This window comes from Nicotiana tabacum, chromosome 3, assembly GCF_000715075.1.
Source record: "Nicotiana tabacum cultivar K326 chromosome 3, ASM71507v2, whole genome shotgun sequence".
NCBI classification, from domain to species: Eukaryota; Viridiplantae; Streptophyta; class Magnoliopsida; order Solanales; family Solanaceae; genus Nicotiana; species Nicotiana tabacum.
The window spans coordinates 210,967,356-211,033,623 of NC_134082.1; the positions used below are offsets into that span (position 1 = coordinate 210,967,356).

The 66,268-nt window shown below is 35.4% G+C and overlaps 3 protein-coding genes and 1 non-coding gene across 5 annotated transcripts; 1 reads left to right on the plus strand and 3 right to left on the minus strand.

The window, feature by feature from the left end:
- The first annotated feature begins 33,197 nt into the window (after positions 1 to 33,197).
- On the plus strand, positions 33,198 to 38,220 carry LOC107796473 (cysteine-rich receptor-like protein kinase 42). The gene is made up of 6 exons (XM_075250536.1): positions 33,198 to 34,229; positions 34,835 to 34,945; positions 35,059 to 35,409; positions 36,273 to 36,507; positions 36,609 to 36,753; positions 37,498 to 38,220. Exons 1-6 carry the CDS (start codon positions 33,479 to 33,481, stop codon positions 37,894 to 37,896), a joined length of 1,992 nt encoding a protein of 663 aa, XP_075106637.1. The 5' UTR covers positions 33,198 to 33,478; the 3' UTR covers positions 37,897 to 38,220.
- Positions 38,221 to 41,921: 3,701 nt separating this feature from the next.
- On the minus strand, positions 41,922 to 43,197 carry LOC107796477 (uncharacterized). Of its 2 annotated transcripts, none has more exons than XR_012708148.1 (2): positions 42,973 to 43,197; positions 41,922 to 42,287 (listed from the first exon to the last, which is right to left on the minus strand). It is a non-coding gene; the product is annotated as an uncharacterized LOC107796477 (transcript). The 2 variants fall into 2 exon arrangements; XR_012708149.1 differs by having other exon boundaries at positions 41,922 to 42,290.
- A 584-nt stretch (positions 43,198 to 43,781) lies between these two features.
- On the minus strand, positions 43,782 to 52,438 carry LOC107796476 (ATP-dependent DNA helicase homolog MER3-like). Its single transcript, XM_075250537.1, is given in 27 exon segments — positions 43,782 to 44,569; positions 44,642 to 45,001; positions 45,082 to 45,119; positions 45,437 to 45,629; positions 45,723 to 45,805; positions 45,954 to 45,971; positions 46,330 to 46,379; positions 46,486 to 46,737; positions 46,831 to 47,019; positions 47,095 to 47,291; positions 47,373 to 47,498; positions 47,574 to 47,657; positions 47,738 to 47,801; positions 47,892 to 48,009; positions 48,114 to 48,163; positions 48,342 to 48,413; positions 48,590 to 48,641; positions 48,719 to 48,875; positions 49,039 to 49,333; positions 49,336 to 49,380; positions 49,604 to 49,641; positions 50,166 to 50,212; positions 50,303 to 50,339; positions 50,424 to 50,661; positions 50,753 to 50,914; positions 51,384 to 51,567; positions 52,235 to 52,438. Coding segments are annotated over 27 exon segments (3,783 nt in total). The 5' UTR covers positions 52,309 to 52,438; the 3' UTR covers positions 43,782 to 44,009.
- Positions 52,439 to 55,488: 3,050 nt separating this feature from the next.
- Positions 55,489 to 57,880, minus strand: LOC107796474 (pentatricopeptide repeat-containing protein At1g31430-like). The gene has a single exon (XM_016619255.2). It carries the CDS (start codon positions 57,850 to 57,852, stop codon positions 55,630 to 55,632), a length of 2,223 nt encoding a protein of 740 aa, XP_016474741.2. The 5' UTR covers positions 57,853 to 57,880; the 3' UTR covers positions 55,489 to 55,629.
- Between the last annotated feature and the right edge of the window lie 8,388 nt (positions 57,881 to 66,268).

Below are 66,268 nucleotides of genomic sequence, written 5' to 3' on the forward strand. Positions count from 1 at the left end.
TCAGAGTCGCCACATGGGAATTTTATGGCGTCCCAATTCACCGATTTTAATCCCGAATCGAGGAGAATATGACTCTGTTTGTCATTCTGCGAACCAGAAATCCGAGTAAGGAATTCTGTTAATTTTGGAGAAGGTGTTAGGCATTCCCGAATTTCGTGGTTCTAGCACGGTCGCTTAACCATTTTTATACTTGGCTTAATTATCTCGGTTTACTAAACACATTTTTTCTTGTTGCCTGATTTTATTACCGCTTTTGTTTAGATTGTTTACAATTATAGACCTTTCTTGAAACGAATCACGCGTACGTATATTCGTATTATATTTTTATAAATGTAAAGAATCGTGTAACGCATACGTGTACACAATAAGATTGATAATATGTTTTTATATTTTTATTAAAAAAACTTATGTTCGAAATTGTGCTTAAAATAAAATTAAGAACATTCGTCACTCTTGTATGATTAAATATTGAACTGCACATCTCGGGTTATATGAAATTAATTTAATATCCTCCGAAGAACCCCTTTTTATTAAAAGTTTGCTCGAAGTTGCGCGAACACATAATCCGAACTGCTTTTAGAAAATGTAATTAGGTCACGCGAACGTATCCCTAATTTTACAAAATATTCTTGATGGTAATATAAAATTTCTACAAATGTTTATTATATCCATCTATTTTTAATATGAAAGTCATGGGAAATCACTGATTGGGACGCCTCTAAATTTCTTGAAAAGAATTCAAAATTTATTAGGTGTTGACCACATGTTATATTTTAAACGTATGAATTATATACCTCAAAACTATCTAAATTTAAAGAATTAATGATATGAAAAATAACATGCAACTAAATTTACCATTTTATTCGTGAATACAATATTCGTATACCAAAAAGCGAATTACGTGCAAAACTAGGAAAGAATTAATTTGATAAACAAACTAATAGTTTTCGAAGAATTTTCATTGTTCTATTCAGAGCGAACTCTATTTTGTATATCTTTGACTTAAATGTTGCATTTTAGTATTTATAAATCCGACCTTCTTCTTCGCAACTAGTTTTTAGTCCAAAGGTCAAATTATTTGGTTAATTCGCTTACAATGATTGAATTTGGGATAGATAAAATTAAACCAATTTTCTTTATCTCGGCTTATGCAAGCTATTTACAAATACTAAATCTACACTTTATAAAATTTTTGACATTATTTTATATACTATTTTTAAGAAATGAATTGATCGCATTCCTAAAGTAAATGGGCCATTTGTTATTAAGAAAAAAAAACTAATCTACAAATTGATTTAATAAAATGACATTACAGGTAACGTAGTTGTACAAACCATTCGTAATATTCCAACATCGTAAACGTAACGGATTATATCAATTCACCTTTCACCTATGGTTATACACATAACCGTTATCACGCCATATACGAACAAAATACAACTTACATCATCTAGCTTTAAGCAAAAATCGGATATTTGACAAGATATGCTAGTAATGTAGTTTCTTGATATTTCCATACTATTCTATACTTAGCCAATAATATCACAAGATTTAATTAATGGCCAGCTTTCTGCCATGTTCCCTATCTTGACAATTCAAAAAAATAAATGTCATCACTAAACTTCCAAATAAGTAAGATTACCGCAGAATTTATACTAGTTCAAAAAGGCCCATTGGCTAATAGTTTATCATGTCAAGTATAATACTACATTAACCAACTAAAAACAAAACTTGAAACTTAACTAATAGATTTAAATGAGTAGAGTACATAATTGCAATTCCAAACTTCATTTACTTGCAATGTTGAAGCTTTTCATGACATGAGTCTACAGATATGTACCTGGAAATGAGGGTAAAAGAGGTAATACTTCAGCAATAGCAGCAACAGAAACCCAACAGCAGAAAAATGCCAATGATTCAGCAGATTTGAGCAAAAACAGCAAGACCCGTGAAACCCAGACGCACAGTAGCAGGAATCTTAGGAAATTTCAGATTTAAACCAAACAATATCAACAAACAAACCCGGACAAATTCAAGGAAAACAATATTTTTGATTTTTTAAAAGCTTAGGAGAAACAAACTGAAACTCTCAATCTCCAAAAATCAACCTTAACACTAGCTTCTAATGTAAAATTCTATTTTTACTGTTTCTGATTTTTATCTCTTTCTTTTTCTCTGTGTGTATATTTTGTCTCTCCTCTCTAACTGTTTTCTCTTCTTTTTTCTTCTGTCCTCTCTTTTTCTTCTTCCCCTCTTCTTATTCTTCTTCTGTCCTCTCTACTGATTTTTCGGCTATTTTTAGATCCTATCTGTATGTATATCTCTCTCTTTGTCTCCCTGAAATCAGTCCCTAACCCCCCTTCTTATACAACTTATTTTCCTCCTTTTCAGACTACTGCCCGGACCCCTTTTTCCCTTTAAAAATCAGAAGTTTCCACTCAAATAACACTAAGTCTAATTTTCTATTGATCAAACCACTAAGGATACCTTTTCCCTTAATTTCAGACCCCCCCACTACCTTTTGTTTTCCATTATCACATTAAATTAAAGCCATTAACATTCCATTAATAACACACTAATACTAACATACTGTTCTTACTGTTTTATTCCCAAAATACCCCTATAATCTTACTGTTATTACTGCCCTTAATACAAAATCAGAATCCAATACAAAACAGATTTTACAATCTGTTCAAACTTAATTATCAACCTAGTTTCTGATTAAATAGCTATAACCAAATCAGATCAAGCAGTATCAAGATAGGGATCAATGAATCAGGAAATAATCACATCGAATTAACTAGACTGACCAATGGCATATATACAGGGAGTAAACTAATGCAATTCCTCAATACAGAACATGGTAAACACATTGAACAGAACTATATGCAACAAGATGATGACCAATTAAGAGAAAAGGGATCAAACACAACACACATGATACCACTCAGACACTAATATCAACAGGATGCCAAGTGACTCAAATTATGTGAACGACCTATTCGATTCATCGATTACGTATTACAATTGACTCTTAAACAAATCAGTAACAAAGCAACTATCAAACAGTGTTATTGACGAACTTATAGACTAACAGGGAATTAATTAAACGACACAATTTAGTACTTGATTTCACAATTTATAACACATACAGTTAAAACGACTATAAATAACAGACAAAATCGAACCAAATAAAAGGTCCTTAAAAAATGAACAGAGTCAATGTGATTTATTATCAACAAAAATCAACATAGTAAATAAACAGATACGTAAAAAAAATGAAAACAAACACGAAGGAAGGAAAAAAAATACCTTATAATAACAGAATCAATACGGACCTAGTATTTGAAACTTTGATTCGGACATTTTGAAATCAAACAGACCTTAGTCGAAGTATTCTCAACTGAAAATACTTCGATTAAGGTCGATTAGACCCCAACCTTCTTTTCAATTTGGACAGAATCCAAAATTTGGGATTTTAGGGTTCTTGAAGGTCTGATTTAGGGCTCAATCGTTTTTGGTCAGATTCGAACCAAACCAAGTTTGGTTTGGTTACGAGTGAGGTTAGGAGAGTGACCGGTGTGGGTTTGGGGTGCATTGGGGTAGGTTTAAGTTATGCTCGAATCTTCGATTGAAGATTCGAGACGATGTAGGGTGATTCGAGGTGAACAACTAACAGATCTGTAACGAGGGCGTTTAGGGGGTGCTATGGTGTTAATTAAGGACTGGTTGGTTTGGATCTGAGTTTGGCTCGAATCTTCAAATGAAGATTCGAGAAACTCCAGGAAGATTCGAGCTCAGTGGTTACCAGATTTGGATAGAGGATGGTCAGGGGGTTAAGGGGTGTTAAGGTGGTGACCGGCGGCGTCGTTGCCGCCGGGTTTCAGGCGAGGGGGAGTTAGGGCGGCTAGGGTTTGGGGTATCATCTCAAGGACGATGATGAACAGGAGAGGGAGGGGGGTGTTTGGTTAGGGGGCTGGGGGTAGGAATTATGCTTTTATAGTAGAGGGGGGAATTGATCTTGGTCGTTGGGTCCATCAAGATCTATGGCCAGGATCAATTCACTTAAAGGGGAAGACACCGTTTTGTTCAAACTGGGGATGGGTTGGCCCGGGAAATGGGTCGGGTAGGGAATTACGGGTTTGGTCAAAGCTCTGGGAGCCATTGGATCAGAAACAACGAACGGCCCCGATCAAATTCAACCATACGGCGTCGTATGGTTTGTCTTTGAAATTAACTGACCGGGCATCATCAAACGGCGTAGTATTTGCCCTATACTACGTCGTTTGATGGTCTTTGGGTTGACTGACCTGGGCCGGGTAAATGCTTTGTTTTGGGCCTGATTTCTTTGTCAATTAAAATGGCCCAGTCCAATTTTCATCCTATTTACACTTCCCTTTTTTTCATTTTCTTTTAATTCTTAATTACTAAAATTCCTAATTTGAATTATAAAAATCAAAATTAACCTTACAAAATATTAATTACCCTTTAACAACCATTAACACACAAAATAAAACATTAATCACATAATGACACATTTAAATGACAAAATAGGACAAATGCATATTTTTTGTGATTTTCTTTTTTTCTAGAGCTAAATGACGGTTTAATTAATTCTTAAATGCATAATTAAATCCTAGATATGCATGCAACATGTATTTTTTTTATTTTATTTTTCATTTAACTATAACAAAGTAAACATTTACGGACAAAACACAAATAATTATCCAAAAATGCCACATAAATTCTAAAAATTGCATACAAAGAAAAATTATTTGTGATTTCTTTCGGAGTAGTTCTTGTGAGGCAAAAATCATGTGCTCACAGCTGCCCCTCTTTGTGCGGAAACTCGAAGAGTTTTCGTGCAAAGATAAAGTGAGCAGATACGAGCGATTTTTGCCTGTTTGAATACTCCGTGGGAAGCATTTTTTGAAAGATTTGACCGAACTTCTGCTTCAAAGGTTTCCTACATATCCTTGGCTATAAAGGAATCAGGTTAATGTAGTTCGGGAAGTTTTGGTAGCTGGGACTACCATGGGACTGTGATGTTACTGCTGTTGCGTGCTGCTTTTACTGCTTGCTGACCTCCTTATTACACCTTGCTTAAAGAAAACAAAAAGCTAGACTAGACCATGGTATATGAATTACAAAATCCTATCTAGATCATGCCCTTGCGTTTCTTGTTGCTTTGATGTCTTGGTGACTCTTTGGTATCTTTTGCTTCCGATTTGTCTCGTATTCTCCTTTGACCACCGATCTCGAACTGCTTTTCGCATTGTTTTTCATTGTGTCTTGTACTTCCTTCCTCTGTTTGGGATTCTTGTTGTTTCCCGCTGGGGATTCGGTTGGATTCCTCTGCTTTATTGACTCTAAGTGTACTCCTCTATTATATAGGCGGGCTCTTGACTTCAACCAGCAATGTCAAAAATAAATTGCCATTCTGTTCTTCAGGGGGCTCCTGATTACTTAAAATTTGAATTGTATTCCCTTATTCTCCAGGCGGGCTCCTGATTGCTGATACTTCAACTGTTCTTCCTTGTTCTCCAGGTGGACGCCTGATTGCTAATATTTCCATTGCTCTTCCTTGTTCTCCAGGTGGACGCCTGATTGCTAATACTTCGACTGTTCTTCCTTGTTCTCCGGGTGGACGCTTGACTACTAATACTTCCATTGCTCTTCCTTGTTCTCCAGGTGGACGCCTGATTGCTGATATTTCCATTGCTCTTCCTTGTTCTCCAGGTGGACGTCTTATTGCTATTTTAACTGTTCTTCCTTGTTCTCCAGGTGGACGCCTGATTGCTGATACTTCCATTGCTCTTCCTTGTTCTCCAGGTGGACGCTTGATTGCTAATACTTCGACTGTTCTTCCTTGTTCTCCAGGTGGACGCGTGATTGCTAATACTTCCATTGCTCTTCCTTGTTCTCCAGGTGGACGCCTGATTGCTAATACTTCCGTTGCTCTTCCTTGTTCTCCAAGTGGACGCCTGAGTGCTAATACTTCCGTTGCTCTTCCTTGTTCTCCAGGTGGACGCCTGACTGCTAATGCTTCCATTGCTCTTCCTTGTTCTCCAGGTGGACGCCTGATTGCTAATACTTCCGTTGCTCTTCCTTGTTCTCCAGGTGGACGCCTGACTGCTTCCCTCACCGGGTGTTTCATGAAACAAATATTGTTTTTGCCCCTGTTTCAAATCAAAGAAAATTTTGTTAGTTTAAGGCATGGTGGTTAGTTGTGGCATTCTTGCTGGGGTGAAGTTTCTCTTTGTCCTGTTTTACTGCCTTGGAGTGGTTGAAAAGACTGTTTTGTCCTCATAATTGATCCTTAACCGTAGGATCCCCACTGTTGTTTTCACTTCAAATTCTTTCAATCGTAATCATATGTCTCTCCTAACATTACTGAACCACCTTTCTGATTCAACTTTTCTCATACCCATATCTTATTTTCATCCTATTAATTCCCGTCCATTATGGCCGTATTTTGCGTTGTGCAATCTTGAATTTTGGTAGTATACCTTGACATTCCTTTCTATTTGCTTGGAACAAAACTTACCTCAAAACTTTAGAAGAGTAAGATTATTAGTGACGAACATGATGATTTCGACAATATAGAATGAAAAGAAAAATCCAAATTTGGATGACTGTTGGAGATAGGAATAAGGAACTTATCTAATTGGAGTTACTGGCACCAATGATCAGGGTATGCATTTTGGATTAATCAGCCCAATCTATTTAACCAAACCTTTTCAATCTTTCTAAAACTTCCAGATCCCAATTTTACTTTTTGCCGACTTACGGACCTTGTTTGACTTGCAGTGTCTTAAAGAGTTTTCACCGACAAACCTTCCTCATTTGTTTATTTCTCAATTCCTTTTCGCCTTATGGTGCCTGCGAAGGTTTTCACCAATAAGACTCTCTCATTTTATTTTCTCTCAACTTCCGTCGTCTCATGGTGCCCGTGCGGGTTTTCACTTATAAGACTCTCTCATTTTCATCGCTTTTTCTTGTTTGGACCAGAGTGTTATGAACCATCTCCATTTGCTTGACTTCGCATTTTTCTAAGATTGATCGAAAGGTCTTTTGGTATGTGGTTGGAATGAAAGGGTATCAAAAAATAGACAATTTTGATGTGGGTTTAAAATTACAACTCTTGGAATCATTTTTCTTATTGCCAATACAATTCCTGCCCCAGTTTCTTGATTGGGGGTCTATTTTATGCACATTATGCATACTATGCACCCTATGAGCGAGCCGTGAGGCGCCTACGTATCCTCTTTGAGGAATCAGGTCAAATGTAGTTCACTTTTATAATTTTTATTTATTTATTATTAATGATTCCAAAAGAGGGTAGGAAAGAAACAAAATATGGCTCAAAAGGGGGAACAAAGGATACAGTGTTTGGAAAGCAGAATAAATTGCCTTTGTCATTCCAATCTTCGAAATAATGCCAAATACAAACATTCAATAATTATACCAAAGAAAAATCATGCATAATATCTCTTTACCGCATCAGAATTGATAGCCATGTCTATGCATTTTCCTTCAATATCTGTCAAACATAATGCACCATTGGACAATACTCTGGTCAAACTTTCGGGGACGTATCTTTTTGTTGTATGCTCTTGCTATTCTTCTTTGATACAATTGGCCATGACATACTGCTGCCAATCATTTTTCATCAATCAAGTTTAACTGTTCCAAACGGGTTTTGACCCATTCATCATCATCAATCTTAACTTCGACGACTATCCGAAGGGAAGGAATTTCAACTTCTGCAGGAATTACCGCCTCAGTGCCATATACCAACAAATAAGGAGTTGCTCCTACTGAAGTGCGAACAGTAGTGCGATATCCCAACAACGCAAATGGTAATTTTTTGTGCCATTGTCTTGAACCTTCTACCATTTTCCGAAGTATCTTCTTTATGTTTTTGTTGGCTGCCTCGACTGCTCCATTCGCCTTGGGCCAATATGGGGTAGAATTGCGATGTATAATCTTAAACTGTTGACATACTTCTCTCATTAAGTTACTGTTAAGATTAGCACCGTTATCTGTGATGATCACCTTTGGGATTCCGAATCGACATATGATATTTGAGTGAACAAAATCGACCACAGCTTTCTTGGTCATTGATTTGAATGTTTTGGCCACAACCCATTTGGTGAAATAATCAATGGCTACCAGAATGAACCTGTGCCCATTGGATGCTGCCGGCTCAATTGGTCCAATGACATCCATGCCCCAAGCGACGAAGGGCCATGGTGCCGACATTGTGTGCAACTCGGATGGTGGAGAATGAATCAAATCCCCGTGTATCTGGCATTGATGACATTTGTGCACAAAACTGATACAATCTCGCTCCATGGTAAGCCAATAGTAACCAGCTCGGAGAATTTTCTTTGCCAACACATATCCGCTCATGTGGGGTCCGCAAACTCCTGAATGTACTTCAGACATGACAACCGTAGCTTGTTTAGCATCTATGCATCTTAATAATCCAAGGTCTGGTGTTCTTTTATACAAAACTCCTCCGATTAAGAAGAATCCATTTGCCAATCGCCTAATGGTTCTCTTTTGCTCCCCTGTGGCTTGCGCTGGATATATCCCCATTCTGATATACTCCTTGATGTCGTGGAACCATGGTTCACCATCAAATTATTCTTCAACCATGTTGCAGTAAGCGTGCTAATCGTGGACTTGAATATGCAGTGGATCCACATAAGCTTTGTCCGGATGGTGCAACATTGATGCCAGGGTAGCCAATGCATCGACAACCTCATTATGGATCTTTGGAATATGCCTGAACTTCGCTGACCCAAACCGCTGACAAAGATCATGTAAACATTGTCGGTATGAGCTTCAAGTCTCGTGTTTCCCATTCTCCTTGAATTTGATGTACCAGAAGATCCGAATCTCCCAAGACCACGATTTCCTGGATACTCATGTCTGCAGCTAGCCTTAACCCCAAAATACAAGCTTCATACTCAGCCATATTATTGGTGCAATAAAACCGAAGTTGAGCCGTAACAAGATAGTGATGCCCGGTTTCAGAAATAATTACAGCTCCTATCCCAACTCCTTTCATGTTAGCAGCCCCATCAAAGAAAAGTTTCCAGCCAGGTTTTTCAATTTGCTCCATCTCACCGATATGCATTACTTCTTCATCGGGAAAATAAGTTCTCAATGGCTCGTACTTTTCGTCGACCGGGTTTTCAGCTAAATGATTGGCCAATGCTTGGGCTTTTATTGCAGTCCGAGTCACATAAATGATGTCAAATTTTGTGAGCAATATCTGCCACTTTGCAAGTCTCCCTGTTGGCATAGGCTTTTGAAAAATATATTTCAACGGATCCAGGCACGAAATGAGGTAAGTAGTGTAGGATAACAAATAGTGTTTCAATTTCTGAGCTACCCAAGTTAGGGCGCAACATGTCCTTTCCAGATGAGTGTACTTAACCTAATAAGCTATGAACTTCTTGCTAAGGTAGTAGATGGCCTGTTCCTTTCTGCCGGTGATGTCGTGTTGCCCCAGTACACAACCAAATGAGTTTTCCAAGACTGTCAAGTAAAGAATCAAAGGTCTTCCTGGTTCTGGTGGAACCAGCACGGGTGGGTTTGACAAGTATCCTTTTATCTTATCAAATGCTTCTTGACACTCATCAGTCCACTTGACCGCAACATCCTTCTTCAACAATTTGAAAATAGGCTCACAAGTTGTCGTGAGCTGAGCAATAAACCTGCTGATGTAATTCAACCTTCCTAACAAACTCATTACTTCAGTTTTGTTCCTTGGAGGTGGAAATTCTTGGATGGCTTTGATCTTTGATGGGTCTAGCTCGATGCCTCGCCGACTGACTATGAATTCCAGCAGCTTTCCAGATGGAACGCCAAATGCGCACTTGGCAGGGTTAAGCTTGAGGTTGTACCTGCGAAGTCTCAGGAAGAATTTCCTCAAATTCCCAACGTGGTCAGCCTGATGCTTTGATTTTATGATCACATCGTCCACGTATACCTCAATCTCCTTATGTATCATATCATAAAACACCGTGGTCATTGCTCTCATGTAAGTTGCCCCGGCGTTCTTCAAACCAAATGGCATTACCCGGTAGCAATAAGTTCCCCATGGGGTGATGAATGCCGTCTTTTCTTCATCTTCTTCATCCATTAGAATTTGATGATACACGGCATAACAATCCACAAAAGATCCTATCTCATGCTTGGAACAATTATCGATCAAAATATGGATATTGGGTAATGGGAAGTTATCCTTCGGACTTGCTTTGTTGAGATTGCGGTAATCGATGCATACTCTAATCTTGCCATCTTTCTTTGGCACAGAAACGACATTAGCCAACCAAACAGGATATCGAGTGACCCGAATGACTTTTGCATCCAACTGTTTGGTGAATTCTTCTTTAATTTTTACACTCATATCAGTCTTGAACTTCCTCAGCTTTTGCTTGACAGGAGGCACCATTGGATCAGTGGGCAATTTGTGAACCACTAAATCAGTGCTCAAGCCTGGCATGTCGTCATATGACCATGCAAAAACATCTTTGAATTCGATGAGTGTTTTAATTAACTCTTCTCGGATCTTTGGTTCAAGGTGGACACTAATTTTAGTTTCTCGGATATTATTCGTGTCCCCTATATTGATGTCTTCGGTATCACTCAGGTTAGGTTTGGTTTTTTCTTCAAAATGAATTAACTCTTTACTAATCTCTTCGAAAGCCTCATCCTCATCATATTCTGATTCATAATCACAATATACTTCTTGAATTATTATTTCGGAATCAAATTGATTTTTAAGACTGGGCTGAGGATTCCTTATGCATGCCATATCACTAGAGCCAGCGTAAAAGGAACTGTACAGAAAAAGAAGAAAAAGAAAAGAAAACTATCAGGAATGATAATGAAAAGGAAATTGTTTTTTTATTGGATGATGAAAGATAACAAGGTTTGCACACTTCAAACAGACTGTAAGATAAACATTTGGATTACAACCCTGAAGTAACCCAAACAAACTGAAGGAAAATCAAAATAAACTACCAAGACTCCTTTCGAATGGGGAGAGGAGTGGCTTTCCAATTATTAAGCTTTGTCTCTGGCCCAACGAATTGAACTTCCGCGTTGCTAGAACTTTCACCGCTTTCCACCATGTTCACATCATCAAACAACTTTTCAAATCTTTCAATTAATTCCTCCTCAAGATTAATCATGGATTTAGGAATAGTTGTTATTAGGTGATTTCTGGTACCAGACTTGACAAAAGACTTTGATAGATATGGGACTGGCTTTGGAAGGACCCACGCCCTCTATTTCGGCTTTTTGGCCTTTCTCACGTCTATGACAGTGGGTATGAATCCTAATCCAAATGTTCCACAATTCTCGGGAAGAGATACTGGTTGTATAATGCCTTGAAAAGATGAGTCCAAACCTTTTCCGGGTACAAAACCATTCTTTAACATTTCATAGGCTACCATGACTGATGCGGCGGTTATCTTTGGATTCGGAATGTATTTTCCCTCCGGAATTTTCTTTACCAACATTGTGTCGGAAACCTGGTAAACCCATGGTCCCTGGTCATTTTCTATTCCCTCGACTGGTACAATGGCATTGCTGTGAACATTTAAACTTTCTTCCCCATGCACAACTATTTCTTGTTTTTTTCCCATTCAAACTTGACCACCTGGTGTAGTGTTGATGGGACTGTTTTAGCAGCATGGATCCATGGTCGACCCAATAGTAAATTATAAGAAACAGCTATATCCAACACCTGAAACTCCATTGTGAATTCAACTGGTCCTATTGTCAGTTCCAGCACTATGTCGCCAAATGAATCTCTGCTACCACCGTCAAATCCCCGTACGCAAATACTATTCTTTTGGATCCTCTCCTCTTTTATTTTCAACTTGCTTAGAGTGGAGAGAGGGCAGATGTTTGCGCTTGACCCGTTGCCAACCAACACCCGGGTCACTACGGAGTTTTCACATTTTAAGGTGAGGTAAAGAGCTCTGTTGTGCTCAGTACCTTCCACAGACAATTCATCATCAGAAAATGTGATTCTGTTTGCCTCAAAGATTTTGTTGGCTATTTTTTCCAGGTGATTCACGGAGATTATATCAGGAACGTGTGCCTCATTCAAGATCTTCATTAAAGCTCAACGGTGCTCGTCTGAATGGATCAGCAATGACAATAATGAAATTTGAGCGGGCGTCTTTTTCAATTGTTCCACGATAGAATAATCGTGGAGCTTCATCTTTCTCAAGAATTCTTCCGCTTCTTCTTTCGTCACAACTTTCTTCATTGGTGTTGGATTATTTTTAGTTTTTCTTAACTCTTCGGGAATAAAACATCTTCCCGAGCGAGTCAAGCCTTGCACCTCACAAACTTCTTCCTTGACTTCTTTTCCTTTGTACATTACCGTCACCCATTCGTAGTTCCATGGAATGGCCTTGTTGTTGATCACTGGTAACTGGGTTACTGGCTTGATAATAACCCGATCTACACGGGCTCCTTTCACGACTACGATGGGTTTGCTGGCGACCCCTGGTACAATCACTTTTGATCCTTCTTGCTTTGTAGCAACTTTGCTCGAAGATCCCTTCTCAACTATCACAGATGGCTCATCACCATTTTTGTTCTGCTTAGGTACCGACTTCTCCTCTGCTAACTGTTCATCTGGCTTGGCTTCGTGAGACCGAATCATCATGACGGTTTGTGACAGCTTCTTTGTTTCCCCATCAGCCCGTATTATTTCTATCATATTGGCCTCCTGATGGGCTGGCATTGGATTTCTGTTGATATTGGGAGCTTCGGGGGTTTGAACTTCAATTTTATTAGTATCGATCAGCTCTTGTATTGTATTCTTTAAATGCCAGCACTTTTCCGTATCATGGCCTGGTGTACCAGAACAATACTCACAGCTAACGGTGTAGTCCAGATTCTTTGGAGGAGGATTGGGCAGCTTGGATTGTATCGGCCTTAGCATATCTAGATGTCTCAACCTGTGGAACAGACTAGTGTAGGATTCTCCCAATGGAGTGAAGGTTTTCTTTTTCTGTCCCCTTTCACCCCTGAATACTTGATTAGGCCTGAAACCTGGTCCGGGCTAGGTTCGCGGATAAGGATAGGTACTTGGTATGACAGGAGCACGCCAATGAGCGTGGGCAGGTGACTGATTGTATGCTTGCGCATAGTTGATGGAGAAATGAGGTTCCGACGGGTGATAATAGTGTTGGGGTGAATTGTGGTGGTAAGTTGATTGGTGGGATCGATGTTGATTGTAGTAATGAGGTGAACCTCTGGATCCCGACCAAGTTCCTGAATCAACCGTCGCCGCTTCCTCCCTTTTCTTCTTTCCAATCCCTCCTACTCCGCCTTGAATAGCTTGAGTAGTTGCCTTAATAGCCGAATAACTCATGATTTTATTCGTCTTGAGGCCTTCTTCCACCATACCTCCCATCTTCACTACTTCGTTGAATGATTTTCCTATCGCTGAAACCAAATGGGCATAGTAAGTTGGCTCCAAGGCTTGTAGGAAGTAGTCTACCATTTCACTTTCCTTCATAGGAGGATCCACCCTTGCTGCCTGTTCCCTCCACCGGAAACCATACTCTCTAAAACTTTCATTGTGTTTTTTCTCAAATTTTGTCAAAGATAGTCGATCTGGGATGATTTCCAGATTGTATTGGAAGTGACAAGAAAATGCTTGTGCCAGGTCATCCCAGGTGTACCATCTCCCATGGTCCTGACGAGTATACCACTCTAGAGCTGATCCGCTCAAACTTTGACTAAAGTAAGCCATTAGTAATTCGTCTCTTCCCCCGGCTCCTCGCATCTTGCTGCAGAAACCCTTCAAGTGGGATACTGGATCGCCATGCCCGTTGTATAGGTCAAATTTGGGCATCTTGAAACCAACTGGTAATTGCACATTTGGGAACAAGCATAAGTCCTTGTAGGCCACACTGACCTGCCCTCCTAACCCTCGCATGTCTCGGAACAATTGTTCTAGGCTTTTGACCTTCCTGAACATCTCTTCTTGTTCGGTATTTTTGACTGGCTTGTCAATTTCTGTTGGGAGGTCAAAACGGGGAGTAAATGAATGGATTTCGGAGGCTTTGAAAGTGGGCTCCGGGGGGTAGTATTGGTTGTCCTGGGCCTGGAATATAGGCTCACTAGGAGATTTGTGGAATGTAGCTGTGGGAGGTGCCACGAAGATAGGAGCTACTGATGGAGGAGGGTATGGAACTGGTTTAGGAGGTGGAGATGACAGTGTATGAGAGGTGGTGCCTCGGTAGTGCTGGTAGATGGGAAAACTCGGGGATAGTTCAGTGATAGGACTATCCTGAGTTTGGGCTAGTGATGGGGTGGAGGCAGGGTTAGCTGGGTAAGATGGGGGTGATTGCCCTGTAGACCAGGCCCGATACATCTCGGCCATTTGCTTCTTAAGTTTAAGCATCTCTTCTTTCATTTTACCGACGTCCATCTCCTCTATCTCAATACCTGTGTCGACATCTGGGATAGACATGCTTTCAGGTATCGGTCCTTGTGATCTGGTGTGATAATGATAATATGCCAGTATACTCTTAGAAAAACTAACTGCTTGAATTCTGGAAATGAGCAAACTTGTTAGTTTTGAGAGTTTAACACATATATAATTACACGTTGAGATGCAATGTTCCTAGACAAATAACCCTTTTCTATCATGCATTTGTTCGGCTGCTTGTGTCATCCCAGCTTTTCTTGACCTTTCTTTTTACTCACTCTTTATTTTATTCTTTTATGATTGTGGTCGAATCTTATAGAGATTGCCTACGTATCATGACCCCGCATGAATCAGACCTTGCGTAGTTCGGACTAATAAAGATAAACAATACTAATCATTTTTTTTTCAATTTTCATATTAAAATAAACTGGGTTTCAAAGGTTTGAAGATGACCTACAAACTCGAAAATCAAACAACCCACATATTCTAATTAAAGATTTATAACCTCGAAACAAAAAGGCCAGCTTCCTTTCCCCGTTTGACAAATGCAACCAAACGGCTATTTTTGCAAATGTGGCCCCTTCCAAATCTCACATGAATTTTGAGGCCGGGGAGGATTATTTTGACACTTTACAAACTTGTCCGTTCTTTTACGAAAATAGCCTTTCGACAACTGAAAGATACTCTAAGGCTATTTCGGCAAGAACGGTTTAAGACGCGGCCGAAGCTGGCTTGGCTTATTTTTGACTAAAAATCTAGACGGTGTTCACCTGACCGCTGACTCTTTATTTTTTTTTTTCAAATTTCTATGAAAACGTGGTGTTGCAAACACGGCCCTTCAGCGCCTCGGAGACGAATATTTTTAAGGCTGTGTGGGTCAACTGAACCAAATCTACAAAATGACCCGAAGGTGGCTGTTTATGCAAAGTCAGCCTTTCGGCATTCCTTTCGGGGACATTCGACTATTTATGACAAAACAACATCACCTGACTTATTTATGCCTTTTTTTTTATCATTTTTCAAATTAAAAAAAAAACTCAATATTGCAAACACGGCCTTTCAACGTCTCGGGGACGAAGATTTTTAAGGCTGTGTGGGTCAACTGGACCAAATCTTAAAAAATGACCCAAAGGTGGCTGTTTATGCAAAGTCAGCCTTCCGGCGTCCCTTTCGGGAATATTCGGCTATGTCTTGATAAAACAGCGTCACCCGACTCTTTATGACAAAATTAAAATTTGACATATTTTTTTTTTGGCTATTTTTTAGCAAAAGGGGAGGTTGGACACCGCCCGACTTATTTTATGACAAAATTAAAATTTTGACACGTTTTTTATTTATTTATTGGTTTTTGGCTATTTTAGCAAAAAAGGAGGTTGGACCCGATGAGGGTTGCCTACGTATCTCACATCCAGTGAGAATCAAACCCGCGTAGTTCGGGCAATTAACTGAACTATTTTAAAACAGGATTTTTTTTTCCTTTTCAGCAGCAAATAACAAAAACACTTTCAAAACACGACTCTTTTCATTTTCATTTTGGCATTTCAGAAACAAATAAAAAAAACTATTTTAAAAGGAAGACTCTTTTTCATTGTCATTTTTCAGGGGAAGACAAACTATTTTCCTTTTTATACATATATATTTTTTTTTGAAAAATAAGACAGAACAACGACTTTTTTTCTTCTTCTATTTTTCCTTTGCTTTTTAGTAAAACAAACTAATAAAACATTTTTTTTTTCATTTTCTCGAAATTTCGGCAGAGTTTTGACAATATTTGGGCACTGGTTTTTTTTTCAAAAATAAACAATCAATTCCCTAACCGCTATTCTTTTTTTTTTAATTTCAAAATATTATTCCTGATATTCAAAAGTCAGTCAACACACAAGTCCGAATCAAATAAATGCGCAAGTAGCAGCAAGTAAGATGCATCAGGATGGTCATTTTTATTTTTTGGTACACCTGTCCTAGACAGACCCAACCCCTGTGTTGAGCCTCCAAAGTCAAATGTACGTGATGCAAACAAACATTCCTACTAGGGATCCGACATGAAGCTGAGTTATTCTAAGTGAAAAAACCTGAGGCATATTGTTCTAGCCCTGGCTTACCCAAGTGGACAGCTTGAGCTGAAGTGGGGGCAACGTACCGGGAGCACGAAAGTCTACCCAGCCTAGTTACTTGTCCCAACTTCGTTCTATTTGGTATGACTTCTAATAGAAAGGTGGGTCACGCGCACGTGTGCACCATAAATTCAGAAGACTCAGAAAGAAGAAGGGTTTCGTAGCAGTTTTATATACACAATTCAGATAATATTAAAGCGGTAAAAGCATCATTTAGCACATTAGGCATATATCATGTAAATATCAGATAATAAATAAAGTCAACTATAACAGTTATTTTAAGCTCGAATTCTTAAACCCTGAACCAGTGGTTCTGGGTTAAACTTTAGTCCCCAGCAGAGTCGCCAGAGCTGTCACACCTCCTTTTTCCGCCCCCGCGAGGGCACAAGGAGTTTTCTCCAATTAAAAGACAGTCGAAACGAGATTTGTTTATTTATTTCAGAGTCGCCAGCTGGGAATTTTATGGCGTCCCAAGTCACCGGTTTTAATCCCGAATCAAGGAGAATATGACTCTGTTTGTCATTCTGCGAACCAGAAATCCGAGAAAGGAATTCTGTTAATTCGGGAGAAGGTGTTAGGCATTCCCGAATTTCGTGGTTCTAGCACGGTCGCTTAACCATTTTTATACTTGGCTTAATTATCTCGGTTTACTAAACACATTTTTTCTTGTTGCCTGATTTTATTACCGCTTTTGTTTAGATTGTTTACAATTATAGACCTTTCTTGAAACGAATCACGCGTACGTATATTCGTATTATATTTTTATAAATGTAAAGAATCGTGTAACGCATACGTGTACACAATAAGATTGATAATATTTTTTTATATTTTTATTAAAAAAAACTTATGTTCGAAATTGTGCTTAAAATAAAATTAAGAACATTCGTCACTCTTGTATGATTAAATATTGAACTGCACATCTCAGGTTATATGAAATTAATTTAATATCCTCCGAAGAACCCCTTTTTATTAAAAGTTTGCTCGAAGTTGCGCGAACGCATAATCCGAACTGCTTTTAGAAAATGTAATTAGGTCAGGCGAACGTATCCCTAATTTCACAAAATATTCTTGATGGTAATATAAAATTTCTACAAATGTTTATTATATCCATCTATTTTTAATATGAAAGTCATGGGAAATCACTGATTGGGACGCCTCTAAATTTCTTGAAAAGAATTCAAAATTTATTAGGTGTTGACCACATGTTATATTTTAAACGTATGAATTATATACCTCAAAACTATCTAAATTTAAAGAATTAATGATATGAAAAATAACATGCAACTAAATTTACCATTTTATTCGTGAATACAATATTCGTATACCAAAAAGCGAATTACGTGCAAAACTAGGAAAGAATTAATTTGATAAACAAACTAATAGTTTTCGAAGAATTTTCATTGTTCTATTCAGAGCGAACTCTATTTTGTATATCTTTGACTTAAATATTGCATTTTAGTATTTATAAATCCGACCTTCTTCTTCGCAACTAGTTTTTAGTCCAAAGGTCAAATTATTTGGTTAATTCGCTTACAATGATTGAATTTGGGATAGATAAAATTAAACCAATTTTCTTTATCTCGGCTTATGCAAGCTATTTACAAATACTAAATCTACACTTTATAAAATTTTTGACATTATTTTATATACTATTTTTAAGAAATGAATTGATCGCATTCCTAAAGTAAATGGGTCATTTGTTATTAAGAAAAAAAAAACTAATCTACAAATTGATTTAATAAAATGACATTACATGTAACGTAGTTGTACATCTGAACCATTTGTAATATTCCAACATCGTAAACGTAACGGATTATATCAATTCACCTTTCACCTATGGTTATACACATAACCGTTATCACGCCATATACGAACAAAATACAACTTACATCATCTAGCTTTAAACAAAAATCGGATATTTGGCAAGATATGCTAGTAATGTAGTTTCTTGATATTTCCATACTATTCTATACTTAGCCAACAATATCACAAGATTTAATTAATGACCAGCTTTCTGCCATGTTCTCTATCTTGACAATTCAAAAAAATAAATGTCATCACTAAACTTCCAAATAAGTAAGATTACCGCAGAATTTATACTAGTTCAAAAAGGCCCATTGGCTAATAGTTTATCATGTCAAGTATAATACTACATTAACCAACTAAAAACAAAACTTGAAACTTAACTAATAGATTTAAATGAGTAGAGTACATAATTGCAATTCCAAACTTCATTTACTTGCAATGTTGAAGCTTTTCATGACATGAGTCTACAGATATGTACCTGGAAATGAGGGTAAAAGAGGTAATACTTCAGCAATAGCAGCAACAGAAACCCAACAGCAGAAAAATGCCAATGATTCAGCAGATTTGAGCAAAAACAGCAAGACCCGTGAAACCCAGACGCACAGTAGCAGGAATCTTAGGAAATTTCAGATTTAAACCAAACAATATCAACAAACAAACCCGGAAAAATTCAAGGAAAACAGTATTTCTGATTTTTTAAAAGCTTAGGAGAAACAAACTGAAACTCTCAATCTCCAAAAATCAACCTTAACACTAGCTTCTAATGTAAAATTCTGTTTTTAATGTTTCTGATTTTTATCTCTTTCTTTTTCTCTATGTGTATATTCTGTCTCTCCTCTCTAACTGTTTTCTCTTCTTTTTTCTTCTGTCCTCTCTTTTTCTTCTTCCCCTCTTCTTATTCTTCTTCTGTCCTCTCTACTGATTTTTCGGCTCTTTTTAGATCCTATCTGTATGTATATCTCTCTCTCTGTCTCCCTGAAATCAGTCCCTAAACCCCTTCTTATACAACTTATTTTCCTCTTTTTCAGACTACTGTCCGGACCCCTTTTTCCCTTTAAAAATTAGAAGTTTCCACTCAAATAACACTAAGTCTGATTTTCTATTGATCAAACCACTAAGGATACCTTTTCCCTTAATTTCAGACCCCCCACTACCTTTTGTTTCCCATTATCACATTAAATTAAAGCCATTAACATTCCATTAATAACACACTAATACTAACATATTGTTCTTACTATTTCATTCCCAAAATACCCCTATAATCCTACTGTTATTACTGCCCTTAATACAAAATCAGAATCCAATACAAAACAGATTTTACAATCTGTTCAAACTTAATTATCAACCTAGTTTCTGATTAAACAGCTATAACCAAATCAAATCAAGCAGTATCAAGATAGGGATCAATGAATCAGGAAATAATCACATCGAATTAACTAGACTGACCAATGGCATATATACAGGGAGTAAACTAATGCAATTCCTCAATACAGAACATGGTAAACACATTGAACAGAACTATATGCAACAAGATGATGACCAATTAAGAGAAAAAGGATCAAACACTACACACATGATACCACTCGAACACTAATATTAACAGGATGCCAAGTGACTCAAATTATGTGAACGACCTATTCGATTCATCGATTACGTATTACAATTGACTCTTAAACAAATCAGTAACAAAGCAACTATCAAACAGTGTTATTGACGAACTTATAGACTAACAGGAAATTAATTAAGCGACACAATTTAGTACTTGATTTCACAATTTATAACACATACAGTTAAAGCGACTATAAATAACAGACAAAATCTAACTAAATAAAAGGTCCTTAAAAAAATGAACAGAGTCAATGTGATTTATTATCAACAAAAATCAACATAGTAAATAAACATATACGTAAAAAATGAAAACAAACACGAAGGAAGGAAAAAAATACCTCATAATAACAGAATCAATACGGACCCAGTCTTTGAAACTTTGATTCGGACATTTTGAAATCAAACAGACCTTAGTCAAAGTATTCTCAACTGAAAATACTTCGATTAAGGTCGATTAGACCCCAACGTTCTTTTCAATTTGGACAGAATCCAAAATTTGGGATTTTAGGGTTCTTGAAGGTCTGATTTAGGGCTCAATCGTTTCTGGTCAGATTCGAACCTAACCAAGTTTGGTTTGGTTACGAGTGAGGTTAGGAGAGTGACTGGTGTGGGTTTGGGGTGCATTGGGGTAGGTTTAAGTTATGCTCGAATCTTCGATTGAAGATTCGAGACGATGTAGGGTGATTCGAGATGAACAACTAATAGATCTGTAACGAGGGCGTTTAAGGGGTGCTATGGTGTTAATTAAGGACTGGTTGGTTTGGATCTGAGTTTGGCTCGAATCTTCAAATGAAGATTCGAGAAACTCCAGGAAGATTCGAGCTCAGTGGTTACCAGATTTGGATAGAGGATGGTCAGGGGGTTCAGGGGTGTTAAAGTGGTGACCGGCGGCGTCGTTGCCACCGGGTTTCAGGCGAGGGGGAGTTAGGGCGGCTAGGGTTTGGGGTATCGTCTCAAGGACGATGATGAACAGGAGAGGGAGGGGGTGTTTGGTTAGGGGGCTGGGGGTAGGAATTATGCTTTTATAGTAGAGGGGGGAATTGATCTTGGTCGTTGGATCCATCAAGATCTATGGCCAGGATCAATTCACTTAAAGGGGACGACACCGTTTTGTTCAAACTGGGGATGGGTTGGCCCGGGCAATGGGTCGGGTAGTGGATTACGGGTTTGGTCAAAGCTCTGGGAGTCATTGGATCAGAAACAACGAACGGCCCCGATCAAATTCAACCATACGGCGTTGTATGGTTTGTCTTTGAAATTAACTGACCGGGCATCATCAAACGGCGTAGTATTTGCCCTATACTACATCGTTTGATGGTCTTTGGGTTGACTGACCTGGGCTGGGTAAATGCTTTGTTTTGGGCCTGATTTTTTTGTCAATTAAAATGGCCCAGTCCAATTTTCTTCCTATTTACACTTCCCTTTTTTTCATTTTCTTTTAATTCTTAATTACTAAAATTCCTAATTTGAATTATAAAAATCAAAATTAACCTTACAAAATATTAATTACCCTTTAACAACCATTAACACACAAAACAAAACATTAATCACATAATGACACATTTAAATGACAAAATAGGATAAATACATATTTTTTGTGATTTTCTTTTTTTCTAGAGCTAAATGACGGTTTAATTAATTCTTAAATGCATAATTAAATCCTAGATATGCATGCAACATGTATTTTTTTTATTTTATTTTTCATTTAACTATAACAAAGTAAACATTTACGGACAAAACACAAATAATTATCCAAAAATGCCACATAAATTCTAAAAATTGCATACAAAGAAAAATTATTTGTGATTTCTTTCGGAGTAGTTCTTGTGAGGCAAAAATCACGTGCTCACACATATAAGCCTTTAGGACTATTTTGTACACATTTTTAATCAAAACTCAAGTAGTAAGAAGTGTAAAATGCATCATAATCCCTAGTTATCACTTACCCACAGACACCTAAGCCTTCTAGGCAAGTGCATAAAGAGAGAGGGGGAGGTAGCTTCCAGAAAGATAGAGTTATCATACAAAGGCAAAATGACTAAGATCTTGCTTAACCAGAAGATAGAACCCTATTGTTGAACTGGGGAGGTAGAAGGAAAGACATTCAGGGCTGAAAGAATGGAACTCGCTCTAAGGGACCCTAATTGGATATGAATCTTCTGCCTATGAGGAGTCAACTGGCGCCTTCTTAAAGCACCTACCCGGCTTTCTTCCTTCGCATTCCCTAACGTTTCTGAGAAGAAAGGGGATCCTGCGCAAAGAAAGCCTCTAACAAGAGGATGGAGGCTACTAACTCTAAAAGATTTGCTATTGAATACTTTCGAAAAAGGCTACATTGCATAAGCATAAAAAGATGCCAGAGAGAAAAGGCTAAAACTTATGTTTTGACTTTATTGATAGAATGCGCATAGTAGTCCAACTCCGTTCGCCATTCCCACCCCGGAATCACTTCACTCCAGCGCCTCGTTAGTCTTCTTGTATCTTTTCCAGCTTTGAAAATCGACTAAGCATTGCGCCAAACCTACTTGTGAAGAGAAGAGTCATCGGGCTATTGCAGAGTGAAGGAAGGTATCATGTCTTGGCCTAGGCCTACTTGTGTCAGCACCCATAAAGTGCAGAATATTGTATATAATGTGATTATTGTATATATATCTTTTTTTTGAATAAAAAGTATATGTACTTTATTTAGCATTTAATTAGGAGGTTTCTCTTTTTCTTTAGGGAAAAGGTGATGACGTCCAAATCCACTACTAAAAAGTAAATGGATACGGTCGCATGCAATATAATTTACCCAATTATGAGTCGGGGTCGAATCCCACAGAGAACAATATGTAGGCGAAAAGGAATGTAAGAGAATTATCACTTGTTATGCAATGCCAAACACTTAGAATTGGTTTTAGGAAAGATTTGTACCTAAATGCGGAAATGTAAACTAACCTAGAAAGCAAGTAAAATGATCAATGGCTACAAGTATGGATGCATTGGGAATTATACTCAAGTAACGATCCAATATATTTTATGATTTTACAAATATGAGCGAGTTTATGTTAATTAACCACGAGTAATAATTCTATATTAGCTTCTTCCAAAGACTAACAAGATTTCCTAATTGAATTATCCTTAAAACAATTAAGAGATTAAGCACAGATATGGCTACAAGTAGTTCAATTCTATCCCTAGGTAGAATCTATAAAATGAGGGTTAACGCCTCAAGTTCTTGTTAATTAATCTTTCCCACCCCAAATAATCTTTCCCAAAATTAATTCAGAGTTAATGGGCGAGTCATAGGGTTAGCTAATCCATTTGGAAACATTAAAGAACAAGAATAATTAAAGTAACAATAGCTCACTTCACAAAAGGATAAAAATCATTCAATACATAAGCGCAACAAGGTATTTAATCCACACTTTAAATATGAATATTTCCATAAACAAGATTCAAGTGTTGGATACAATACTACACACTTAGATAAACAATATAAAGAAAGAAAATGAAGAAGTGAATAAAAATGAGGAAGAATTCTTAACCACAATCTTCAAATCTTCAAAATCCAAGTGTAAGTGCATAAACCCTAGCTTCCAACCTTGTTCTCTCTAGTCCTAAAACTATAAATAAGCCAAAATATATTTTACAAATGAGCTGGTTTGGGTATTAAAGGGTTTGGGGCAAAAATGTGAAATTACAGAAGTGCCAAAAACTGAAGCACGATTTTCGCATTTGCAAACTATGACTACACTGTTTATCTTCGCATTTGCAAAGGTTGACTGCTTGGTTGACTTTCGCATTTGCGAAGTATACTTCGCATTCGTTAAGACTGCCTGAATGACCTTTCTTCGCAATTGCGAGCAACTTCTCGCAATTCCCATCACTGATATCTTCGCAATTCCCAGGAATAGGTCGCATTTGCGACAACTGAGGCCCCTTTCCAGATTTTCCTCTTTTTAGCTTCTTTTTGACTCGTTTCACTTGGTTTCCTCAAGATCACTTCTAAATCACATAGAACCTGTAATATAGAAGTAAATGACATTAAATACGTGATTTTATCACTCAAACATAGCAAAAATATAGGCTTAAAGACAAGATAAGTTGGTAAAATACCAACTTATTAAAAGGATATCTCTTTGCCATTTCCTTGCGCTAGCTATCCACTCCTCTTTTCACTTTTTATCATCATCATTTCAATTTCTTTTCTGTTCTAATTCGAATTCCTGCTTTAGAATCTCTCTTCCTTCTTTGGCTCTCTTTTCTTTATTAATACTTCTCTCTTTAGATAGAATTTGCTTTTCATAATATTTCCTTATGATTTTTATTTTTTCTAAAGCAGCATTCTCCCTTCTATCTATCTTGAATTGAATTATGGAACTTTCTCCTCGAGTTGCGGAACTAACAAGTCTATTAGAAAGTCGAATTAGCAACTTTTATACCAATTTTCAAGTGGATGAGATCGGTCGAGTGGTCTCAGTTGGAGATGGAATTGCACGTGTTTATGGATTGAGCGAGATTTAATCTGGTGAAATGGTTGAATTTGCCAGCGGTGTGAAAGGAATAGCCTTGAATCTTGAGAATGAGAATGTAGGGATTGTTGTCTTTGGTAGTGATACTGCTATTAAAGAAGGAGATCTTGTCAAGCGCACTGGATCTATTGTGGATGTTCCTGCGGGAAAGGCTATGCTAGGGCGTGTGGTCGATGGCTTGGGAGTACCTATTGATGGAAGGGGGCTTTTAAGAGATCACGAGTGAAGACATGTCGAAGTGAAAGCCCCTGGTATTATTGAACGTAAATCTGTGCACGAGCCTATGCAAAAAAGGTTAAAAGAGGTAGATAGCCTGGTTCCTATAGGTCGTGATCAATTGAACAACCACTACATTTTTTATGGAATTACCCAATCTCTTGTTCTGAGTGATGCATTGATGGAAATCGTGACCTTCCATAATGCGGATTTAGCGCAGAACCCTATATATTAGGTAACGACTGTAACAAGGGGAATATGTGTTTAGAAATAGCTTTTAGAGAAATTTACAGCGTTTGATACACGAGCTCTCTCTTGCTTCTTGTCGTAACTTCTGGCCCTTTTTCTGGGTTATGAAGACTCATATTTATGATTGTGGGAGGGAAAAGTTATGATAAGAACAAACTTTTTCCGACCAATCAAATTGAAGTGTGACAAGGCCGCATTTGATTGGCTAGAACATGTCACTTGCACACGTGGCACGATTTCATTGGCCCTTTAACTTGGCATGCCTTATCATTTTGACACGTGGCATGATCCCCTTATATGTGAAACAGCACCCCTGAAATAGACCTTTTGTGAACTACTTCTCAGTTCTTGAAAACTGTGTCTTGAAGGGAAAAATGAAAACTTTTGGGAAGAGGGTAGTGTTGGTTTGAGAAAATGGGCAACTCTAAAAATGGGTATGGTTTCTTGTTCAAGTGAAAACATGAGCTCCTCTCTTTCTTCCATGATTATTGCTTCTTCCATTTTTGAGTGTCAAGTTTTTTTTTCCTTTCCTCTTAGCTCTTTGTTTTTTTTTTCTAATATCAAAGTTTCAAGAATGTTATAGGACAAAATGTATTGTGCCCCTGCCACATTCATGTTTTTATTATGGAAAACAATAGGACAAATGCCACTGAAAAGTGACTATCTCAAAATTCTATTTTAGGCAAACAGTGTATGTAGCTGCATTAGCAACATCCTCTGAAAACATGCTAAAAAAAATAAATAAGAAAGGGAAGCAAGCTGCCACATTTTCATACAAAAAACTGTAGAAATAGCACACATTATGAACCTTTATGAAAGCCAATAGTAGTAATATCTTAATTCGACCTACGATTAATTCTTATCTTTTTCTTTAAGTCTTATCAAATATATTTGTAACAAAGATTAACAATTGAAATGTTCTTTTTTTTTCTTTTACTTTATTATCTCAAACAATTAAAGGAGCAAAAGAAGTTCTATTCTTTGGATAAGAAAGGCCCAACATTTTATATTAAATAAGGGGAAGTCCCAACATTTTATATTAGTATAAGGAAGGCCCTAGCTAGCGCCCAACCTGTACATGGGCTTTCCACCTCCATTTGGTCGTGCTGCTATGATGTAACGTGCAGTCGTCCCAAGGCAACAGGATGTATGGTATATGGCCCCCTATTTTATCTCCTTTAAAGTCCTTTATGGATCTCGAGTCGGGAATAGAGCAGTGGCTTATTCGGCGCTATATCACAATTCATTCTCGGGCATAACTATTCACGAAAGGTGGCATGGGACATCTGTTAGCGGCGTGAGTCTTACATCCGAGCAAGAGGTCAGACCAATCCATTCATCCTGATTTGATCAGAACAGATCTTGTTGAATGAATTGATCCATTGTTGTATGCCCTACTTCTTAGTAAATTTCTTCCTACTCGGACCCGTTATACTTCCTTTGACTACTCCTAAGATATAGTGAAAATATTTTGTTATGGTGGAGAGTGGAGAGTGAAAAGACCAATGCAGCAGAGAACGACTGCATGAATCCGAATCCACTTATTAAGACAGACGACCGAGAAAGAAAGGCTCTGCGTTCGAACATTGTTTGATCTTAGCTTAGCGTGCTAGCTGCTGCTTCATTTCGTATAGTGATAATGCTTTCTCTTTCTTAGTGCTCCGTCCCTTTTGTATAGTATGGGCTACTTTGGTTGCGCGACTTTCTCTTATAGGGTGACTTGACTCAGCGGTTATAGTATCGCTTTCATACGGCGAGAGTCATTGGTTCAAATCCAATAGTAGGTAAAACCGACCGAAACCCCTGCTTTTCCCAGCATGACAGCAAGCATGGACTGGCAGCAAGGAGTGATTATAGCAGATTGCTCATCTCTGTCGTGGACATAGGTCAGTCGACCGAACCACGTTATATGTTTGTGTCTCTTTTGGTATATTTCTCTTTTGTTGTATGATTCATTGTCGTTCAAGATTTGTTTTTCTAGCTTCCGCATGACACCTGACTTTTTTCGGTCCTAACAAGTGGTATCAGAGCGAGGTTCAAGACAAGTTCATCTTGGCGGGTTTAGTTCTAACCGCAACATATTTGACGATAATCATAATTTTTGTATGAGAAATTTGATCGGAGTAATACTCCCATTGAGACAAACTTTACGGTGGAGGTTTGGAGATGCGACCTATTGAAGGTTTGTTAAAGAAGGTGGATCTAGTTGATTTCGTTAGAAAATTCAGGCCAAGGGGGAGAATTGTTAGGTGTTGTCCTGATTTCTTACCATATTTGATTTTCCTATCTCTTGAAGGAAAGGACAATATATATTTATCATAATTGAGTTTTCTTTTTTTAGCAAGAAATTATAAATCTCTTATATTTGGCTAGTCCCTTTTCTTATAGGAAAATGTTTGGAGTTCTATAAGTTGAGGATCATTCCTTCTCATTCAGTAGCATCCACAATGTAGCCACATGGGGTTTGAGAGTCGTGTTTAGGGGAAAAACTTTATGGGACAAGTGTTAGTGTATCACTTTTGTTTGCCTCTTCATGAGGTTATTCTCTCGATATTTTATACTCTCTTTTATTATAATAGATTCCGCATCTCCGCCGTGGACGCATGTCAGTCAACCGAACCACGTTATATATTTGTGTCTCTTTTGGTATATTTCTCTTTGTTTTATGATTTATCGTCGTTTAAGGTTTGCTTTGCTAGCTTCCGCATGACACCTGACTTTTTTCGGTCCTAACATATAAATACTCGAATCATATGGGTGCCACACAGATAATCTCCAAATTAATCCATAAACGATGATGGGTCATGTGAAACTTAGTTCCGGGGAGATCGTTGGGTATGTATGAACAAAGTCCCACATGAAAAGTAGAAAAGAAAAGTGTGCTACTTATAAGGAGTTGAATATTCTTAATAGTGTGAGGCCTTCTGGGGAAAACCGTACGGGCTTAGTTCAAAACGAACAATATCACACCATGTTAAGAGTATCTCTGTCCGTTTTAGCTCAACATCAACAGACAGTGAAAGTCTGGCATATATACTTAGCTTATGTTTCTACTGTTAAATTCAGGAGCTTAGACGGTTATGCTATGTTTTGTAATTCTTCACATGGTGATTAATGAAAATGTATAATTATCCAAAAAAAAAAAGTGTATTGCATTATTGAGTGCGAATAAGCTCTTTTCAACTTAACGAATTTGCCTAAACAAGTTCCAGCTGTGTTCTTTTCCAAAAGGCAATATGCAGAGGCAATTTAAAGCAAATGGGTGTGGCCTTGATGTTCAAATCAAGTGCCTCACATTGATTATTGTCAAAATTGGATTAAACGATTTAATTTTTCTGAGTGTATTATTTGGTAATCTGCCTACTTGAACTAATCTGTTTGTGTTAGTCTAATTGATACGTTTTTGATGTAATCTATTTGAACAAATTCAATTAATTTCTTTTTATATATATTTCTTTAAATTTTATGAATTGTATAATATGCTCCTAGATATTTTTTAATGTCTGATCCGATGTTCAAAAGAAAGGAAATTATTAGAAGGGGAAAAAAATGTAAACAAAACTGTCCAAATTAAGACTAGGACTACACATATAAACAATCATTATTGTACTTGGGTTTTTCCCTATGTTTAAGTAGGTGGCTCCAAAATTGCATAGTACGTAATTTCGGGTCAATTGATTTTGTGGCTCTTTATAAATTTATTTTTAATTTTACGGTTCTACCTTTTTTATTTTTATATATGAGAGATTTACTTTTACACGTAGGAGATCTGTTATTTATACTTACGAAATATGTTATTTACATATAAAAGATCGAAAAATATCATTTACTTAATTTTAAAATTGTAAAGGGACATAATGCACAAATAACACGGTAATTCATTGGTTAGTCTTTTCTAGGTCCTATTTTCAATTTTATAGGTTCTTCTGTCTCCATCTTTCTTTTCCAATGCAGACTCTTACCTTAGGTATTATTTACAAAACAAAACAACTTACATAGAAGCTTCTTTAAAATAATAATAATAATATTTACACAGAAGCTTCTGTTTGGAAAAATTCGAACTTGTCAAACAAGACGGATAAAATAAAAACTAGGAAGAAAAGAATTAATTTCCTTTTAACTTATTGGAACAGTAATGGATGAAGTCAGAAATTTTTACTTTGACAATAAAAGTAAAAAAAATTATCCTGCAAAAATGTATTGTACTTTGTTAGTCAATAACTTCTGCTATTGAAATGGTGACGGGTAGGGGTGTTCAAACCAAACCGGAAAACTGCATCAAACCGAAAAATCAAACCAAACCGATTAAAAATCCCGACTAGGTTTCGTTTGACTTGGTTTGGTATTGAGAAAAAAAATCCGAACCAAACCGACATATAAATATATAAATTTTATTTATATTTTTAAAATTTTATAGTGAATTTTCTTTAGAAAACGTGGAAATATTTGGGATCCTCTCATGTATTAACCTTGAAAGCGTAAATTAACGAAAAATTATAGTTAAACGACTAAGAAAATAACTATCACGTATTACTAAAAAAATTCTCCCATTAGAATATTTTAATAGATCATATGTTTGTCAATTTTTTCCATATTTACTATACATATATTCACTTATCAAAACTTTATCTATAATTTTAACAAAGTAAGATTGAAATAATATTCATGTAACAAAAAAAACCCGCAAACCTGAAAAATCCGACAAAATCGAACTAATCCAAACCGATATAGTTGGTTTGATTTGGTTTTGATAAAAACCGAATCAACCCGGTCCATATACACCCCTAGTAACGGGGATATATAGAGAAATATATATAATAACGTAATTACAAAGACAAGAGTTTTCTTTTGTCGTCGTTAGTTGACATTCAATTCATCTTCCTAATAATATATTGCTATAATTAGAAGCATTCTTCTATGATCCCTTCTATATTTTTTATTCCTTCCAGAAGAAGGAGCAGGAGAAAATGAAGGACAAAAATGGTATATTTTCCTTCAGTACAAAGAGGGGATTTTTTATTTTCTATCTTTAAGTAATTCTGAAGAAAAACAACGAGAACGATGTATCTACTACTCTTTCTTTCTTTTTTTCTTTTTTTCTTTTTTTTGATTTCTCACCCGGTATTCGGTACCCAAATTGGGGCCCGACTAATCCGAATTCGCGCCGGGAAATCCCACATTGAAGGATAAACCGCTCCCTAACAACGACGACTGCATACCCAGGAGCTCGAACTCGAGACCTCTACTTAAATAGTAGCACAGTTCTCTTCCAACAATTGCCTCATAAAGAGGTATTTATACGTAAAAGCAATGTTATATATTAATATTTGTGTGTGGATTTTGTCTAGGTGTGTGTTTTTCTTTTTTTCTTAATTTCTTGTCCTCATCTTTTTTCAGGAAAAAAAATTTGGTAGGTTGTTTCAACTACTATATTGTCTTTTTGCATCATGGTTGACACTTTGGCTAAAGAAAGATTACCAAGAATTAATTAGTTTTTTCATATTCAGCATTTCAATGGACATGGAGTTAAAAAAATTTCAATTTGACTTATACGTTATAAGTGACAATTGACGATATATATTAGAAAATTTAGTTTAATAGAGAACTTATCATGTCAGAGTTAATTCAATTGATTAAATGAATTAAAATTCTTGAAATTTACGGAAGTCGTGTAAAACTACGTAGATTGTTAATGGACATATTTTGATATGTTGAAAAATTAAAAGAGTACCATATAGTTGGAACACAAAAGGAGTACGTACTACTGTAACTGGCTACTCGATCGTTACCCCAAAAAAAAATCATTATGAACATTAAAAGGCTAGTCACTACTAGAAAACTGCCTAAAATCGTTCAGAAATATCGATCGAAATCGGTTTGAAAACTAAAAAAATCGATCGATTTCCGACCGCTTTAATACGTCGAAAATAGGTTGGTCGGTAAAAAATAACGATCGAAGTCAGTCGCAATTTCCGACTGATTTCGGTTGGTAAATTAATTTTCACAAACGACTCAAAAAGAAAAAATCTGCCGAAAAAAACGACCGAAGTTGGTCGGTATTTTTAATTATGCAATTACAAAATGCAGCGTCTAGACTCGAACCAGGGCATGATACTATTCTACCACTAGACTATTGGTACATATTGTTTTTAAGACTTTCTTTTAATTTATTTGTATTCTTTAATCTTATTTTCGCGCGAGAATAACCGATTGATTGCGCTCGGTTTTATTAAAAATATAAAATTACCTACTGAAGTCGGTCGGTATTTTAAAATAACTGACTGATATAACTGACCGATTCCGGTCGGTTTTTTGAATATTAATTTTAATTTATTTTATATGAAAAACCGACGATTTCGGTCGGTTTCTTAAAAAATAAATTTTGAGGCATGCTAAAGTAGATTCTTGCATTTTTGCGCCAAAAAAATCGGCCGAAGTCAGTCGGTTTCGTAAAAAAAATAAAAAATAAAATATTTTGAAAACCGACCGACCGAAGTCGGTCGGTCGCCCGGGGTCGATTTTTGCCGAATTTCTAGTATTGAGTCTTCTCCAATAGGGAAAACTTGCATCTACAGCCGAACAAAAATTACTAATAACCTGTTTGGCCAAAAATTGAGGTGTTTGGCCAAGCTTTTGGAAGGAAAAAAAAGTGCTTTTGAGGAGAAACAAAAGCAGTTTTGGAGAAGCAAAAAAAAAAAGTAGATTCTCTCCAAAAACACTTTTTTGATAAGCACTTTTGAGAAAAATACACTTAGAAGCAGTTTTTTAAAACTTGGTCAAACACTAATTGCTGCTCAGAAGTGCTTTTCAAACTAATTAGTCAAACACAAACTGCTTCTCACCAAAAGTACTTTTGAGAAAAGCACTTTTGAAAAAAAAAAAAACACTTCTCAAAATAAGCTGATTTTTACAGCTTGGCCAAACGGGCTATAAGTCACCAATGAATATACATATATATTAAGTAATGAAAAAATAAGACTGACAATCTGCTACAGTACGTTGAGCTATAATAACAATATTAAAATTACTTTATATTATCAGTATATATAAGAATAAAATAAAACGTGAATGTAGCATATAATACCTACCATTAACTTGCGTATGATCATCCGACAGAGGTGTGGAATATATGGATCATAGGTGCAACCTAGGAATCATTTTTTGTTTGTTTTCGTTATAATAATATTACCACGTGAATTTCGCCATTTATCATTATGTTGACAGGTATGAGCACTTGACTATCGTATGTTTTTACATCTACAATTATAGCTTTTTGTAGCCCAGTAATTAAGATCACTAAGATGTCATTAGTGATGTATCAAGTACTTGATTTTCCTTCTTTTATATTTCTTTTTATTGTGTAATTATTTTTCTTCTTCATCATCTTCTTCTTTTTGTACAATTTTTTGGCTTTTGGTAGCCATGTAAGATGTCATTAGTGATGTATATGAAATACATGATTCTTTTTGGACAAGTTTCCTTCTTTCGATATTTCTCTTCTTAATTGTGTACTTATTTTTATTCCCTTCTATTTTTCTTATTTTCTTACTTGGGGAGAAAAACATGTTTATTCATGGCGTACTACTAGGGATGGCAAGTGGTACGGTGCAGTGCAGGTGCGGGCGGGTTCTGTTTTAACCCGTAAAATTTCAACGCGCCCCGCCCCGCTCCGCATAGACTTTCACCCTCGTCCACCCACTTCGCACTCACACCCGCGTCCACCCACCCCGCTCCGCTTAAGTTTTTTTTTCTTCTTTTCATTTTGTTAGTTTTATTTCTTTTTAGTCCTTTGGCTAGAATTTTCATTTTGGTAAGGATTTAAGCTTGGTCTGGAATTGTGGATGTGATTTTTCTCATTTTACTATGGTATATACTATAAATAAAATCTTTTAAACTAACACTCTTAGGGAGGTAGAAACTTCTTAAATGACTATTATGAAGGGGCAACGCACATTCAACCAAGAAACCATTTAATTGACTAATGACTATGACTTGAGCAATAAACAAGTAGTATTAGATATACTCCATTAGCAAGTAGATAAGGAATAAAGAATATGTTAAAGACTAAAATTATTTCCAAAGAATTATAAATTATAAATTATAAATTATAAAATGGACCTTAATAAAATCAGGGTAGGCAGAAGCAGACAAAGACTTTTAATCCAAATTTAGCAAATGGGAACACATAAAAAGAGGAACGTAGCACACAAATGTTGGCTGTAAAGTATACGAATCATTTTTGAACAACAACACTCAAAAAAAGAAAAAAAATTACTACATTTATTCGTTTCTCTGGCTTCAAACCATAGCTTCCTCCTCTCTTCTCCCTCCGAAATCTCCAACTACCATTTCTTGTTTTTCTATTTTTATTACTATAACATAAAGAAAGGCGAAGGAGAAGCAGAATCTGGTTCGCTTCGCCATTCGCCTTTGTAGTCTACTTTGTTCGCATTCAGTAGCAGCTTGCTGGTGTCCTTTCGAAAAAAGAAATGAATTTTTCTAGCTTAAATTTTCTATTTCTAAAATGGATCATGATATTTTTGGTTAGTTTTGGTTTAATTTGTGAAGCGGATCCTCGGATTTCAGAAGCTGGACTTGTCTGTGGTACGAACAGAACATCACCATCTGTGATAATTCCTCAGTTCGTGAAATTAATGGAAGTTGTTTCACAGCGAGTACCGGAACAAGGTTGGGGAAGTCACGGCGTAAATTCAACAAATATATCAATTTTCGCTTTAGCAAATTGTTATGAAGATCTTCCTCGTACAGATTGTCTTTTATGTTACGCAGCAAGTCGTACGAGGCTACCACGTTGTCTTCCTGGTAAATCTGGTCGAATTTATCTCGACGGTTGTTTTCTTCGTTATGATATTTATGATTTTTTCAATGAAACAACTGATTCGAAAGAAGATAAAGTGAATTGTAGTAGCTCAATTGGATTGGCTAGTGGACAGGAATTGACCACGTTAACGGTTACTGCTGGTAATTTGATTACTAATTTGACGGGGACGGCGGTGGCGAACGGTGGTTATGCGGTGGCGCATTTGAACGGAGTTTATGGATTGGCACAGTGTTGGAAAACTGTGAGTAAAAAAGGTTGTAGGGAGTGTTTGGATAAAGCAAGTAGAGAAATTAAAGGATGTTTTCCTAGTAGAGATGCTAGAGCTTTAATTGCTGGTTGTTATTTGAGGTATTCTACTCAAGATTTTCTCAATGAACCATCTCAGGGTAATAGTAGTGGTACGTATTTTTCCTCATTTCACAATAGAAATTATAGTTTTCTGTGTAATTAATACTAGATTTTTGGAAAAATTACTAGCATATCAAGGTGAATTTGGTTCAAGAGCACTTTTTCACTTTCATGATTTAGTAAAAAAAGACAGCCCGGTGGGAGGGCCAGACCACTTTCATGTTTTAGTCGGAATCCAAAATGATTTTAAGGATTTTAACACTGAAACGTTATACTTTTAAAATTACAAGTTGAGAATTTAATACTTTTTGAAATTTTAGTAGAGCATATATATATTGGCAGGTAAACCCAATAAATATGGCTGCATCCACCTTTGGTCAAATTTTCTTATTACTTAGATTTTCTTTTGACGGCATAATTAATTAGTATAATGTAACGTTGAAATGCCATATTTTTCTAAAGTTTCATGACCTTCAATTCAAACTTTTCCTATTATAAAATTAGGAATTTGGTTGTCAAAATTTGGCTACGTTACTTTCTGTGCCCCTTTTTGACTTTTATTTTAGACTTTTCTTCCCCCTCCCCCCCCCCCCCCAAAAAAAAAAAAAGAAAATCACATTTCTGCATTTTTTAATCAAAATGCTCTTATTTTCAGGGGTAAGCAAAGGAGTAATAGTAGCTATAGTTCTTGGTGTGACAGCTTTAATAATGCTGGCTCTCTTTGTTGCTTACGCAGCTCGTAAAAGATCATTAACGCGAAAACGAGGTATTCCTATCATCATAATATTAAAATAAAATAATTTTGTGACTATACTGTTAAGTTGATAACGTTACGTAAGTTCAGAAAGTAATGTAATTTTTTTGGTTGCATTGTCGCAGAACGCATTAATCTTGGCAAAATATCGAGTTCATACAATAGATCAAGCTTGAATTATAAGTATGAAAATCTTGAGAAGGCAACAAATTACTTTGATACATCAACTAAAGTAGGCCAAGGAGGAAATGGTTCTGTATATAAAGGAACTCTGCCTAATGGAAATGTTATTGCAGTTAAGAGACTGTTTTTCAATACAAGACAATGGGTTGATGAATTCTTCAATGAGGTTAATCTAATCAATGGAATTGAACACAAAAATCTTGTTAAGTTGTTGGGTTGCAGTATTGAAGGCCCCGAGAGCTTGCTCGTATATGAGTTTGTGCCAAATAAGAGCTTGGACCAATACCTCTTTGGTAATTCTCTTTCTCATTTTTTTTTTTCTGAATTAATTTCACGTATTGTCACTAAACTTTACTCATTATAACGATACTGTCTTAAAGCTATTTTTTTTTTGCTTCTAAAAGTAAAGTCATAGTTATTTTGTAATCACATTAAAGTAATTGAACTTTACCCAATATATAACAGTAAAATCACCTTGATAGGCAACTTTTGTCGTTATAGTGGAAAAGGTTGAATGATTTTATGTTGTCGTGGATAAAGTTCAGTTAATTTAATATGGCAAAATATAGTTTTATGATTATACTGTTAAATGGGTATAATTTAGTGACTTTACAGTTGTAGCAAGTAAAGTTCTGTTACTTCAACGTGACAAATTTTTTATAATTTTAGTGTTATAGTGAATAAAATTTCTGTTACTTCAACGTGACAATTTTTTTATAATTTTAGTGTTATAGCGAATAAAATTTAGTGATCATATAGAAATTACTTTTTTCTCATAGATTGAGAGTAGTTGCATTCTACCAAAAACTAGCCCAAGGACACTCTTAACATGATGTGATATTGTCCGCTTTGGGACAAGCCCGCACGATTTTCCCCAAAAGGCCTCACACCAGGAAGAGATCTCTACTCCTTACATGTAGGCTCCCAGTATTTTCAGCTACCAATGTGGGACTTTGTTCGCCCACCCAACAGTAGGGGTAAGGTCTGCGTACACTTTACCCTCCCAAGACACCACTAGTGGGATTACACTGGATTGTTGTTGTTGTTGTTGTTGCATTTACAGTAGCTGCATCATTCTTACATTTACATCTCCAAGTAATTATGTAGTGACAAAATGCAGACTTCTAACTGAGTTCTTGAATATTTTCTGATGTAGACAAGAGCAAGATAAAGATTCTAAGTTGGGAAGAACGTTTCCATATTATAGTTGGAACAGCAGAAGGCCTTGCATTCTTACATGGAGGTTCTGAAATCAGAATCATTCATAGGGACATCAAGAGTTCAAACATACTTCTCGACGAAAATCTTGAAGCAAAGATCGCTGATTTTGGACTTGCTCGGTGTTTTGCAGCTGATAAAACTCATCTTAGCACTGGAATTGCTGGCACATTGTAAGAAAAAAAAATACATTTCTCATTACAATTCACCAACAATGGTTCTCTCTTTTTACTTGGATTGTGATTTTTAATTTCTTTTTTTTTTGGTTGTACAGAGGATATATGGCTCCTGAATACCTAGTAAAAGGACAGCTAACAGAAAAGGCTGATGTCTATAGTTATGGAGTGCTTGTTCTTGAAATTGTTTGTGGCAGAAAAAACATTGCCTTTGCTGAGGACTCTGGATCTCTACTACAAACAGTAAGAATGCTGCAATTTTTTCCTTACTGTTAATTTCATCTATGATCGCTGAACTTTATCCACTATAACGGTAAAGTCGTAAAATTATTTTTTGTTACGTTAAATTGAATTTTACTTACTATAACAGTAAAATTTCTCTACAATAATAAAATCACTAAATTTACCTACTATAACTACAACATCTACCCATCAAGGCGGCTTTTCTGTTTAGAGTGGATAAGATTTAGTAATGTTATTGTCATACTGAGAAAATACTATTATTAGTGACTATTAGTATTTTTTTTCATATTCTCTTTTACCATCTTTTGTGTTTTGTTTTATAAATACTTTGTATTGCTATTATTTGCTATTAGTGCTTCTTCTATTCTTTCTTTAGCCGAGGGTTTATCGGAAACAATCTCTCTGCCAGTCCAAGATAGGGGTAGAAGGTTGCGAACATCCTATCCCCTCAGACCTCACTTATGGGATTACCCTGGGTTATTATTGTTGTATTGTCATAGTGCGTAAACTTCAAGAACTTCAACAAAAAATTTGTGCGTAAACTTCAAGAACTTCAACAAAAAGTTTGTGTCTGCGATGTGACAGCATGTAAAGTTCAATTAATTTAATATGACAAAATACAATTTTGCGACTTTACCGTTATAGTGAATAAAATTCAGTAACCATACATGATATTATTCCGTTCTTTGTCAGTATTAACTTGAATTTGCTGGAACTTAGTAAATTTATCATTCTATTTTTCAGGTGTGGAAACTCTATACAACAAATCAAGTTACTGAAGCATTAGACCCTCTATTGAAAGGTAATTTTCCACCAGAAGAGGCATCAAAGGTTCTAAAAGTAGGGCTATTATGCACTCAAGCTTCTGTCGCTTTAAGACCATCAATGACTGAAGTTGTCCAAATGTTAACATGTGAAGATTGTCAAATTCCAGAACCATGCCAACCACCTTTCTTAAATTCAAGTTTATTAGCTGGCGGCTCTCTTAAATCCAGCATAAGAAGTTTAGTCTCATCAAATACACTCTTTAAATTAGATGAATCTTATACCACAACTACAGGGACAGGGTCCTCTAGTATACATAGTTCATCAGATGGACCACCAAGAAGTGATGAATTTCTTCTAAAACATTCTGAAAAATAGAAAATAAGTTAATTGCCCCCTCCCCCCCCCCCCCCAAGGAGAGAGATTTTGCACTACATTTTTTTGTGTACAGTTATAGAACTAGTAGTGCATTTTTGTGATATATTTTGGATTTGTTGGTGAGGAATGATACAAAAATGTGTAGACAGAAGGAGAGAGACATGTTTCGTTTTCAAAGAGTTGTGCTAATTGCTAAAAGCTATAGTAATTTAATGTCCTGCCATTTGTAAATTATGTAATGATTTCATAAGAATTAGGTGGATATGGACGGTTCATTTGGACCCCATTTGAGCTATCATAATTCATTTTCTTCAACCACCTGTACTTGTGGGTCTCAAGCTCAAATCTATTATGGATATCAAGGTAGGAGTATTTGTTACCAGGAAGAGATTTCGTAATAGATTTAAGGTTACAATTCTTTTATTCTTTATTTATGTTTTTTTAAAAGGTAGGACTTATGAGACAATTCATAATTAAGGGTGTGTTCGATAATAATGAAAGTTATATTTCGAAAATGCTGTCTGAAAAATAACTGATTTTATGAAAAATATTTTTGATATTTGGTTGGCGAATAAAAAATATTTATTAAAAAGCATTTTCTAATTGATAATAATATTAGTAAATCGGATAGGATATTAATGAAACTTTTTAGTGCTAATGATTTATAATAAAATTAAATGTTGATTAAAGCAGGAATATATAAAATTAAGAGTTGAAATACTCTTCCCAAAAGTGAAGGAATTCATTTTCTCCCTTTTCGAGGAAAATATTTCCTTGGCAGATATTTTCTAACAACCGGACACTAGAAAATAAGTTATTTTTCGTCATACCAAATAAACCCATAGTTAAGTTCGGATAGGTTATTTAAGAACTCAATCAAATCATGTTTATTAGAATCAAGACTACAAAATAAACTTAATATAGATGAGATATTTCGTGATTTCAATCAGTGGCTAGACTTGAAAGAACTAAAAAAAATTTCTGACAAAGTATGTTCAATATATATTTTAAACATCTAAAATCAATATTTTACTTTTATATACACAGTGTAATTTTTCAAAATATTTTGATGAAGGTTAACCACTCTTAGTAAAAGGTGGCTTCGCCCCTTGTTCCAATAAATGATTAGTAAATGAACATTTATTAATGGTGAAAATGATATTTATAGAAGAACTTCTAGAAAATCTATCAATAAACTTTTTTTAAATGTATATACATATAAATCAGTTGATACGACATGTGAATGTCATATAGCAAATCGGCTGATAAGCGCTAGCGGCCAAGGGTCACTATTCCTCCTGCTCATGCTTGGCCGATTGTAGTGCTGGACCATAGCAGCTAAGCGTTGGGACATCCCTGTCTTAGGCCCCTCACTATCCTTGAATGTCAACTAAAAATCTGCCACATAACAGAGCTCATAAACATAACACCTTAAAATAGAGACATTAAAAAGCTTTTATAATCATTCTGGACATTTCTTACTTGTTTAGGACCATAAATTTAAAGAGTTTTTATTTTTTCTTAAATTTCGTGTCAAGTCAAACAGATTCATATAAATGGAACAGAGAAAGTATATTACAATCAGACCCTTCTATAATAACATCCTTATGTAATACTCCCTTCATTCTAATTTATGTGAACATGTTTGATTGAGCACGAAGTTTAAAAAAATAAAGACTTTTGGAATTTATGGTCCTAAATAAGTCAAAAAGGGGCACAGAGTATTTGTGTGATTATAAAAGCTTCTCATTAAGAGTAGAATTATAAGTTTAAACTAATTTGTTACCAAATTTAAAAAGGGTCATTCTTTTTTGAACGGACCAAAAAGGAAATAAGTTCACATAAATTGGAATAGAGGGAGTAATCATTCACTATAAACGCGGAATTTTTCTCGGAACCGAATACTTTGTTATGTTATAATATATATCCTCAATAAAAACATTTCACTGTAACAACCAAAAATTTCGGAATAAACGAGAGGCTATTATAGAGAGGTTTGACTATGTGACCGCAGCAAAAGATGAGGTGATTCAACGTGGTCTTTTTTTTTTTTTTTTTAATCCTTATCAACCTAAAAGTTGGTCTTTTTAAGAATCTCTCCTTTTTTGACAGTTTTTTTTTTTTTAATTATTAGTGGAGAGAAGGGGAAAGAAGAGCGGAATATTATGTAGGTAAAAAATTTGATCTCTTGCCCCCTGATGTGAGTTATCCTCCAACCTTAAGTACTTCTGTTTTGAAAGCCTCTCCGACGAGTAAGATATTAACGTAAATACTACTATAAAATATCTCCCAAAGTATATTACAAATTTAAAAATAAAATATAAAATATACAATACCTTTACCTGCTACACATCCATATAGGATCTTCTTTTGGTATTTATTGAAGGAAAATTTTTTATTCATAGAGCTAACCTGGGAGTTCGCTTCATTTTGTATAATTCTTCCTCTCTTTTTTTTTGTTTTTTTTTTTTTGTGTGTGTGGTCATAGTAAAGAAGAAACAATTATTCGACCTATTTGCCAAGTGTGGTCGTTGACTGGTTTGCTGTGCACAAGTCACAACATTAATATCCGTTTGGCCATGAGTTTTGCCAAAATAAATTTGAAATTTATTTGGCAAACTCATGTTTGGCCATAAATTTTGCCCACATTTTGCCAAAATTCTAAATCCCAAAATTACCCTAATTGCTGACTTTGGGCCAAAATCCCAAAACTTGGGAATTATATACATGTTTTTCCAAAATAAAGTTGGGAAATATATTTTGAAAATGTATGTCCAAACATATTTTCATCTTCAAATCAAACTTCGCCCAAATCAAATTTTTCAAAACAATTTGGAAATCCATGGCCAAATGCTAGCTAAAATAGAGGAGTTATCAATTTCTCTGCTGTGTCACGAATATTTTAATGTTTTATTGTCGGCTTAATTGTGTAATTCTGAACACTTGAGAGCAACCTAAATCCAAGTAAGAGAAACAGCCATTTTTTATTCTTAAAACGCTCTCGCCAATCTTGTGAAGTACCCAATGGCAATTGCTTGTTAGTAGCGACTAAGGCCATCGTGTTAAGGGAACCTTTGCACCCTCTGAGGCATAATTGCTTCATAGAAACCACACAGCTTCGCCATGCTTCATCATCGACCAGAGATGCAATAGCTTTCAGATTGGACCTGCAAGCAGGGGCGGATGTAGCTCTATAACACCGTGTTCAATTAAACTCATAATTTTCGACGCAGAGAACAAATTTAAGTACAAAAAACCACTAAAATCGCAATAAATTATGGATATGAACTCATAACTTTAGGATATAATGGATTCAATACTAAGAACCTTAAAGGTTAAACCCATAAAAGTTAAATCCTAGATCCCATCTGCCTACATGTCTAAGTTCTATTGAAGCAATTACCTTAGTCAATAATCATCACAACTATGACCACCACAAGTACACCAATTCTTCGCACTTAGAGGCATCTAATGGTTTTGTACGTATGCGCTCAATGGTGGAGCCATGAATTTTAACAAGGAGATTAAAAAAATAAAAGAATGTCATCTCCATGGCAATTCCTGAACCACCTTTACTACTGCACTAAAAGCTTCCTTTATGTCAAGAGGATTCAACAATGTACATACACACACCAAAAAAAAATGACCTATTTGTGCAGCATAGATTTTTAATGAAGGGGATTCGATTGAACTCCCTTCCTAATAGGTTGCTTTGCTACTGGGTAGGTTCATAGAGGTGAAACCAGAGTTTGAAAATTCTCCAATTGCATCAACTACTGAAATCAACCAGATACACAAAGCAAACCAACTCCTTAACGTAGAACAACCATATTATCAGATTCAGGGTGATTTTGGAAGCTAAAACTTCATGATTGCAAGCAGCAACTTACAAGCTGCTGAGCAGGAGTCACTATAGCTATAGATTCTATTAACAATTGACAGCCCAAGAGAAGGGAGCTGGAAAAAATAGACAATTAACAGAAAAACATACTCATGCTAAACGGCAGATATGCTAGGCTCAATCATAAAATTTCAAAAGCATTACATTCCTCTGAAAATTTCAAGAACTACATGAAATGAAAAGGAACTCTAATTTTTGTCACATCACTTAATCAGTAACATCTAAAATTTGCATTGTTCATTTACCATATAAGCCAATTTCATGCTGAAGCAAAGGTAATTGAAAAGCTACTCCTCATTCACCACGACACTGATCTCGCCTTTCTCAAGCATATCATAAAATTCCTTAGTTCTCCTCTGGTTGTTCCAATGGTGGATTTTCCAGAAACCTCCCGCAACCATGCCAAGAGTAATCCCAATCAGTATCTCCTTCACTACACTTGGACCCTTGTACACAGCATGTGCAACGTGGGAACCTGCCATCTTTCCCTCTTCTTTAGGGAAAGGGATGTAAAACATGAATCAGTCTCAATGTAATAACACTGAATCGCTTACTCATACATACGAACAGTAAAAAAAAAAAAAAAGTTGCATCAAAATAACATGCAACATGTTCCTCTGTCTCAACTCTCAACTGACTGCCAATTTTTGCTTCAGAGATTCTAATTAGTGCATTTTGAATAATGTTTTAAAATGTTATTTTGATTATTTGATATGAAAAAAAAAAAAATTGAAACTTGATCAGTGATCACCTTTCGGAGACTATTCAAAATGACATCAATAAGCAAAAATGATAAGAATTGTGACGGAGAAATCAAATTTTATCCAAATTTCCTACCTCTCTACCAACGAACCATATAGAAAAATAGAAGTAGATGCTGAATATCTCATGCATATTTCTCATACAGCAAAATTGACTCCTATGGAAATCAAAGAGAATATTATTTTATTTTATTTTTCCTTTTTTTGGTTCCTTTTTTAGACAAAGATTATTGCTTCTTCCAAATCTTAATCCGATTATTGAGTTTACGCGAACCACAAGCACATAACTTGAAATCAAACATCTATAATATCAAGCAACAAAAAGCAATAATCTTAGCAAACATCTATTACTACGTAAATAACCAGGGAAATCGAGTAGAACAACGAAAATTCAAAGGAAGGGAAGAAACAAACCTCAGAAAGCAAATCGGTGAGACGGTGCCGCGAGAGAAGCAAAAGGACAGGGGCTCGAAATAGAGGGTAAAAAAGTTGAATTCCTTGTGACACAATTCTAGAAGCTCCGAAAAATATTCTAGCAGCCACCGAAAGAGGTAAATATTTGCTACGACGAAGTTTACGCTAGTTATGGTGGTCGACAGTTCTGACCAAATCACGAAAGTCAACGCTGATGTGTCTTGCGCTCCGGGCGTTCATGAATCGCCAGCATGGACAGCCTTTTTCTTTTTTCAAGAGGGGGTCCCTTAATGCCGCGTTTGTCCATTAGAAAATTTTTCCTTTTTTTTTTTTTTAATACAAAAATGTGTTTGTCTATAAAATTTTGAAAGTTTTTAAAAAAAATTCTAAACTGTAATATTTTCCAAGTAAAATGTATGTCCCAACATAATTTTAAACTACAAATACCATTATCAACTTAACTCTAAATACTACCTTATCTAAAAATTACAAATTTTACGTCTAAACGCCTACTAAAAATAGAAGTGTGCCTTTTGGCACCACATGTAACAAGGAAATTATTAAATTGAATATAATTTTCACGAAAGTACTAAAAAAGAGCAACCCGGTGCACTAAACTCCTGCTATGCGCGAGGTTCAAGGAAAAGCCGAAACACAAGGATGTGTTATACGCAGTCTTACCCTGCATTTTTGTAAGATTTCACGAAAGTACTAGATTTTGAATTATTACTTAGTATTATTTCAGGAAAACTCTCTTTTTGGTCGAGGCCTAAAAAACAAGGAACATTACCTACTATACCAAATTAAAATATAGCGTACAAATTCTTATGCCTCATATATAGAATAGCCATACAAGTTCTTCTGAAAGAACATTATCGTGGAGAGAGTAATTTTATTAAACAAAGTAAAGGAGGCCAAACAGGTTTTCTCGGCTAATCTTTCACTTCTACGCGTACTTCCAAGAGTGACATCTCATTATTCTCAATATAGTTGAGAAAAGGAAGTCATTGGATTCAACATACTAGATACAACCACCTTCACTCAAACAGAAATGAGAAAATACTTTTAAACCCATAGGGATTTGCTTGGCTGGTCTCTGCCACTTGTGCTGAAGAAGAGCACCGTTGTTCCTGGAAACTTGGAGAACGTAATGGATATCCAACATTATTCATATTAACGTAAGATTCTGAAGATGACAACAATCTTGATCTTTCCTGTGCAGCTTTTCTTGAGGTCACTAAAGAAAGGTCAGTTTTGTCACTAGTGCAGGGTGTGTTTCCATTAAGAGTTATATCATCAACCTCTTTAATTTCTGTAATTGCCTTTCGTTTGGTCTTCACAGGCTCAAGATCCAAATTAGCTACTGCATTTTGTGCAACTTTTGTTGGAATTGTCTCTTGAAACCCAAATATGGCAGAATTATGCTCAGGTTGGTGCATTGTGCAGGTTTCATGGGCCATACTGAGTAACTTGGATTCTGGGTTCTTCACAATCTCAAAGCTGTGGAAGATCTTAGAATCCATAGGCTTATAATTGAATGACATTTCTTCAACCATTGTTTCAGATGGAACACTCTTGGTTTCAAAGGAAAGCTCACCTAGAACAGTATAATTTGACGTCAGCCTGCATATAATTTACAAACATTAGTACCAAGGACTTCGTGCATTACCTGTTTCACTAGCCAGGTAAATGGCATTAGAGACATGATGGCTATCTGGTCTCTGATCTTTGTTATAGAATGGTCTATTTTCTTCTAGATCGATATATTCTGCAGATTGAATGACCATGCTGCGACGTGGGACTTTGGTTCTTGTCACTTCTTCCGGTACTCCTACAGCATTCTTAACAAGAAGCTGCTCCTCGCGAGTGCGCTTTATGATGTGTTTCAAAGTCTCTAATGATGGTGAACATGTACCTTTCAATGGGGTAAAAGCAGGGAGGCTTTTACCCTTTTCACGTATATGGTCAAATATAGTCTTTTTGTCTATGATTCTGCATTCATCATCTTCAACCACAGCAGCAGGTACCACTTCATTGATGTATATAGCAGCAGAAGTCAGTGACATATTGACGTACATGAAACACTAAATGTGAGAGTTTAATTGCTACCTTCCTCTAGATCTTCGTCTATTAGCTTGAAACTGGGCCTGATTACAGAAACAAAAAGCCAGTTAGTATTCAGTGTGGAAGCAGATTCAACCCGTCATACGTAAGAGAGAACGATGGGATCTGGATCCTTCAGTTTCCACAAAACAGACACCACAAAATTATTTCATAGGGTCCATCAAACACAGTCGGAATTTATTAAAAACTTAAACTGCCCTCTCATATATAAGGTCATGTATCTAATATGCATACCCCAAATCAAAATAAGAAACAGAGGCTACAGACTTAGCAGTCATATTGTCAACCATCATGGTTATCATATACTTTACGCCCATAAAAAGGAAAAGTTAGCTCTCACATGTCTGAGCTCCATTCAGGTTCAGGTAAAGTGTGAGACACTTGGCATGAAGCTTGAGCTGCACCCTTTGTGTCCTTTATGATGCAGGCATCATTGGCTTGGAACGAAGAAAGCTGCTTGGTTCTGTACTTGTTCACAAAATTAAGGCCAATCTCCTTTATCAATAAAACCTTTTGATGGAGATCGACACCAACTGCATAAAAATGATGTGATCTAGTCAGATAACACTCAGGGGCACAGGAGTACACATAAATGAAGCTACAAATAGAATGTCGGGGAAGTTAACTAAATTCATCAAATATCAGATCTGCTTTAACAGTCAGCTTCCCTTGCTGATGGCTTGGCACCAGAACTGTCCTGCTATAAGGGCTGTAAAAGAAAACCAAAATATCAGTGCCGATCACTACTAACTATGACATACACTCAAAAGAGTTTCATGAATTTGATCATCTAGTTGGTACAGTCTAGCAGTTTCTCAGGCCTGATCTGGAAATGAGGACCAAGCTTCTGAGAGTACCTAGGAAAGTCATCCACCCTGCAGGTAAAAAAAGAAATTTCAAGTCATTTTAGTGGCTAAAGAATCTTAAAGAGAAACTTAACACCATTAGGTCATAAGTTGAACACCCATGCAAATCATTCAAAAGGTGTCAAAATGTAGGGCTAGTCATACAAAAGTAGATGATGGAGGCCTAAAAAATTGAATTAATATAAACATGCTTCGAACATGTCAATGTTTTGTTGGAATCTTCTTTTTTTGAAGAAAAATAATGGCATTCTAAATTTGAACTGATACAAAATGCTTTGAGATGTCCTTATTTTGTTCGGAAGCTTTTTTTTTTCAAGAAAAATGATGGCATTTTAAAGTGCCCACTTTATATTTAAGAATATATTACCTTATTTTCTCATGAAATAGTACCAGATTATCTTCTTCAACGCCAACCACCTGTCAGAAAATTTTCAACTGAATGTCAGAGTAAATTCTACAATAAAATAAGTGCGAGATGAGACAAAATAGTGTGTATGCGAGTTGGTCCCTGTAATTAGCATACCATATCAGCATAATGTCGTTTAGCTGTTTGCACAGGTTGTGACAACCTAGTCAGCGTTACCATAACCTTGGACTTCCCTTGCCTTTGGCTCTCAGTTTCCTCAACCTTCATCTCAACTTTTGGGGGTAACAATAGTAATGACTCTTTTATATGATTCCCAAAAGGATATTTTCTTCCAGTTACTATCTCTATTTTCCTTGGATCAGCCTCAGAGAATGAGGCAAATGATTTTACTCCCATTGAATACAGTGCCTATGCAGGAAGATAAGTGTACGTCAGAAGAAACCTTAGGGTTCAGTCTCTTGTCCCAAGACTTGGACTATAAGATGAACATAAGCTACAAACCTTTGCTGTCACCATTCCAATACCAGGCAATTGTTTCAGCAAGTATGGACTGTCATCCCAGACCTTCTGATACAAAGATTTGGCTAGAAGTGCTGAATTTAAAGTTCCTCGATAGTTCTTCCTGAATAGGAAATACTCTTTCATGCACTTCGCAATTCTATAGCCATTTGCACATATAGAGTTCATGTCCTACATCATTAAAAGACTATTAGAAGCATTATTCTTGGCACATGGTAATATAATACATGAAATTGATGACGAAACCTGGCTAAGGGATAAATCATGGACTAAAGGATCCCCTGTTAGGCAGTCATTTGCCAAAAGAAATATCTTCTCTTCTCTGGTTTGTATCCGCTTTTTTCTTTTCCCCTTGTCCCCAAGGATGTGAAAGCGAAGCCGATTGTCTTTGTCGATGTTTATGTCATTCAGGAGCTTCTTCTCATTGCGCCTCAGTTGTATCCCTTCATTTTAGAGGCAAGTGAGATATAACACCAGTTGTAATTACTCAATTTTTTAAATTTTGTAGAGTATGAATTATATACAGGCAAGTTCCTCAGCACGGCAAATAATTTGAAGTGCATCCTCTATGCTACAGTTCCCAGGGGCTTGCATGATGTGCTTCATAGTGTCGAATTTCAGATAATATTTCGTCATCAATCTTCCAGGTTCTGCATATACAAGAGGCAGAAATTTAGATTTCCAACATGGATATTATGCTATACTGCATTCTGAAATCTCCATACCAAGAGGCTTTAAGCGGAAACCATCTTCATCTGTCCAAATCAATTGATAGCTTGACAACTCATGCACATTCTGAACACAAATATCTGGAAAACATGTTTTAGGTGAGCACAAATGGCTAGATGAACTTGAAAGGAATTCATAGTTTACCAGTGTTATTGATCACCTTGCATATGGCTCTCTAAACTGTCGCCAGTTAGCCCTCTCCTTACTGCATATTTCTCTGGATTCTATATTTTGAATGAAAAACGTTAGGAGTAAAATTTTACAGAAAATTCAGATAGATCTTGTTCTCCATTAATTTGCTCAGGATGATATACCTTTTTAATTCTTACATACAAATATGAGCATTTCATCCATTCAATTGCTCCTGTTATATCTGACACGGTGAGCTGAACAATCTCTGCTGTTAGGTGTTCTGTAACACATGGAAGCAATCTAAAGAGAAAGAAAACCACGTCAACTTCTTGGTAACACAGTCCTTTTTGCATGCACCCAATATCGAATAGCATCACTAACTAACAAGATGAATAATTACATACTGCGACTCCACCAATTCGCATCCACTTAACAAATTCTCGTACAAGTGAACCTAATATGTAAAAGAAGGGTTCAGATAGGAAAATTAGCTGTAATGATCAAGATGAAGTACAGTATATTAGCTACTGACTGAGGGCAGAGAAATTCTTGGAGAAAAGAAACATAAAATTACTCTAAGTCAAATTTTTATAATTCAGTGAACCTTATCTGTATCACAATAAAAGACTCACAGTTTCTTTTCTGGTCATGATTATGACCATTCCTGTGTCATCAAACGGTGGTCGACCTGCTCTTCCAGACATCTACAATAGTTGGACAACATATAGCTCTTATCTGGAACTAAGAATAATTTTACTTTAAAGTCGTAGTTTCCAAGTGTGGACAAAATCATGATCTCTGAATGCCAGACATAGACTACACTTTAAGATCGCAGAATACAAATGATGTAGCAGAGGAACCCCAGGGATGAGTAGCATGCCTGCAGGATTGTTGATCTGTCATATTCCATGTAAATCCCTTTTTCCTTATTGCTGAAAAGAAAATGATAGAATTACAAAAATGACAATCCGACTTATGAAAAAATGTAGATAATTGCTGGTAGACATACTAGTGCTGAGTTGATTTGATCACAACAGTATGTGCTGGTAGATTAATTCCATGGGCAAGAGTATTTGTAGTGCACAGCACTTGAATATCACCATTCAGAAATAGGCCTTCAATGAGGCTGCGGTCATTCATGGAAAGGCCACCATTGTGATAACCAACTGCATAACACAGATAATCACTAATCTGCAGGGTCTACGCTCAATACAACTCCATATTCAACCTCCCGCTTCAAAGGGAAAAAAGGGAAAATGAAAAACACTTTTTTGTTTCAATCAGAGGTCTGACAGGGCTGCAACAAAAGGTAGGGAGAATAGTACATACCACCATAAAGAATATAAGACTGCATTTGTTTGTCATTACATGATAGTGAAGCTTCCCTTAACCTTTCTTGTTGTTCTCTGCTTTTGATGAAAGGATTTGAATGACCATAGGTCATTGCTGCCTGAGAGAGCTGCTGTGCTGCCTCTTGTGCTCCTTTTCTGGTTGAGCAAAAAACTAGAGCAGATTTTCCTCTGGAATGTTGCATGAGAATATCTGTACAAGTTCTCATGCTTAGCACTATAAAATGTGTAGAACATAGTAAAGGAGTAGAAATTGAAAATAGGAGGTATATGATGTCCCAACTAGCTTCTTATGCTTACCAAAGACATAGTTCTGTAACCGCTGGAAAAGAAAAACAACAGGATCATCAGGACATTAAGAGGTATTTCAAGGTGTAATAATGAAATCTCTTGCTATCCCTTAAAACCGATTCTTAAATTTGACAAAGCAGGACATGAAATTGGATAGGCGGGAGGGAGGAGACATGCAAAACTGTTATTCAATGAAAGGGGCGATAAGACGCCTAAACAGAAACCTGAAAAAGAAAAGCCAACAAACAACATACCTTTTCAAATAGGAAGTCATTCTTCGCCGGAGTGTATCCTGCAGACAAAGGGTTGGCAATGCAGAACTCAATAAAAGACAAGGCAGCGGTTACCCCAGAGAAACATGTCAATGCACTTCCGACAGAGGCGCTTAATGCATTTCATAGGCATTATAGTGACATGTATGATTCAGATTGCTCAATGTACTTCCCCATAATTTTATCACAAGGTACCCTCTTTCCAATAAAATACTTTGTCACTTACTTGGCATTTGGTTCACAAAATCCAACTCAAAGAACTAACTGAGACCAGCTTTAATATTCCTGTTCGAACTCAGTTTACACTTCCATTTTTCTAGCTTTACACTTTCTGATATTATACTCAAATTCCCAGTTCACCTTCCAAACTAATACCAAGTAATACAGATTTTAGTTATCTAGATCTTAAAACTGTGAAAAGTCAAACAATGGCATTTAATCTGAAATACAGGTAGTACTAAGCACAATATGTTTCGACTCAACGAGTTAGGGTGTAACCAGGAATGAATCAAATAGAACATCAGTCGAAAGGATTAGTAAATACCAAAAACTTTTGTAGTCAACTTAACGGGTCTCATTTCTTCTCCAAACCTGCATATTGGACAGTGTCATATGGAATTAATACGATCATTCTCTGAGCAATAAAAACGACTGAAAGATGCCATATACATTGAATTCTACCTTTTTACTCCTTGCCGGGGAACCATGAGCCACTCCGCTGCATAACGAGATAGCTACAGTCAACTACTACATCAGCGATTATCATGAAAGGGTGGCTTGTTTGAACTGTCTTGAAATTTACCAAGGTCATCAATGTTGGGAATGGTTGCAGAAACAGCTATAAGACGGACATTAGCTAGAGCACTTGATTTCAGTTCAGGTTTGCGCGAAAGCATTTTAATTCTACTGACAATTGCCTCTAGAGCTGCTCCACGAGTATCATTCAACAAATGGACTTCATCAATTAGCACCAATGCAATGTCACCAAAAAAGCTCAGGCCTCCATCTTTTATGCGATAACGAGTCACAGCATCAAACTTCTGAAGGAAAAAAGCAAATTCAAAGACAAACACATAGTTAGCCAAGAAACAACAAAACAAAGTCATGGCTGGTTTTCATCTATAGTCTGACCTCAGGAGTGGTAAGAACTACGTCAGCATCCTGTATATCCTTGATGTTGTAGTACTCATTGTCCCCAGTCAGTTCCAGGCAGTTTATCCCCCATGAGCCAAGCTTTTGGTTCCAATTGCGAAGCTTCTCTTGTACCAAAGCTTTCGAGGGTGCAACATATATCTGTATATCAGAAGAAAAAAGGAGGTTGCAGTATGGTTAAATCACTAAAATATGCTGAAATTTTCAAATGGCCACATAATCTTCTTCGCACGGGCTGGAGTAGGAAATAGTGGCAAAAATCATTGTGAATATCCTGACTGACATATGCAACTATAAACATAAATCGACAGGATGTAAGTAGGAATGACCAATAAAACGTGATGTATTGAGGTGAACTAATTCTTTCATCCCAAAAGATGATCCTCAGTGCTTGTATATGCTAGATAAAAGTAGTAGCAAGAAGAGAACCTAAAATAAGTAATTGAGGATCTTTTGAGCTGCAAGTATGAAGTAAAATAGACAAGGCATGCAGTTAAGACATCACAAATTGAAAGTATTCCAGCACGTTGAGTTCTTTCTTTCAATAGAGATCCTTATCATTGAAATTACAAATTCAGTCATCTTACGCTAAATATTGACAGAGACTTACAGTCTTCAGAGACCCCTTTATGTGAATAAATTTTCCCTCTCCTGAGATAAACCTTGAGAGAAGCCTCAAAATGCATAGTTCAAAAAGCACTGTTTTTCCACTTCCAGTTGGTGCCGAGATTACCATGTTCATATCCGATAGGAAACAAGCTGGAAAGCATTCACTCTGCAGCGAGTTAAAGTATCTGCATGTAGAAACAACAGTATTTAAAACCTTACAAGCTAATTTGGGATACTAAAGAATGTAATACAGTAATAGCATAGCGCAGATGTGAAGCTGCTGATCAAACAGCCATCTCGACTTTGACTTGTGACCAAGAGCAAATGAAAAGAGTCAGCATCATTGAGACATTTCTAGGAGTCTGGAAACAGTATTCAAGTTTCGTGGCTAGTGTATGTATAGCGCTTCTTAAATGATTTATGTTACACTATAACTACTACGTCTCAACCCTAAACTAGTTGCGGTCTGTTATATGTTTCCTCTCTCTCTCTCTCTCTCTATATATATATATAGACACACACACACACAAATCCTTCCGCTCCAGTTGGACTCATTTCATTCAAATAAACTATTGTTTAGAACAAAGTACTGGTTCTCTAATAGATGTTCTCTATATCTCACATTTATCCCTACACTTAGTCACTTACATACAAATTTCAGGTGATGACTAAAACGCAATACGAGAGCATATAATTTCTTCATTTCAAGGATTCCAGTACAGTAAGCGCACATGAGCATTCAATCACAGTGCTGACCAACAGAAGCCTTCAGAAAATTACACAAAATATCTCAGCAAAACAAAAAAAAAAGTTTTATTGCAATCGAGTAGAAAAAAGTGCGTAGAATAGTACCTGAAACTGAAAGTTGAACGGAATAGAGGCGGCAAGTCCATCACAGACCTAAGTGCGTAGCCATCCATGATCATCGAATTTGAAATTCAAATCAAACGATTATCACAACTTCAAATGGAAGTCAGAATTCGATTATAGAAGTTACAACGAACTGAACCAACAACTACTACTACTCTAGTAGGCATTAACTATTATAACCAGGGGCGGGTCTAATGGCATGTTTGGCAAAACTGAAAAAATCAGGTTATTCTGAGAAACCTTTTTTTTTTTAAAGTACTTTTCACAAAAGTAAGAAAAACAGTTTTTCCTTTGCCTAATCAATTTAAAAAGCACTTTTGAATAATAATTTGTATTTGGCCAAGCTTTTTAAAAAGACTTTTAAGTGTAAAGTTACAAATAAGGACATAAAAAGATTTGCTTAATAATTAATATTATATAAGTAGATAAATAATTACAGATATATATTATTGCAGATAATAATTAAGTCTTTTTATTTTATTTAAATAAAATATAAAAATAAAATTGGAAAGTATTTTATTCTTTCAAGATAATTTAAATATATAATAAATATGAAAGATTATCCCAAAGTCATTTTATATTACTTAATAGTTTAAATTAAGTAAGGTTACATTGGTATATATAATATTTTGCAAAGGGTATTTTTGGTAGGAAAAGTTAAAACTGCTTCTGCTTCTAGCTAAAAGCACTTCCCAAAAAAAGTTTGGCTAAACAACTCAAATTGAGGAAAAAAGTACTTTTTTAAAAAAAAAAAAAAAGAAGAAGCTTTTTTGGCATGGTGAGAAACTTGTCCAAATAGGCTATAAGGCTAGGCCAGTGAAGCTATTGCCTTAGACTCCAAAAATTTGAACGCCCCAAATTTACTTATTATTATTATTATTACTATAATATAATATATAATTTATATACATAATTATTATTGTTGTATAAAAAAAGTATTACAGTATATTTTTTGTTATTTGATTGAGATTATTTTATATCAATAAGTTCATAAATTATGATAATTTTCTCACTTATTAATTAGTATATTTGCTTCACTCTTCCATTTTAATTTTATCCTTTTTATAGGAATTAAGTTATCTACATTGACAATATAATGAATTTTTTTTACAATCTTCTCTAAAACTATTACATGAACACAAAAGTATTCAAGCACCGATTTTCTTTTTGGTGTAATTCAATTTATAATAGGTTATTTATAATTTATTTTAAATATTCACTAATAAATGCTACTAATTAATAGAATGATCTACAATTATCCTTTAAATTGATCAGAAGGAGTAAATATTCTTGAGACCGTCAATGCTCAAAACTTAAGCTATTACGTTATGTACGTTTATTTCTTTTTCTTGATTGTGATGATAGTCAAAATTTTCATTTTGAGTTTTGTTCTTCAACATCCGATAACCTACCATTTTATTCTTTGTGCTCATCTTCCTATTTTTTTTTAAAAAAAAATTGCTATTGTTTGTCTTAAATGATTAATTTGTTGTTCATAAGCAAATTTGTTGCTAGTGTAAAAAAGCTATAAAATAATTAAAGAGCCTCTCACTATGATTTCGCCTTAGGCACAATATCCATTGAGCCGCCCCTGATGATAACGGTCCAAATTAACACAAAGTAAACTCAATAATCTGCAACAAGTATCGTTGAAACAACTTCAACTTCGAGCTTGACCTGTAATAATGGAGCTTGATAACAGCTTGCTTGGATGGTTGTTACACATCATTTCATAATGTGTCATATTGTATTGTATTGTATTGTACTGTATTGTTTGATGAATACAATGTTTGGATAGATTGTATCGTTTACCGTTGTTTCATTATATCATGCACCATCAATATGGAGAATAAATTTATAATATTATTTAGAAAAATTATGATACAGGCTAAATTTATTATATAAAAAGGTAGGATAAATGATAAAATAAAATTATTTAATAATAGTGAAGAGTGAGATGAGAGAAAAAGATGAGATAACGACGCAACCATACCAAATCAGTCTTTACATAAAGTGACACATTTTGTCGTTTCGTAACGACAAATTTAACAATATAATACAATAAAATTTAAGTAACAACCAAAACAAACATCGTATTTAAAATAACAATACGATACAATACAATAGGTAACGACCATCCAAACAAGCTGTAAGTACGGGGTGATTATCATCGAAGAATGAAGAAGAAGATAGAAAAATTTAGATGAGATGAGAGAGAAGAAGAATCGAAAAACTGGGAGAGATAATTACAGAAGAGCAGAAGGAAGGAGAGGAGAGCATACCAGAATTCGTTCACGCTTTTTCTGAGTATATAGATGTTTTACTGGGCTAATCTGGACCGTTGCCTTCTCTTGATCTCGTCCTTACACGTGTAATATAACAACCACCTCAATTAGTCGTTAACTTTGAATTACCCGCTAATCTCATTTAGCCGAACGGCGTCGCTTCCTTTATTATTTTAACAACTATGTCGTTCTTTTCTTTTCAAACTTCATCTTATCTTTGAGGAAGCTTAATTAAATCATCTCTCTAATAAAAAATAGAGACAGGATTTCTTTTTAGTTTTACTGATAGCTCAAACTGCTAAAGCAATTTCAGAATCATATAACACCAACATCAACTAATTCGGAATTGAACGTAGGTGTTGATTCAATATAGTGGAGTATCAGTTCGTGTTAGTTATTAAAACACCTCAAACCTGTATACATGCCCTTGCAAAGAAATCATTTTATTGGACGTATATACATGCAATGTAAAAATAAAAAATAAAAAAATTACACTACTTGTATATGTTAACTTGTAGTAACAAGTAACTTGCATCGTTATACAAGTTACTGATCTCACTTTTTATGAATGGTTACAGGAAGATCTCTTGTAGGTGACCTAATAATGTAACAAAATTTTTACACTTTCAATGTATAGAAGTTACACACATTAAGACGAGCATAGTTTCGGCAACCACTCTCCATTATCCTCCAAAATTTGCCACCGATAGACATTTACAAGTAACCAATGTTTCTGTGTTAAATCATCATCTTTTTGGGAAGTAGGAGTATTATGGATGTATATAAATGACGGAATAATCAATGGATTATATCATATTGACCGAGATGAGCTTTGAAGGAGTGACATGGACAATGATGATTCATATAGCAACTCCAAATAGCTTGGGATTGAGGCGTAGTTGTTGTTGTATGGAATAATCAATGAATATCAATCAGTTTCACTTTACAAAATTACAGTGTCAGGCAGGCATTTCTGCAGCAATGGTTCAAAACCTTTTGATCCACGTGATAATCTATTCACTCAATTTTCCCAAAATGGACCTCTGTGCTGCAACTGGCTTCAATTAACTGCCCTTCAAAATATGAAGCAATCTATATAAGCTGCATTTCTGATCTCAGTAGTTCCAAAACCTCGTAAATCTCTGTTGACTCATTGTGAGAACCATCCTGGGAATAAAATGAATGGAGTTGGTTTCTCACTTCAATCCAACTACATCCCCCGCTTTTCTTCAGTCCTTTTTCCTTCATTTCTTTTCTTGTGTGTAAGACATCCAACCATCTTCCAGCCGAAGCATAAACATTTGACAGCAACACATATCCTTCGGGATGCTTTTCAGCTAGCTCTGAAATCTTTTTCGCCACCCTTTCTGTCATCCTCTCATTTCTGTATGTTTTGCAACCACTTAAGAGAGCTGCCCAGGCTTGAACTTCTGGTTCACAAGGCATGTCCAAGATGAACTTCTCTGCTTCAGAAAGGCGTCCTGAACGAGACAGCATGTCCACTACACAGGTATAATGTCTAGCATTCGGTTGTATATTATAGACCTTTTCCATTGAATTGAAGTAATGGAGTCCTTTGTCTACAAGACCACAGTGGGAACAAGCAAATAAAACTGCTAAAAGAATAAGCTCATTAGGCGCAATGGACTTCGTCCATTCAAATTCTTCAAATACAGTAAGTGCTTCGTCTGCAAAGCCGTTTTCTGCAAGCCCTTGAATCATAGCTGTCCAGGAAATCTCGTTACGTTTGGGCATCCTTTTGAAGATTTTCTTAGAGCTTTCAACATTACCCGATTTGGCATACATATCTAGAAGGGCAGTGTCCACGAAAACGTCCGAGTGAAAGCCAAGTTTAATGACCTTACCATGCAAGTTCTTGCCCCTTTCTAATGAAGCTAAGCTCGCACAAGCACATAAAACACTAGAGAAAGTAGATTTATTTGGTTGTTCTCCAGACAGAAGCATGTCACTGAAACCTTCAAAAACCTCATCAAATTTTTCATACTCTAAATAACCTGTCATTAGCGAATTCCATGAGATACTATTTTTTTGGGGTATCTTGTCAAATAGCTCCTTAGCTTCTTCAAGTTGGTTATTGAGGCTATAACCACTGACCATTGAATTCCAACAAACAACGTTCTTCTCCAATATCGAGTCAAATGCTACACGTCCATCCTTAGAGCTTCCACATTTGCAGTACAGGTCAACCAGTGAGCTACCAATGAAAGCATCTTTTTCAATCCCAATTTTTAAAATATGTCCATGAACAATCCTTCCCGTTATCAAAGCTTCAAGGCTCGACAATGCACTTACTACGCTTGCTAAACACGACTTATTCGGTTTATACCCCTGTTGGACCATGCAATGGAAGAGATTCACCGCCGCTTCTGCATCACCACTCTGACTGTACCTCGAGATCATTGTACTCCAAGAAACTTCATTTCTTTCTGGCATCTCATCAAAGACACGACGAGCTTCAGTTAAGTCTCCCTTCTGAACATACATGTCTAAAATTGCGGTCCAAGAAACGACATCTCTACCCTGCATCCTATCAAAAATTCTCCTTGCTGAAACAGTATCATTCAATCTCAAGTTAAAAGTGATCAAAGAATTCGAAACTGACAAATCATGTTCAAAACCAACCTTAACAATCAAACCCAATACACACGCTCCCAAATAAAAATCACTCAACTCTCCGCACGCTCTAATGACAGAAGTGAAAGTGACATTATTGGGCATTACTCCAGATTGAAGCATCTCTACAAACAGCTTCATAGCTTTAAAACTCAACCCATTTTGAACAAGCCCACTTATAGTTGCAGTCCACGCAAACAGAGTCTGAAATGGGTTTCTCTCAAAGTAGAAAATAGCCTCATCAACTCTTCCAAACCTCATAAACCCCGAAATTATAGCAGTCCAAGAAACTTCATTTCTGTCAGGCATTTCGTCAAACAGTCGACGAGCTTCGTCCAACTTTCCCCACTCAAGATTCACAGTAATCAGACAATTATGCACAACTAAATTGAACCCATCAAACTCCTTCAGCATCTGATCAATTTCCTTTGATTTTCCGGATTTAAGGTACATAATAAGCAATTTAACGGCAATGTGTTTCTGAGATGAAATGCCTGTTTTTATCAAATGCCCATGAAGAATGGCCCCTTGGACGATTAATCTTTCTTTTGTAATGTCGTTAAGGACTGAGACAATCTTGTTTACATTAGCTTTCACGTTTTTTCTTGAGTTAAACAGGAGAGACCTCACAATACTTCGCATGCTGAATGCTAGGCCTAAACATTTAACGCGCAATAGCATATAAAGTTGAAGAGTAGTTTATTAACTATACTATAAGAGATCAATTAAAAAGCTATTATGATACATTAAAGATAAATTAACTATAAGATTACGAGATCAAGTAAGTCATTGTAGAGGTCACAGGTCGATCCAGTATTTAAATTCTATGTTTCAACTTTTAAGGTTTTTAGCATTGAACCCATTATATTTTTAAAGTTATGGGTTCATATTTACTATTTTTATAATTTTAATGAATTTTTACACAAAATTTTTTACTTCGCATCGAAAGTTATGGCTTCATTTGAATCCAGCGCTACCACACTACCAAAGGCGGATCTAGGATTTGAAGGTGGCGGGTGCCACAACTTCCTTTAATATACATTTTGTAAGGAGTAACTAATATAGAGTTTGGTCAGTTCATTTTTTTAGTTTATTCGAGCAATCTAACTGTAAATATAAAAATTATATCTCTTTCTCATACCCTACTTGTGGGGTTTGGGTATGTTGTTGTGGTTGTATGAAAATTAATCTGAGACATTAAGAAGCAAATGTAATTAGCATTTTAAAAAAGAAATCACACTTTAATTATTAACAATACAAGTAAAATCAATATTTTCACTAGAGAACTACTTTTTTTTTAGGCTAAAAACAAATTTGCACAAGTAAAATAACTTCTTCTACAAGGAAATTCCACCAATCAGAATAAGAAAAATAAAAAAAATATCTTCAATAGATAAATTATACATAGGTAAATGAAGAATTAGATAAACTATAAGATCCGAAATTAAATCTCATGTTTTTCTAGGCAATGCTTGCAAAATATTCATCATAAATTAATAGTAAGGAGATTTAAATTGTACTTAATAGTCATAGAATAGCACAAATTTTTATATTATAGTAATAAAAAAGGAAATTATAAAAATTAAATTTGATATCAATTCAAAATTCCTATCAAGAATAAGTTTTCTGATTTTGAAAGAATAAAACTAAAAGATTTGATATTATAAGAAATGCCTATTTTTATGGAATTTTAAAATTTTGGAGGCTCTTTTTTGAGTGTTCTTCCTAAAGATCGCAGATAAAATAATAGAATAGAGGAGAAAAAATATAAAAAATAAACGGCAAATAGGAAATCAGGAGGTAGCCAAAAAGGAAAAATATTGGACAAAGGAAATAAAAAGTACAACGAAAAGAGAAAATCAAACAAGGTTAAAGATAAAAGAACTTGAATTTTACACATGAGAAAAGTTTTCAAAAAGGTCTACGGCTGACATCTTTGTCTAGTTTGCGGCTGGGTGTGGCAGGATCAAATATTTAACCCAATTTAATTAAATTTCTATATGTTTATATGATAATTTTACCAACCTAGCGGGTGTCGTACCACCCCCATTCTTTAGGGGGGATCCGCCCCTAGTAGAGGTTGGAGCTTATTAGAAACTAGAGCTCTACAATGGAGTTAAAAGGACTAATATTTACAATGATCAACTAATGATGTATTGTAATATTAATTTATTTCGCAGAAACTTTTTGGTAAATAAAATTATCGTTAGTGTTTAAAATCTAGGTTAAAGAGGTAGATTATCTAACTCCAGTTATTGAATAAGCTATTGTTGTACACCGAAATTAACTTACAAATAAAGGTAACATTTAAAATGGGTTTAAAATTACATACTTTAATAAAAAGTTTAACGTTCCAAAATTCTATTATAAATAATTTTTCAAGTGATAATAGCACAAAGACCAATATTGAATTACGTGTTTGCTGAGCAGTCATAATTCTTACGAAAAGGCTCACGACCAGCCCACATAAAAGTAGAAACAACCAAAATTCGTGCTCACTGGGTTGAGGTGCATAAGATACTAGAAAACGCTAAGAGGAGCACTTAGGAAAAAGCCATATAGCCATACACTTGGCCCTCTAAAGCTACAACAACGAACATGGCAGCTAGAGGCCCAACAGATAGTACATACACACATTTCTTTCTTCCTCACTCAAAACCTCCATTCACTCTTGAGAGGCTAACTCCTAACTCCATTACTCTCAATTGCTTATTGATGGTGTTGATTTTAAGCAACATCATCTCGAGTGTAGTATCATTGCCTTGAGTCTCATGATGGTCTTTGCTTTTATGACGCAGTTTCATTTATCGTTGTTGTTATTTTACTGGACGATAACTATATCTATTGGGCGCTTCTTTGTGCACCGGTAGACTCATTTTCCCTTATCATGATGTTGAGGCCTGTCAGTACTGACATGAGATCATTTTATCTATTTAGTATCTCGTTGAGAGACTATCACTATTCCTAGAGGACTTGGGTTGCCATGGCACTATCCATTTTCCTTATGTTTACCAGAGCCAATATGGAGACTAGAGCTATTTCTGCTATTGTTGCTAGGTATTGATATAAATGAATCTATGTGTTTCTTTTGTATTTTGAGTTAGTGTTAAATCTTTATTTTGTTAATATTGTAGGAAGAGGGTCTTTCGTGATACCATTGGGACTTTTATGTGTCTTTCGTAATATTTGTATTAGTGTTAAATTTGTATTTGGTTAATATTGTTGTTTTGATATTGTTTGACCACTGAAAAATATGTTTGTAGATGAAGTAGACATCACACAACTAATACCTCCTCCAAATGCATGAATTATGCAACTTGGTCGGCCCAATAATATATTGTTATTAATAATTAATATTATCCACTTACCCAAATTAGTTCAATAATAATATTTGTTAGTCGTTTTTTGATTTATATTGTTGTTGGATTGTGAATCTAAAGAGTTATATTGTAACATTTACACTTAATTTACAACGATAGATTAGCTTTAATGAAAGAATATGTACAAATATATTTTGATGCAATGTGTTTTATCTAATGAAAAAGTTTTTAAAACATATCAGAACAACTTACAACCTCAACAACTTACAAGGAGATATATATATACGCCCCACCTTTTTTAGCAAGGAGATATGGACAAAGTACCATATAGTGAAATTGATATCTTTTAGCACATACTAGTATACTCGAGTGTAATTAATGCTGTTAATATTTATTTTCTTAGGCCTAATACTACTATTATCAATATATTGATATACAATATTATCCATCTATCATTGTGTTCTTTTTTAAGCCCTGTTGTTTTTTCCTATAAGGCACAAATTGTCCGACAGAAAATTACATGCGCAAACTTTTAATTGATTTTGAACTCCAATAACTGGCAAAATCTCTAAAACAAAGATTTAGTAGTAACTAGTCTTAAGGTACGCGCGTTGCGCGTGTATTTTATCTCAATAAATATAAAACTTTGAAAAGTTAAATAAATATTATATTAAATTTTTTGTTTGAGTTTAAAATTAATATTAACAAAAGTGTAAGTTTCTAAAAATAATAATTGTTGATTCTATTTAGCTAACTCAATAAAGTAAGAAACTCCACTTATATGTCCTTAATCATCTCATTCAAAAAAACTTATCAAAGACAGTCTTTTTTTTCTCACGACCAAAATGTAATTGTTTTATTTTCTTAACCAATAAGAAATACAACAATAATTATTTTCAACAGAATAAAAAATGCTATTGCAAATGTATCAGTTTCAATTCTTATGTTTTGATTAATCTGCTCTTCCTTTGTTTTGTACTTGGCTTTCTTTCTCTGTCATAGTATATAACTTTACATTTGAAAATTTCTTTCTATGGAAGTAAGGGGTCATTTGATACGTGGACTAAATTATCCTGGTATTATAATACTGAGATTATAATCCTTAGACTAATTTATCCCAGGTAAGAGGTGGGATAAAATAATACCAGATTTGATGGGATAAGGTGGAATAAGATGAAATATTCAGGATTAAGTTTGGGACAAAGTTTATACCATGTTTGGTTGTTGGTATAAATTTATTTTATACCACCAGCCATTATACTACCAACCAAACATAGTATAAATTTAGTACCACACTTTATCCTACCTTATCCCGTGTACCAAACCACCCCTAAGAGTCTAAGATTGTCATGAAATTTCTTAATGTTAATAGATTCTGAAAGGATATATTAATTATGAGCAAGACATGGAGTTTATGTTAGGAAAATTTTAATTTTGGCACATATTATTAGTTACACACCTAACTTGCTCGTAGTCTTAGTTACTCATTTGAACTTTATTATTTGATAGTAGATATCCCATGGTCGCTGACATGACAAAGCGCATTGACACACTCATTTAGGCGTGTGACAGTGGTTGTCAGATAAAGTATCTTTCGTCAGTTATCACATAGTCATATACAATACTTATTCATATGAATTGTGTATTTCTTTTTGCTTCTTCTTAATACAATGCATATCTTATCCCATTTAATTTTATATTTTTAAATTTTTTTATTTGGAAGCAATGGCTATGATTCAACTGTGTATTTTTTTGGGGGGTCAAATTTGTAATAAATCTTAACTGAAACTCCATCATTTGAGCCAAACAAAAAAAGTTTTATCCAAAATAATGGAATACCAACAATGTATTTCTTGTTATTTTTCCTTAGACAAATGACTATTTATTTTAATTGTATATTTTTTATTTTCGAGTCAAATTAGTACAAAGAAGTTGGTTGGAGCTCCACTATTGTTTTGCCTAATAAAATATGTACAACCAAAATAATGAAGTTGCAATTGTATACTTTATTTTTATTTTTCCTTTACATGCAATAACTATTTATTTTATTTCAACTGTATATTTGTTGAGGGAGAAAAAATATGTAAATATACTTGCTTAAAGCTCCATTATTAAAAATATATAAATATACTTGCTTAAAGCTCCATCATTTTTTGTCAAAGAAAAAGTTTTAAGCAAAATAATGCAGTACAAACTACATAATGTTTCTTTTTATATATCTTTTAGATGTATCGATTATTTATTTTAACTGTATATTTCTTCTTTTTTAGAAAAATTTGTCAACGTTTAGACTAAAATTTTATCATTTAAACCAAATAAAATAGATATATTTAGTTGTTAAATGAAAACTTACCCATTAAAATTTTAAGAATATCAATTACTTTCGTTTGAAAGGGAAATAAAGAGGCAAATTGATAAAAAGACAAAAATTACACAATGTTTTCGTCGTTGTTTTTATAAGAAAAAAAGCTTGCTTTCTATACTTTTGTACTTCTAAAATAATTTTTGTTGTTATTGGGAAAGATATTTAATATCAAATAAAAATAAATGAACAAATACTTATAGAGAAGCAATATTCTCAATTCAGAACTATGGTAAAATAAAGCTCATTAATTTAAAAGGTAAAAAATTTATAAAAAGTAAATCTTATTTGATTCTTGTGTCCTAATTATTAGGACTTCTAACGTGACAAATCAAATAAGGAAAATTCTAATGAACAATGTTTTAGTTGATTTCAAAGTGTTAAATATTAGGAAATAATTATGTGACTATTTTGTCCACTGTGAATTCTATTTTAAAGGGGTAGAAAAGGTGAACGATATTTCACTAAGGGCCTTGGTGCTTTTAATATAGTATAGATATAGAACGCCTTGCTTTTTCTTAAAATAAAGGCATCAATCAAAATATTGACAATTTTACTCAACAACTTACCAAAACTATAGGAATATTAAAGTGACAAATTCATAATTAATTTCAAAGTCCTAACCTTTATTATACCAAAAATAATTTTAAGTGTAATTACCTTGATAAATTATTCATTCAAAAAGGGAAAAAGCAACGGGACTTTAGATGTCATTGGCTATACAAACTCATAAGATTTGAATTCATTTTTATTCAATTATTTGTTTAAAACGAAGTTGGTCTCAGTAGTAAACTAAGATAGTAAGATACCCAGAAGTAGTGTTGTTTGCTTCATGATTTTATAATTAACAAAATACTGGTGTTATAAATATTGAAAGCTGCATCCCAAATATCATTGTTGTTCCTTATGATTTTTGCTTAATTGCAAATATAATTTATTCTTTGCTCATGATTTTTTGCTTCTTTATGTGGACACATATTAGAGCCGTAAGCCTTATCTATCGATGAAATTCCTGTAAAAAATTCTATTTTAAACCCCAATTTTTTATTTTTTCAACATAATTTCTCACATTTTATTGTCATTAAATGGAGACTTAGAACCCCAATTTGTAATATTGATGACCTTTTTTTTTTTATAAAATGAATGTAATTATGTAAACCCTTTTTTTTTAATTGCTTTTGTGTTTGTATTACGCTTTTCCGTCTGATTTGGATTCATTTGGACAAAAGAAATAAACTTCTAAAAAGCTCACTCTTCTGTCAAACATTTTAATAATGAGTGCGTTGGTCCAGTTTTTGTATATACGCTCCTTATCTGATGATGTGATAGGGATGAAGAAATCTGAGTTAGAGTAGTTATCTGTTTCATCTTCCGGTTCATAGGAATCCATGTTTTGTTGTACTGTTACTTGGCTACCCTCTAGGTCGGTGTTAGTGTTAGTGTTAAGAAATTAAGGTATCCAAGAAGGATATCCTCTTTGTAGGGTTGATACTTACCAGTATCGTTTACTTTTGTTGCTAGTTCCCTGGGGAGTTGATCTATACTTATTTCCATGTCTATTGGGGAGACAATGAGGGGTGGGCATGGAGTTACCATGGAGTTTGCTTGCTCCTTCATTGAGGCTTGGAGGTTCGTTTCTTCCATTAAGGCAGGGAAGGTCGATTTCGTTTGGGTTGAGTTGTTTTTATCTTGTGTGTACATTAGAGAGTGATGAAGAAAATTGAATAGTTTTGGGGAGTTGGATGAGAGAACTTTAGAGAGAAGGGAGAGTACCTTAATTTCTAACACTAACACTGACCTAGAGGGTAGCCAAGTAACAGTACAACAATACATGGATTCCTATGAACCGGAAGATGAAACAGATAACTACCCTAACCTAGATTTCTTCATCCCTATCACCTCATCGGATAAGGAGCGTATATACAAAAGCTGGACCAACGCACTCATTATTAAAATGTTTGGCAGAAGAGTCGGCTACCAATTCCTCCAAAAAAACTACATGCGATATGGAGACCAACTGAAATCATATCTTTTGTGGACCTAGGGTGCGATTATTACCTAATAAAATTTTCTAAGGAATAGAATTATAATAAGGCTCTTCATGAAGGCCCCTGATTCATAGGGAATCAATTCCTTACAGTAAGGAAATGGGAGCTCGGATTTGTAGCCTCCAAAGCTGCGCTAACGTACTCAGCTATATGGGCAAGACTCTCTGAATTACTTACAGAGTTCTATGACTACGACATACTTCAAAAAGTTGGAGGAAAGTTAGGACAACTAATACGTATAGATGCATGCACCAAATCTGTGCTAAGAGGTAAGTATGCTCGACCGTGCATATTAGTAGCCATAGAAAAATCACTCAAAGCTTACATTATGATTGGCAAACACATCCAAAGAATTACCTACAAGGGTTTCAACCTTCTATGCACAAACTGTGGTAGACTTTGGCATAGCCTAAGCAGCTGCCCATACCAAAACCCTAAAACGGCTGAGCAAGAAAGTACAAATTCACCCAAGAACTTACCCAAGCCAAACACTATGGAATCAATTACACAAAAGATCGACCAATAGATAATTGTATCCCACCAAAGAAAAAACAAAAAATATCAAAATAATTCTCCTAACCCAAACCCTAGTAAAAACCTCGAGAACCCTAACAGAATGCCACAAAAATGCCTAACCTAAGCTCACCACAGCGGCAAAAAACAGATGCAGCCTCTGTCCAGAAGCAACCAACGAACCAAAAGGAGGTTAGGGACTCAAACAACAAATACTCACTGGATAATACCTATTACCCAGTAGGTAAAATTGGACATCCCCCACATCCCTTCGTAAACTACAACCAACAAAAGTACAATACCCTATCCAATGACCTAAGTGTAAGCACGTGATTTTTGCCCTATGAAAGAATTACTCCCAAAAATTCAAAATAAAATAATTTTCCTTGTGTGCAATTTTTGTGTTCTTCGTGGCATTTCTGTGTAATTATTTGCATTTTGTCTTTGCATGTTTATTTGTTAGGTTAATAAAAAATATATAAAATATGTCGCATTTGCGTTTAATATTTAATTAAGTTTGTTTACAAAACGAAAAAATTATAAAAATAATGTACTCTGCATTTTTAGCACTTAATGTCCAAATTGGGTGATTTTCTCGTTAGTCGCTATTTAATTGTGTGTTAACTGTTATTAAGAGTTAATTAGTATTTCGAGATAATTTTGGGTTTTATAATTTAATCTTAGCATTCTAGCTTTATTATTATTTAGGAAAATTGAATAAATAGAAAAGGATAAAAATAGTAGAGATCAGATTGGGCTTTTTCCTCAATTGTAAGTCACAGGCCCAAAGAGACCCAATCTTCCCAAACGACCCAGTCCATTTCGAACTGGGTCGACCTAGTCCATAACCCAAA

Excerpts from the sequence above, each read along its gene's own strand:
- LOC107796473 (XM_075250536.1), top strand. The coding sequence starts at position 33,479 with ATGAATTTTTCTAGCTTAAATTTTCTATTTCTAAAATGGATCATGATA. Across the intron at positions 34,230-34,834 it reads ATCTCAGGGTAATAGTAGTG|GGGTAAGCAAAGGAGTAATA; the intron begins GTACGTATTTTT and ends TCTTATTTTCAG. Across the intron at positions 36,508-36,608 it reads ACTGGAATTGCTGGCACATT|AGGATATATGGCTCCTGAAT; the intron begins GTAAGAAAAAAA and ends TTGGTTGTACAG.
- LOC107796474 (XM_016619255.2), bottom strand. The coding sequence starts at position 57,852 with ATGCTATTGCGCGTTAAATGTTTAGGCCTAGCATTCAGCATGCGAAGT.